The following is a 72,089-nucleotide window of genomic DNA, read 5'->3' as shown; positions in this document are numbered from 1 at the left end:
GGCTTTTTCATGGTTAGAAGCGCTTTAAGAGGCCAATATCCCTATTCAAATGCCATAGTCCAGTGGAGCTTCAGCCTGTTGCGGTTGTCTTCAGCTGTTTGGGGTCCATAATGTGAGAGCTCCGGGCTCCTATCAGCCTCCTTTTGTCTCATCCCACAGAGAGGCTCCTGTTGATGACTTATTTTGGAAACCAGAAGCACGGGCCTCTCAGCACTCAGGACAAGATGGCGAGTGACAGGGCCTGGCTGGCTGGGGCTTAAGTGTGTGAAAACCGGGAGCTTGATAACAGTTTTTGGGAACACATCCAAAAGCATAACTGTTATTGTGAAGAGGTTTTTTTTTTTTGTTTTGTTTTGCTTTCCTTGGTGGAACGTTACCGTGCTCAGCGGGGGATTTCCAATGACGAAATAGGGGAACAAGGTTTGCTTCTTAGCGCAGCCAATCATGGTGCGCCCTTTTATAAAGTTGTTACTGTTGGTGATGTGCTATTGTGTTCTGTATTAGTCTCACTTGGCTGGCTTCAGCTTGAGGTATTGCTTGCTGTCGTCACTGAAAGGACTCTTGTGTGTAACATGATGGGAAATGCTAATGTGGTACCAGCTGTGCATGAAACTAACTAATGCAATGCTACAGTATGCAAATACAGTATGCAAATTCAATGTGGTTTGTGTGTGTGAGACTAAAGACATATGTCAACAGCACCATTTTTTTTAAGCACCACAACTATTTTGTAGTATGAATCACAAGCACACAACTTGGTTGAACTTGAACAGTTCGTATAATGGCATTTTAGTAGCTTAATAGAATAGAGATGTTCCCTTTTCATTCATCATTTAGGTCAGCTATATAATCTAATATTTGTGTTAGGGTTGAAGGTGATTCTTCACCGTAACATTAGAATAAAAAAATACCACATACTTTACTAATTGTGTATTTCAGCCAGTGATGTGAAACTACATTGAGATTCTATACCTTTAAATCCTTTCAAATCCCTGCAAGGACTTTCATGAAGCAAAATCCTTTCATGATGTAAGACCGGCTCTCCTGGCACTGGCTTTGTTTTAATCAGAAAATTCTGACTCCCTCTAATTAAGCTGGAGAGGGAACAGAGGTTTGTGTGTAACTAAACTTACATGAAACTCTGCCAGTTGCAGTACTGTGATCCCCTCAATACTCTTCCAATAGTTCATTAATCTATTGGAGGGGAGTATTACATGAGATCTTATCATTTTGGCAAGAGAAATATCTAATTAGGCCTATTTGTGAAACTTTAATCAAACTGAGGTATAACTCCCAAATTTGGCTTGTTTACCCCAAAAGGGTCAAATACAGATATTTATGTCCTTTCTTTTTTGCAGTGATTGAAAGCAGGCTCGTTGGTATTGGGGTAAAGATTTATGCTAGCTTATTTTAATCCAAGTGAAAGTAGGTAAAAGAATATAAATTTTTTTCTGTTAGGCAGACTCCATACGCATTCACACTCACCGTTTACCATTTTTCAATTTGTTCAAAGGGGATCTATAATGCTTTTCCTTATTATCTGTCTAAATTTTCTTACTAAAATATACATTTACATCTAGAAGGCTTTGGACAATGACACGTTTTGGTTTTTAGTTTTACCTCACTAAAATGGATGTTAGATGTAGTTTTTATACCATTTTTATACATATCCCCCCACTTTCGGATGTTCAAAAGTAACAAGCTAGAATAAATTTAAATATATGGATAGCTTTAGTAAAACAATTTTGCAGTCAGTGCCTGCCTGAAGTCGACATCAGCAAGTGCTTTGTTTCCTACCTTATTTCCTCTGTTAGGCTTTTCCTGCAGCTGCTGCTCTGTTGTGGGTCTCTCTGCCTTCAGTTTTGTCTTCAGTAACTGAAAAGAATGCTCTGTTCTGTCTTTGGTTTAAGAAACTCTTGTGTAGCCTTGGCAGTGTGCTTTGGGTCACTGATTCCATTTGTTTTCTGGTCTAATTTTGCTTCGCATTCTTGAGCTGTTATAAACTCTCTTTATTTGCAATCATGAAGAGGTGTCCTGACTGTAGACCTTCACTACCTCCTTAAGAATGTTCTTGAATTGGCTCAGTGTTGTAAAAAAAAAAATCTTGACCATAGAAATAACTCTTTCATCTTGTTGTCTTGTGTGAAGCAAGTGCAAAACAAATGTACATTCAACACCCAATTTGACATGGAGTAACAAAGCAACATGCCTCAGCTGTCAGCGACACCACTCAGTCAATTTTCCAGTGTTTTTTCGGTCTCTGGAAATAGGGGACTGGCTGTAAATATAAATAAATATACTGTATACCGGGGTGGGCAACTCCAAGCCTCAAGGTTTTAGACGTGTCCTTGATCCAACACAGCTGATTCAAATGGCTAAATGACCTCCTCAACATGTCCTGAAGTTCTCCAGAGGCTTGGTAACAAACTAATCGTGTGATTCAGGTGTGTTGACCAGGGTTATATCTAAAACCTGCAGAACACCGGCCCTCGAGGCCTGGAGTTGCCCGCCCCTGCTGTATACAATACTTTTGTTAAAGCCCCTAATTTAAGCTAAAGGTGTATACTTCAATCACATCTTAATTTACGGTGGTGTGTAGAGATAAAAATTTCAACACCCTTTGCTTTGTACAAATACTTAGACCTAACTATACTGACTCACCGTAAAGTGAGTATTATAATACCCATTCTGCATATAAAGGCTTCCTCCAGTGCACACTGGCAAAGAACGGACCCCTAAGGCTTTTTACTGTAAACATGATGTATACTTCCCATAATATGAATACATATTTTTGGACCTTAATGAACTTTCAATTCCAACGTTCCACATTTGTTTGAATAACTGTGTGGGTGTCTTTTAGTATAACATCTAATTTATTTTTTGACCTTGACCTGGTTTCTGAACTGTGCCCTAGTTTTTTGTGGTTGTTTTTTTTTCTTAGTAGCACAGTCTCCTTTGCTGTGCAAAACCTTAAGAAAGCCCTGCACCCATCCTTACTTAGTTATTTCATGACCAGAATGCCAGCTGGCATGTAGGGCAGCAGTGAAGACTCCCTGCCTCTGTGGAAGTGGAAATCTTTGGGAAATGCATTATTCCAAGAGGAAGCTGGCTTTGACATGAGACAAGCAATAAATTCTAATAGAAGGTTGAGCGGTGGTGTTAAATGCATTTCTGAACAGTAAGATGGAGTCTGGGATTAGGTCGGAACTGGTATGGGGAGGAGGAATGATTTATCAAACTATTAGAATGTATTTCTGCAGGATTGTGTAAAAACTCTGGAAAACTTTGGTCATGGAAGTCTAGTTCTCATCACATTTTTTTGAAACCTGTTCTGTTCAGCAGTTGTAGCAAGTAGAATTATGGTCTGAATGCTTTGTTGTGCCAAAGATATTTGCTTTCCCACTTTCCCAAGAAGAGCATCGTAGACTCTCTGTAGGCTCCTTTTGTTAATGTTTTTGTTTTATTCATTTACTTTATTTTGTTATTCATATTATTGTTTGTGGATGCCACGGCCGCCCCGCCTACCTACCTCTGGGTAGTGTGCCTGCCTCCCAAGGTCCTACGTGTGTGGTGATGTATTGTGAGATGTAAAAAAAAAAAAAAAAAACAAGAGGAAGAAGGCTACCCCCAGAAGGAGAGAGGTTCAGTAAGCACCCTGATTTCACACACACACACTGCCCAGGGAGAGGTAAAGCAGACCCAGGACCCGAAGTGACAGCTACCCAGGACAAACCCACACCGAAGGCCAGTACCCATCTTCCCAAATTTAAAGACTAGTCCAGCTGGACCTTCCGAAGCCCCAGCCCCAGCACTTCACTCAACTAACAATGAAGACACAAAAGAACAAGACAGACTAGCATCAGTCTGAGACAGCTTGACTCAAGAGCCCACGTAGTGGAGGGGCCAAAGGGGCACAGACCACTTCCATGCAAAGAAAAGTTCGGGGCACCAGGGTCCCAGGCCCCACACCCAGACCCATGCCCTGGAGTACAGCCACCCGACCAGGGGCCATCACCAGCTGCCACGTCCCAAGATTGCAAGGTAGCACCCCAGCCTCCCATCTACAACACCAACCGAGGCAAACACACAGATGCCCCATTCAGTTTTCACACTTTGTTTTGGGACAATTTGACACATGCCATGGATTCCCTCATAAGTTCCTATACAAAAATAGATATAAATAACATTAATAAATAGATCATTAATCTTTAATTGATGGTTCAAAGTGCAGGTTTTTCAACACTTGTTTTTCTCCAAAAACATCTATTATCACAAAATTTAATGTCTTGTTTTACCTGAGACATGAAACCTAACCCATGATGGTATTTTATTGAAAGTGAAAGTGACATAAACAATCTGGAATTGTCCCTGCCAGAATTCCTTTGTCAAACTGGGGCAACTTTAACCCAGAAAGTATCTTAAGGGTTAATCAACCAGCATTCTACTTCTCATTCCAATACAGTCACCTGCCAGAGAAAAGTCAAACCAGTTACTATGTGACTCTTTGGAGACTTGTCCATTTTATGCTTTCACGGGAGGGAACCAGGTTGTTGTCAGGATATTTCAGCTTCTGCAAAAGTCATTCACAGGACTCACACAGTGGGTATCCCCTGAAAAAAAAAAAACGTGGTGGGAAATGCATATTGTAATGCCAGATTGATGGTCTGTTATGATTAGCTGAACAATTATCAATGCAAACAGCCAGCAACTCCTTCATGTGGGTTCATGCCACCAGGGTCTCCAGCTTGATGGAGCCTGCTTCCTTTGCCTCTATAGCAACCAGTAAGCAAAGCTGTCTCCTGTTTCAGGGCTCCATTGTTTTGTTTCCCATTTTAAATTGAGAGACCTTATGTACCCTGAACAGTATATTTTAAAACAACACTTTAAATGCCAGGTGAATTGTGAAGTAGTTATTTTATTACCTTTTCTATATTTTTCATTTGAACTAAACAGACAGGTTAACTGCATGCCAAAAAAGTAATATTCCGAATTATCATATACTTGCGCATTAGATAATTTAATCACATGACTTGATCTTGGATACTTTTGTATTTTTAGCTGTTTTACTGAAAAGAAAAGCTTGTGTTCCCTTGCTCCCACAAGCTGGGATGGAAACCACCTGTGTTTGTCTGAAATTCCTCTTGCTCAACGGTTCTCTGTGACCTGATTGCCTTGCACTGTAAAGGATTATCTTGTCTGTTTATAAAATCATGAAATTGTTAAACAGTTTCACACTGCTCATTTTCCAGTGATGTAAGCATATTTCCCCTTTAATGCACATCACATTTTCTTCAGCTTCCTGCCCAGCTAGGGCAAGAACAAATCTGTTGCACACATGCATGACATGTAAGTCAAGTATATTTGACAGTAAGGAAGAAGATTATTTTTACTAAATGACTAAGGTGGCATCAGCGTAATGCTGATAGATACTGATAGAACACATCATTTGGACAACAAAGTATTGCAAAAACAGAGCATACATAAAACAGTAATGCCTTCATGGAGTCTTTTGTGATTGATAGGAATAAATACAAATAAAGAATTCACTAAGAGGACTAGATGTTACAGTCCCTGATAACGCATTGCTTTAAATGGAGAGAATCTTGAGGGATGGCTGTTATGGGGAAAGGCAGCCCAGAAACTTTACCAGCAGCACATTGTTGTGTCTAATCTAATATTGGGTGTTGCTGGCTAAGCTCTAGACTGGCTGGATTTGACTGAGTTCCAATTTGGAGACTATGTGAGGGTCTGTACGACAATGAACTTTGAACAGGGTGCTGATACCCTGAGGACTGTGGGGATTCTCCTGCCTCTGGGCTTCAATCGACTGATTTGACTTCTTAAAAAGTATGTGTCGATGCAAGGCCCCTTTCTCAGCTAGCTGAGGCACTTCTTCCTGCCTTGGTGGTTTTTAAGGCCCATGTCAGTTGTTAGTTTTGACCAGCCAGAAATGCAGTTATGCATTGCGCATAATCTATTCATCGTTGAATGAAAAAATTATAACAGAGGGTAAAAGAGTTGAGGTTTAATAAATAAAATATATAGCAACCAATGTAATGTCTTAAGTCTGAACTTGATTTTGTATGTGAGTAAAACAGTCACCTTGATTTCAAACAAGTGCAGTGCAACCAAGAGGCCGTTCTCTGAGCTGTGGGGCTTAGTGGACTTATCAGAGATCAGCTATTCGCAGATGAAAGGTAGAGCCAAGTTGTGTAAAGCCTATTAGGTAAAGTGAAGGATTTTAAACTCTGCTAAATTTTGATTGGAGCTCAGTGCAGTGAAGCCATCACTAGGGTAGCCTGTAGGCTGCCGGGAGGAGTCTTACTTTTGGTCTTTTAAAGTAAACTACAACATCTTCACTAAAAACAGTTGCAGAAACAGAAAGATGAGGAAAGGAAAGGAAATGACGGCAGTGTATAGTTATGTAATTGACTAATAGCTGAGGTAGCTAATGGATGGATAGCCCAACACAGTCAAACTAGTTACAGACAGTTGCTGAAGTTCGCAATACCTGCAGAATGCACACTCTTTTTATTACAGTTTTTAACTTCAGTTAGATGTGTGTATGCATAATCCACACTTATGCACTAGAAAAGATGATGCAGACTTCCTGGCAACAAGAAGACAACTTCCTTTCTTTGGCTGGATGCATGGAAAAGCATGTGATACCAATACAGAAGAATAATACAAAGAGGGAAGGAAATAGTGTACGTGTGCTGTGCATGAATACAGTATCCAGTTTCCTATACTGGCACATCTGTAAAGTCTATGCAGTCAAAATTCGAGGCTGCACATGGACATCTGGTGGCAGGTTCATATAGGTCCTTATTGACTTTTTACACACACCAAGGCGAAAGCCATCAGTTTACTTTTAGTGCATTTATTTCCCGTAAGAAAACCAAATTCCTATGTGGTTATAAAATGTACTGGCTTGGATTGAGATATTTGAATCTGTTTCTCTCAGTGTTGCCAACTTAGCGACTTTGTCGCCATATTTAGCGAGTTTTCAGACCCCCTTAGCGACTTTTTTTCTAAAAAGCGACTAGCGACAAATCTGGCGACTTTTTCTGGTATTATTGGAGACTTATTTATGACGACTTTTTGACGTGAAAACACGTATCGCTCTTACTCTCAACAAGCAGCAGTGCTGCCTTGGGCACCTCACCCGTGCCAAAGCGCACACAGGCGGAGGATAGTCCTCCCCAGCTGCTATCAGGGCAGGAGACGTTCACACCTGTGCGTCCAAACGGCAAATGAATCGCGCATGAGCGAAGCCGCTGCTCCCGCACTGACTGTAACGCAGTCAGTTCTTCCTTTACTGTTATGCTGTTTTGTGGATCACAAGGTTTAAAACTACTTATAAACACACTCTCACACATAAAGTAACTCCACCAGACTGCCTATTTCGGGTCACTTTTGCCGGTCCAGGCCTGGATAAAGGAGCAGGGTTGGAATTGTGACATTAAAAAACAATAATTGCTAAAATAAATTGAATTTGTAGTTCTAAATAAATTCTAACTGCATTTAGGACGTTTTTTACTCACTTTATGTCTCTTCCACGATGTTATTTCTCTCTCCCACAGCGTAGGTTACAATTACATTGGTATGACCAATTATGCAAATTAGGCGATGACGTCATTTGGCGACTTCTAGCGACTTTTAGGACAGCCAATAGCGATTTTCCTTACTGAGGAGTTGGCAACACTGGTTTCTCTAAGGCTTCAGTCACACAGTGACTAGTTGACGAACCATCTGGCAAACATCCGCTTGCAATAGATACGTTGAAAAGCATCTTTGCATTCACTGAACACTTGCTGGTAGTCACTCAAACTGATTGCTTAAACTGCAAAAAGAATGGTCATGATGACCGTTGGTTTCTTGGTTGACAAGACAGCTCAGTGAGCAACACAAGTGGAATAACAGTTAGATGGGATTTATGTTGTTAGGATGTTGTCAACAGTTGTCAGGACAGGGATACTTAAATATTAAAAGTGTTTACTTGTTTTATCTACACCCAAGATAAGGCTATAGTCTACAATATGGTAAACAGACGAACACAATGCAACGGACTAAGGTTAGATCCACGTGTTTGTAGGTTTATGCTTTGAAGCATGGAATTTAGCATTTTGGGGTTTATTTTTGGGTTACGTCTTTACCTGGACATGACCCTAATTGGAAGACTGAGGTGTGAGTTAATATCAGTAGCACTAGCTAGCTTGGTAGATAGCAAGGTGCACCCATTATTTAGTCTGGTATGAAAAGAAATATTGACTTCCATGCTTAAAACGTCATGTACTCATCGGTTGTGTTATTCACCACAGGGCAAAGTGGGGTCTTTTCTGACCTGTCATACATTTTATTCACAATTTTAGCTTTATTTTACAATTTTATATTACCATTTATTGAAGTTGTTATTAAATTTACTTATAAGGATATTGTAAAACAGCAAACTGCCACTTGATACTCTCCAAACTGTTCTCCAAATAATGTAAATTTTAAGCTCCAATGCAGTTTAAACAGGTTAGTGAAAAAACAAAAGGACCTATAATTGTCTTGATTTTTCCAGAACTTGCCAACCAGTATATGACAGTGAGTGAATTTTGAATCGATAGGGTTAATTTTAAGCCACGCTCACTTAAATTTAAAAAAAAATATATATATATATATATATAATTTCTTAAGAAATCATAGAGCAGATTTCTAACAGCTCACCTAAACTTGTATAACATGTACTGCACTGTACCTAGTGGTGATCTGTTAAGGCACATGTACTATAAAGCCCATGTTTGCAGGTGGAAGAAATTGCTGAAAGTACCTTTAAATGCTGAACAGATTTCAAGGGTTAGGAGACAGTGGTCAGTTACCTTTTTGTTTAAATTGCCAGTTCCATATACAAACAAAGAGAAGCTCTTCCCCACTACAGATGGCTGAAAATGGAGTGTGTTGATTAGTTTTCAAGGTAATAGGCCAGATGCATAATTATGCCGTTATGTTGTTTACAACGTGACTTAAAGGAATCACTGTATACATGATGTATTCCTGTAATGAGGATACAGTTACCTGTCAGTAATGATGGTAAATTTTGAATGCAAAGGGAAGGAAAAAGGAATTTCACAGCTGTAGCACTAAAGCCTCTAAAATAAGCCTCTTTGTTCTTTGACCGTGAGCAACATACCATTACAAAGGCTAATCTGACTGCTACCCTTGTTTAATGAAGTGATGGACAGACATCCATTTAAGCCACACTCAACCTTTCAGCCTGCTAAATAAAATGGGTCATATAATCAGAACCTAACTCAAGTGATTCGGGGTCAAACTCCTGAGGCTTTCCTAAAATAAACCAAAGTAATGGGATGGGCTTGGTTCTGAATCGAGCACGTGAATTACATCTGAAATGAGAAACAGCAGGTGCCATTTCCCGCAAGCAAACACAGAAGCAAGGCCTTTGTTTCACTCTGATGGCCATCAGCACGACAAGGCAGCTGGAAACATTTCAAAGAGACTGTATCAGAACCCTGCTGGTTTCATGTTCTCCCATCATCCTTTGTGAATGCTCAGACCACACCAGCTGGAGAGACTTTTGAGGCTACTCTCTAACTGCTCGACTGTTTCAGATCTATGTAAGTTGGTCACCTTGCTCAGGTGTATGTCATTTACCTCCTTTGTTTGCTCCATTGTTACTCTGCCCACTGCAAGCAGCAGGCAGCTGGGGGGGGTCTCCTACAGTCTGTTGTTGCTTAATGTCTGAATAAATGGTCTGGCTCATTATAGCAATATAACACAGGACTTCTGCTTGTGCTTTCTAAAGTTTTTGCCAAAAAGTTGATGCACATAACCCGCACATGTAGCATAAGCTTGGGGTGCTTGTTTTCTCTCCTACACGCCCCAATCTTGGAAGATAATTGATAAAAAATACTGTTGATATCTATAGTAACATAAATATTTTTGTTTCCATCTGTATCAAATATGATTCAAATAGCATAAATAGAGTGATTGGATTAGTAATAGTATCTTGGTAAAATGATCAGGTACAGTAGAAAATACATGTATCTTCATTTAAATTGCTGTAACAATAGCTATTTCCATTCATTTCTGCTTTGTAAACCCTCCTGTATCACTTGCCTTTCTGGTCTTACTGTTAAGATAAAACATCCTGTTAACAAGCTAAGCTTGGATGATAACACAGTAAGGAAATATGCTACAGCTATATTACCTCCTTGCAGAAAGATGAATGGAGTGCACACAGTTGTAATCACTGATGTCAGTATAAGTCGATGTGATGATTTGCATTAGAAATTATCCTAACTTCTTCTGAATAACGCTGCTTTAATTTCTATTCTCACAACGCACTGAAATGTGCCCACACTGGTGGAAAAGAGGTATACACCAAGAATATAACTTTATAATCACTTGTCTAATATTTTTTTGGTCCCCCTTTCACTGCAAAAATAAGTCTGACCTGTCAAGACATGGACTCGGCAAGACCTTCTGGCACCAGTATGTTAGCACCAGATCCTCTAAGTCCTATATGTTGTGATGTGGAGCATCCATGGATCAGACTTGTTTGTCCTGCACATCCCACAGATGCTAAATTGGATTAAGATCAGGGGAATTTGGATGCAAAGACAACCCCTGACACTTGTTGTTGTGATCCTCAAACTGTGCATTATCCTGCTGAAGGAGGCCACAGCCATCGGGGAATACCATTGTTATCAAAGTAAAAATTCCCATGAATGGTGGGACCAAAGGTTTCCCAGCAGAACGTTACCCAATATCAAACGGCTATGCAGCCCCATACACAACAAACTGCAATGCGTGTGTATTCTGACACCTTTCTATCAGAACCAACATTAACTTTTTTGGCAATTTGAACTATTTCTGCTCGCTTGCTGGATCAGACCACACAGGCCAGCCTTCGCTCTGAGAGAGAGAGCGAGAGAGAGAGAGCTCTCTTTCTCACCTGGATCACCTGTTGAAGGAAAAAAAAGAAAACAAGCAAAAAAAGAGAGCAATGTAATAAAACAACACGGTCGCGATAATCTATGTGTATATAACAGTAAATACTAAATATTGAATATTATTGTGCAGCGCATAAGATCGACAGCGCACAGTGTGCTTTGAGGTAGCAGCCAAGAAAGGTGTAGTTTGTGTCTGTTAACACCTGTGTGCCCACCTGTGAGCATGGGCACGCTTGTATTCAAAAGGTTTCTTCATGTAATGATCTGCTATGCCCCCAGGGCATGAAGCAGGTATGGAGGAGATCCAGGCTCCAGACATCCAGAGACCCCCAGAGCGCGAAAGACCAAGGAAGACCAACGGAGGGGCAACCGTGCCACCCTCCCGGAAAGAGCTGTGGAGAGCCCCAGACGAGGGGTCACCCAGCAGCCATGGAGCAGAAGCCAGAGGGGGCTAACTTTCAAGACAAACTGTTCACTTGCTCCCAAATATACCCCATCCACTAGCTGATGCCACAGTAAAGAGATAATGTCACGGCTGGGGCAGCAGTCGTGTGGTGGAATGAATGAGGACCCAAGATGCAGATGGCAGTGGAGATGCAGGTGGAAATTTATTTACAGTGAAAAACCCAAGGTGAGGGCAGAACTGAGCATAAACCTAAACTGGGAAAACTAACACAAACAGAGGACACGAGGCGAGGAACAGAGAGACACGGAGATACACCAAAATGATGCAGAGAAATGCAGACGACGCGACGAGGAGCACAGGCAGACACATACTATAAATACACACACCAGGTAATCAGGAAATGGCACACAGGAGGGGACACAGCTGGAACTAATGGGCATAACGAGACACAGACCTACAAAGTAAAACAGGAAACACGCAGACTGTTTTACAACACAAAACTCGAGGACCTGAACAGAGCACCGAGGGAAGACACAGGTAGGGATAATAACACGACAACCAAAACCAAAGTGCTAATACAAAATCAGAATAAACTAGAAAATAATACTAATAAACTCAAAGCACTGGGTCACCGACCCAGGACCATGACAGATAATCAGTGTTGTTCACTTCACCCATAATGGTATTCCTAATTGATGTTACTTTTGGGTCTCAGGACTGTTTCATAACTTTTGAGATTTAACTATGAATTGTACACGATGGAAAGTAGGTCTTTTAAACATTCTTGATGCTACAGATCTTTGGTAAGAGCCTCTGCTTATTTGATTTATTCCAGTCTTTATTATATTGGTTGATGTCACCAGTGACAGTGGATTTAATGAAGCTGCTAATGTTGTTAGGGCTACTGTAAACAATAAGTCTGGTAGAAGAAGAATGCAAATGGTTCTTCTGATAAATCATTCATCTGGTCAAAAACCAAAGTGCACATTTATAAATTTTACAACTTTTTTCCATTAAGGCACATACAAGTGAGGCAGAAAATAACAAATTAGATTTGGAGATTCTTAGATGATGCTCCCAGACATCCGACTTGTTTTCCCTTTTCTGTCTGAACTTGAGTTCACCTAATATTGGTGAGATGACAGTTTAAGCAGATACCACATTCGTTTATGGATGGCTGCACTTTGTGATTACCATGGGGGGAAGCATTGGGAGGGATAGGTAGGACAGTTATTTTCAGACCCATAAAGTCTGGAGTGCAGGTCTGTGGAATAATCTACCACCCCAAAGGCCTCGCTACCTCCAGTGCAATAACAGCCTGTCTCCAACCTTAAAAATAGCTGGATGCTGGAACTCTCATTATAACCATCCATCTCTGCAGTGGAAAACATCTGACAGAGCGAGGGAAAATAAAGTTTGTTTATAAATGAGGCACATGTGCTCTGCCAATATTTTTAGTGAATGATTTGAGTATTTGACATGTCCAAGTAGTGATAAGTGCAGGCTTTTGAATAAAATAATGGAAAGATTGAACATAAAATGAATATTTGATGAGATTTCGCTCTTTGGTGGCAACAAATGAATTACACATTATCCCTGATAGGAAAAACTGTTGTACATTTAATACTGCAATAGTTTACGAGAGTAAACTGTATTCAGATTGCCTGAGGCAGCCATAGAGTACCTTCAGCTAAATTCACACCAGCTGTAGTGATGTCAGCAGGCAGTGTGTCGAATATTCCGGCTCAGAAGCTGCAGCCAGGCTTGTGTGTAAATCTGTGTATTCAGGTGCTTTGTGTGAAGTCATTTCATACAACGCGGCCAAACTCGGGGTCCGTAGGGAAGCTCCGGTGCTTTATCCAAAATCTTTCTTGTTCTATCATTCACCCATCATTTCTCTCACTGTCTCTCCAATACTTTCGTCCTCTGTTTGAGTTGTTGTTCCCCTTACAAATGAAACTCTTCCTTTTTTGACTCTTTGTCGCTCTCCCTAACTCATCCTCGTGTGTGTCAGCAGGAGGGATTTTTTTCCAAATCTCATTTTACGTCTTGCATTATAAAAAAATAGATAAGCCCACAATATCTCTTGCCACCAACCACATGCAGTGTTTTATAACTTTACTTTGCATTTCACCCTGTGTTGGAATACAAACAATAATACAAGAACTCATATACATATAGAAACAGGCAACCATGGAATTAGAATCACTAGTTAAACTAACGTGCATATCTTCGGACTGTTGGCAGAAGCCGAAGTACACAGAGAGAACCCACACAGCACAAGGGAAACAGGCAGACTCTGCACAGAAAGGCTGGGCAGGAGATCCCAGCTAGGAGTCTTCCTACTGGGAGGCAACAAGGCTAACCAGAGCGTGGGAAGGGACTTGAAACTGGGGGTGCTGAAGGCGTGCTGAACTGAACTGGTCTGCACAGCTGAGAAAAATATACTGGCTTACACATAACGTTTTAACACAGATGCAATGGTAATTACGCTTCACAGGACACAAATGTCAGGCACACACACAGGTGAACAAATTCATTACGAAACCGTAAAAAGTACGCCAGTTTTCCAACTATCAGGTCTCTTAAGAGACAGCACCCCAGTACTTCCCACAACCTTAGGGCTAACCTCCCCTGACTTATGCAATGATTTCAGTGCAATCCTCTTATTAAATACCAGATTTTTCTTGAACCTAATTGCAACATACATAGATGAACACATCATCTTCTCCTCAAAGTATCACTGTCGGAAACAATCCTCCCATAACAAAGAAAATGTGTACTTGACAAGTGGCATAATAACAATGATTATAGAGTCACAAAGTAAACTTTGTAGGCAGTTTGTCACCTTTTCAGAATCAGATCCCAGTCCTTGCATAATCATCCCTTTGTGGGGCAAACGTGATGGTTTATTTTATTTTATTTTTTTCAATAAATATCAACTACAAGTAGAAGTAACCATGGTTAACTGATTTCAGCACAGTAGATTAATGATCTTGTTTTGACAAAATAAACTGGCCCTTGCACCATGTGCATTTAAGGAGAACAATGTTTTAGAATGCATTTTTATGGATGCAATTAATCAATTTACTACCTCATCAAGAAAAGCTGTTCATGTAGTAGGAGTCCCGATTAAAACATGATTCAGTTGTTACATTTTCAGATGTCTTGAATTAAAGAAACAAAACAAGCCACAGTGTCTTTGGCTCGCAGACGTATCAAGAGCTTTCTTTAACGAAACAAACTGCATGAAGCTGACAAGGGTGTGCTGCGTGGCTGTCCTTTTGCTGCCCACAGTGGAGAAACTGCTGAAATCACAAAGGGAAGTCTCCAGTTAATTTAGTCATAGGACAGGAGCAGGACATTATTGTGTGGATGGAGTGCTTACATTAGTAAAAGTTTGTTACTCTAACCCAATTAATTGAGGTGCAAAAGTCTCACATGAGCGGCGGAGGTGTGTGTGGGTGGAGGGGTAAGACGCACGCAATGACTATGCTCCACTGTAACAGAAGAAAAGAAAATACCTCTGAGATTTGGATCACAGTAAATCTAATTAAAGGACTGCTGTTGTGATAAGGACGAGAATGCTTGTTTAGCTGTTTGTTCTCTGGTTTGACTTCAATTACATACTGGGTTGGTCTTGATGTAATGCATGTAATTATCTTGTAATTACACCTTTTGGGGATGTTTAGTAATGCAATATGCCATTTTGAAAGCGCAAGGTAAGCCTGCAGTGTTGGATGGAGCTAGAAAACAAAATGGCAACTTTAAGATGTAATCTGGAGGTCTGTTTCCAGTGGTTCTTAATTGCAATATTATACAGAATTGAGACAAGTGGGCTAAAGTTTGGGCTGACATTAACATTGCCTTTTGCTCACTTTACACTAGGTGTTTCTTTTACCTCTTTGTTGTATTTGGTTTTATGTAATTATAGGTCCAATTTGCAAACTCCCATCTATTTCCAAAATCCTTGAGAAAGTTGTTGCTCATCAGCTCCTTCAGATTGTTGAAGGAAACAATATCTTCGATAAACTCCAATCCGGTTACGGACAGAACCATGGCACTCAAACAGCGTTACTGAAAATCACTTGCGTTCGGATAAAGGCAAACATCCCATTTTAGTCCTGCTTGTCTTTTCTGCAGCCGTTGATACTATTGATCATGCCACTCGTATTAGCAGACTATGAAACTGGGTTGGCATCACTGGTACTGCTCTTAAATGGTTTTCTTCATACTTATCAAGCAGATATTTCAGAATTCATATTAATCAATGTATGTCGTCATCTGCACTACCCATATTTGGTGTGCCCCAGAGCTCAATCCTTCAATCAATTCTGTTTTCTTTATATATGTTGTCCCTGGGGAAACTAATTAATGTTTTTAATAGAATCTCCTACGACCGCTATGCAGATGACACAGTTATATTTTTCTGTCAAGCCCAACAATCAGCGCAGCCTCCTTTGTTTAGTAAATGTTTCTCTAATTGGATTTATTCTAATTTCCTTCATCTCAATTTCAGTAAAACTGGGGTTCTAGTGCTCGACCCAAACAGTTTCTCTAAGGAATTAAGTCTGTACATCGCCTCACTAATAACATCAGATCACCTGCTACAAACCTTGGTATCATTTTGATCAGCACCTGAATTTAGCCTCTTTAGCTTAAATTAAAATAAATAAATAAATTGTGAATACTCATAAAAAGATGCATCATATTTATTTAAAATTTAAACTGCAGTTCTTTAGTTTTTCATTATTTTAGGATTTTATTATTATTGTCTGGATTTACAGTCTTCCATCCATCCATTTTCTTCCCCTTATCCAGTTCAGGGTTGCAGTGGCTGGAGCTTGTCTGACAGACAACTATTCACACCCATGGGCAATTTAGAATCACCACTTAACAGTCCAAAGACAATCATACAGTAGGGACAGGTTGAGTACCCATGTAGACACAGGGAGAACATGCAAACTCCAAACTGAAAGGCCCCGTAGTAGGACTCGGGTGGAGTTTCTCTTCCTGTGAGGTAACAGTGCCAACCACTGGGCCACCGTGCTACTCGATTTATGATGTTGAGAAAAGAAAAGGAAAGAAAAGAAAGAAACCAAAGGGTCATAAGTTTAGTATGTTCTCTGGCTTTTTAAAACAATGTAGTTAGTCTTTGTGGTAGAAGATCTCACCATGTGACTTATTTCGATAAGGCTGTTAGGTCACCCAGGGATGTCCTGTGTTAACAGAGACGTGTTTGGACGCACTTGCTCAGTCCATCCTGTGACGTAGGTTGGGAAAGGGCAGGATGACAGAAAAACCATCCTGTTCCTCATGACTCAAGTCCAGCTGAGATCTGAATCAGATCTGCTGACTCAGTGAAAATAAAATAGATACCATCTGACCTTTACCCAGCAGTGGCGGTTGAATGATGGTCATGGCAGTGTGTTCATATTAGGATCTAGACTATACTTAACATACATTTATTCATTTTCGCTTGTGACGAGCCTTGAATTGTGAGGGGGGACAGGAGGAGATTTCAGGGTTTCCTGAGTGTTTTCTATAAATCTTTTGCTCAAAGAATACTAAAAGAATCAAGGATTTATACAAGGATTTGAGTACATTAACTGCTCAAATATTTCCAAATACAACAACTCCATACTCAAATACTGACGACCAGCCGTTAAAATCTTAATGTAACGGTTTACTCATCACGAGTGTGACATAGCTGTAGTCTTCTGTTGAACTCTTAACTGCAGATGTGACCCTGAACACATCTTAGGTATGCTGCTACAGACACGGGCTCCTGGGAAACCTCCCAAACCTCTTTTCCCTGTCCTTGCACTGATACAATCATTGCATATCATTCACTTGGTCTTGCAGTGTACGGAGCCTTTCCCCCTCCATCTTATCTCTCCATGTGCCTTTCTGCAGGTATCTCTAGCTGCACGTTTCTGATTTGTGGTTATTTGTGGTCATTTTCACTGCTCTTTGATTGACTCTGTCCTCATTTTAAGCGGCCAGGGCAGTTGGCTGCCCTTCCTTAGCCTTTTTCCAAACGTTTCTTCCTGTTATGAATAAGTCTTAATTCAACTGAATTCAATTGGGGAAAAAAGTTATACTAAAAAAATATGCACACATAGGACACACACAATAATAAGAATAAAAAACAGATACATTATGAATAGCTGTCCAAAAAACCCCACATGCCCGTCATTGTGAGAATCCTAACTCTCGCAGGAAAACACTGATATTATTTCCAGGAAATAATAACTTCCTTCACCCCTGATGATGACATTTAGCTGTGTGTGTGCTATCAAAGTACCTCCGGAGTGATTTCCTCATATTGAAAATAAGAAAAGGGCATGGAAATAGTTCCGCAGTGTGTATTTCTGTTCATGACAAATGATATGAAACCCTCAGATACCTATTATGACCCCTGTACAGCAGTGTTGTTACCGTAATCTGTCTTAATGGACGTGACAGTCTTTGATTTCACATGCCCATTTAATATATGGTCAACAAAGGGATAAGAGGCCACTCTCACCCCCAACAGACATATCTGTATACATGCCTGGAGAGGTTTGTGGTGTGGAAACCTCACCGCCACCAAGGCTCCTTGGCACAACCTCTGCATTCTTCTCTTGACCATCACTCTTGGATTCCTCAGGGGCACTGCCCTTAGAGAGCATACCACTGTCCATCTTGCCAGTTTACTGACTGAAATTCCTGCATGGTTTCCATCTTCCACCCTATGGTCAAAAGCAGCATCCTTTTGCCAGCCCTAGAGATGAATGGCTTTTCCCAGCAGTTATGAGGCAGTTTATCCGCTCTGGCACCACTTCCAGCAATGCCAGCATCCATATTACTGCTGGTATTATATTACCATTGTCTCCAGACAGCGCCTTTAAACATTAGCAGAGCCCTTTTTTTATTGGGTGTGTTGAGTTACGACTGATGTAGCAGTGAGACGGAGCAACTGTGCTGGTATAAGGATTAGCTCTCACAAAGGATGAAACTTTGTACTGCTTTACACGCTGTTATCAAAGCAGCCTATCTTTTTATGGGGAGGATTGAAAAGAAATCTGTGTGCTTTTTTTTGGTTGAGGTTACAAAAACAAAAATAGTTGGTGTACTGCCAAAGAAAATTCGTACATGTCACTAATTGTCAAGAAAATCTGGCTGCTGGACATATCTATTTAATATGGACAGTATCCAAAACAAACACTGCCACTGCTGACAAGGAGATATGTGCTGTCTGCGCTTAAGTGCCAACTTGACGAATACCCAAACCCTTCCCCACTCTGAAATACCAAGCTCATTTCTCCACTCTTATACTGCCCAGCTCACTTCATGGCACAAAGCATCTTTATTATTGCTCTCTTTGATATAATATATCAAATGCTCACAGATCGTTGTTAGCTTGTCTCTTACTCTGTATTACTTTTTAATTGATATGACTGTGACCTGGATACAGTGCATTTGATAGTGAAGAGAATGACAAAAATCAAGAGTCCCCAGCTGGTATGAGCTGTGAATGTGCTCATACGAGGCAATCATTGTACTTATTCAGCTGTTGGAGTCTCATTTACATTGTATAACTGTGTGCTGACACAATCAGTAGTCTGATTCATCTAGATCTGCCTTCAGTCACATCCAGATCCGCCTGCTCTCATTCCCAGTGCAAGAAAAATGCCCTTTTGACAAAGTCCCTGATGTGTCACAGATATGAGCAAGGTGCCCTTACATACAAGGGTTAAGATAATACATCTAAGACTACAGATTTGTCATTAACTACTCATGATGTATTACTGTGTGTTTAAAAAAAAAAAAAAAAAAAAAACCCAAAACAAAACACTTTTTTTTTTTTTCTGAATAAAATATTTTTTTTATTTTTTTTTTTATATATCTTTTATTAGACCTAACCAAGTAGCTCTGGTGCATGGCCAGTGGGTGAAAGCAAAACAAATCAGCAAGTGAAAACTGTGGGAAACAAACTTTTAAAAAGTGGACCGTTTATAGGGGTCTATTGGTCTGCACTGTGATGCAGTGGTTAGCACGGTCACCTCAAAGCCTCACTGGGTCAGGCTTTTATGTGTGGAATTTTCTTGTCTCTGTGTCTCATCTAGGTATTCTTGCTTTCTCCCACAGTCATACATAATAGTTTAACCAGTAATTTAAATTTGTATGTATGGTCTGAAGTCTAAATCATCTTGTGAGTGATCAGTGAGGCTAGAAAAAGGATATAAAAACGCTGGTCCATTTTCAGTATCACCAGTATGTCAAGTCACCAGTGCCAAAGAACAACTCGTCCAGCATCTCTTGAGAATCTCGACAGCTGGGACAATCACAGCCATGATTGGCGCGCCTAAAGCTCTTTGATAGCTGTACCTGTGGTGGTTTACTTTAGAAATCCAGAAACTGAACAGTTACGCAAGACATATGAAGTAAGTGTAACTTGGATCACTTCCTGCATCTTTGTTCTTCCAGGCTGTAAGTGAGGTGGTCTATTGGTCTAGCCACTGCTCTAGATTCAGACACTGAATAAAAAATGATTTTATCTCTGTCTCAGAATCAGAGGCTAAATAAAAAATGACCCTATGTCTGTCTCGATAACAGCAAGATTTTGGATGGCAAAGATGTATTTGTGTTATTGCGTCATTTTAAGTTTGAAGCATTTGAATCAGAACCCAGACAATTCCCGGTGGAGAGTCGGCAGACAGCAGTCCACATCTCTGTTGACCTGCACACACTGGCAGACCACCCGCCAGCACATCCAAAATGACGTGACAGGCGAGTCTCAGCTCTCCGCCAAGCACCACATCAGGGATTTAAGGGGAGGCGTTAACACCCATGCAGTCATCCACAGCTCCCAAAACTCTCAGCACAAAGCGCAAACACACTGACCTACACCACCAAACCATCGCACACACCAACCTGTAAATGCTCTTTTGCACAATATTATTACTAGATATATTATATATTATTATTATTATTATTATTCTTCTTATTATTATTATTATTATTATTATTATTATTATTATTATTATTATTATTATTATATTTTTTTTTTTTTTTTTTTTTTTTTTTTTTGCACTAACTTGTCTTGTAGCACCTTGGTTCCTGGAGGAACGTTGTTTCGCCTCACTGTGTATTTTTAAACTGTATATGGTTGAAGTGACAATAAAGTTGAACTTGAACTTGAACTTGAAACTGAAACACTTCTAATATCTCATTAATGCGTTAAGTGTCAGTGATATGAAAATGGTGATCGCCTAAAGTGAAATAAAGTTGCGCTGCTAACATGTATTTGCTCTTACACGAGACAGGCAGAGGCATGCATTTTTAATCTTTGTAGCTTCCAAGGATGAGATGCCAGTTCCAAAAAAAAAGAAAAGAAAAGGAGAACAAGTAGGGGCCACAAGAGAAAGCCTCAAGCTTAATAGAAGACTGTGTCAGGGTGCACGCAGCCCAGAAACGGCTTCACTGTTTTCAGCCATCAGAGTCTTCATCTCAAGGCGAGTCTAGCTTGAAGCGATTCTCGTGTCTCATTACTGTTAAGCTTTTTTACTCATTCAACCCTCTTCATTCTTTCTGCAGCATGAGCCCTCAGCTGTTGAGGTGTGTTTCATTTGCCCGGAGTGGAAACCAAAACAAATCAGCAACGCACGTAGAGGCACAAAAATGTTATCCCCATGGTTACACGTGTAAAAATAGTATAAATCAGTAGTGGGTGGTGGTAACATTACTCCACCAATCTTTTTCTTTAAATAACAAATGGGTAAATATTTACTGTTTCCCTGTCAGTCTGTTGCCATTCTTATCAAGATACGCTGCTAAAAAAAGAGCACGGTTGAACAGTTAATAAATTACTGCACCTGCACACTATGTAGCGTTACAAGCTACAGCTTGCTGGAAATGTGTCGACAAAGCAAAGAAAAATCATATCCGCTCTTAATTTTAAACAATCGCGGCGATCTATGCTGTCATCCCTAAGACTGTCCAAATGTAAAGACGTGTCTGTGAAGGTTCTCAGTCATCCAGGTCATCGTAGTCAAAGGAGCTTGCAAAGAAAAGTGTCTGGACTTCTTTGAGTTGCTTGAAGACGTTTCACCTCTCATCCGAGAAGCTTCTTCAGTTCAGTTGAAGTTGTCTTAAGATGCTTTTCTTTGCAAGCTCCTTTGAAATGTAAAGATGACAAACCCTTTCTCCTAATTCCTTCTGCTGCGGGAAGAAAGTCACAGCAAATAAACCACAGTAAAGACTTGACGAAATGTTATAGGGAGCCACAGAGGGAGAGTGAGAGAGAACACCTATTACTCAGAGGCAATGACTTTGCACTTCATTCAAGAGCTACATGTGTTACCAAGTGTTTATGGGTCCCAGTGACTGGCCTTGTGGGACGTGGGGGTGGAGGACAAGGGCACAACAAAAGGGAGCAGTTTGCTTTATTAGGTGTGTGCCGGGATAGACGGACAAGTTACAGTGTTACAAGACTAAGACTGGCCGCTTTGTGGTGTTGAAAAGTGTACTGGCAGCATTAGGTCCACACCACTGTTTACTGTTGAAAAAAAAGACATTCAACATTCAAAGATGCTTCTCAATATTTTCCTCCTTCCATAGGCAAACTCTTAGCTAAATGCAATATTAAACCTAACTTCTTTCCAAGAGTCATCACTGAATTGCATACAAAACTCCAGCCCCTCAAGAAAATTAATAACAATGACGCGGGTACTTCAGATTGTCTCTGTTGATGATTCATCATTTGTGTGTCATTACAGACAAATGTTACGTTCACACAGCTGTTCACTGAGTAGTCAGTATCACTGCCGCTGCTTCATTTTTGTCTTGACTCCTCTGTTTACTACTTGAGCATGTTTCTTCCCCCCCCCCCAAAAAAAATGTAAACATCTAAGGACCTTGAACATGCAGACACATGGGGTTTGATGCAAAGTGGAGAATCTGTGAATGGCTTGTGTGGGCTCTTTGTTGCATTCCAGGCCACTTGAATCTTCTTGAATCCTGTGAATCTTATGCAGGGTTAAAGATAAAATATAACAGGTGAGTTTTGTACATATTGTATGTTAATGGGGGTTAGAACTTCACTTCACAGCAAGTGTGATGTTTGGAAATGTTTAGTTTATGACCAGATCAGTAATGCCAGTCTGGTCCCTTGAACCCAGAGTTGAGTTTTTGTGGATTTGTCATTTCTTTTGGTTTTGAAAAGGGATTTATGTTCAAGCTCTGTATTGTTTATGGTCTCCTGTTGATGGTCTTATTTATTTGTACTTATTCATTTTTGTTATCTGTGCCTTTAGTTCACATTAGATGATGAAAGATTTGTTAGTTCCCATTTTTTAATCCCATTCTGTTCCTTCAGTCTTGTCACTGTGTTTGTCTTGATTGATTTCTGTGTCAGGTTGGTAAGTTTGAGCTATTGTCTCCGTGTTACTCTCCCCCTTGTCCATGCTTAGTCATCCTTCATCTTGTGTGTCCCATTGTTATGTTTTTCCAAAGATTCTTTGTGTTTGGATTCTTTGCTCCTAGTCTGCTATTACTTTGGAATTTTGTATTTTGCCATTTATGAAAGAATTCAGCATTACAATGCTGCATTTTGAGTTTATGTTTAGTCTCCCAAGTCCTGCATTTGGGTATAAATCCTGCCCACCATGAGCTGTACCTTCTGAGGACTGTTCTGTACTACTATGTTACAGTATTCTATAAAATCTGTCATGTATTTTAACAACTGGGAGACCAGTGTGTGTACTGTATATATTCACTATGATGGCCCAAAAAAACAATGCCAGATACATATACTATACAATAGACCTACAGAAGCTGCTTGGATGTGGAAACCTATGCATTGAAGCTCACAGCACACTATTTTTGTGCTGATGTTAATGCCGAGGTAGGTTTAGAACTTTGCTGTCACCAAGTCTGCAGATCGTTGGTGACTCAACACTCAGTGACCCTGCTCTGTGACTTTATGTGGTCTGTCATTTCATGGATGAGTTAATGTGGCTTCTGAACTCTTCCACTTGGCAATGATATTACTTTGGCTTTTGATTGTAGACTATCCAGGAGGGAATTTCATGAATTGACAGTATCACACTCAAATTCAGTGAGATCTTATGATGACCACCTCTTTCCAAAATGTTTGTAAAGCCTTTCTATATAATGTACATGCTAATCCCATGTTGACTGTTACTGTAAAAACCAAATGTTTGCTTTGTGCCATCACATGATGAACTAACTGCCAAAAACAATACCACTTGACATTTTCAAGCTTATCATTAAGGATCACACTGATACAGTTTGTAACAAGAAAGCTATAGTTAGCTATAATCTAGCTGCACTCCAAAAATCAGGTTGATTACGAGTTCATAGCCGACCATTCTTTACAAGCTGATGATAAGTTGCCAAATCAGTCCTGGGAATTTGGATAAATTATCTCAGGAGTTACTCAAGACAGTATTTTGTTACATGGGAAAATTACAGAAAACCTTTTAGACTTCTACAGTATGTGGACATAGTTCAGTTCAAGTTCATGACTGGGTTGAGTTTGGAATATGATGCAATTTTGACCATCTATAGCTATTCTGCATAATAGCTTCATAGATGCCTGTGACAACATAACTGTTGTCATAGGCAACAATGTCACAAAGGCAAAGAGAACCAGTAGCACACTTCCTACACAAAGAATGAGTTAAACATCATTTCATCTTGTTCCAAAGCAAATGAGAATAACTAAACCAATATAGAAAATGCTAGAGTAATACTTTCATCTGTAACATGGGCTAAGCATTTCCTCTCACATGGTCCTATCACAGTGATGCTGTGAGAAAATAAAACAATCATTAGAAACAAATTAACTTGTAGAACGTGGTGTTCTTTATCCTTTAAATGAAATCCCGCATAATCATGCACTGTATTTCTTTAATTAAAGTCGTTTTACAGTATTTAGGATTCTTCTTGCATGACACAACTGAAACGAGTATCTAATGAAAGAGTTATTACATATCCATTATCATTACCATCATTAAAATGACAAACTAATGATCAGGTCTCGTGAGTGAACCTCTGGCTCCTTCACACAAAGACACACCTATACAGTCGCAGACCCAAAGGCAATGTGTGGAAACATGCCCCTGACTATCTTGATCTCATGTGTGAACAGAGGTTTGGCTTCCCTCTGTTTGGGCTTGTATCACACGAAGTCCCAAAGAAAAATGGTTCGAACATGACCTCATCATGCAGAACAAAAGGCAGAGTGAAGCAGGGGAGGAAAGAGGGAGAGGTGGCTGCGAGAAGCAGAGTTGCCTCGAGGGAGCCAGGGCTAAAGCCTCTGTCGATGTTTTAGAGATTAGGATTTGGGAAGTAAATATGTCTAATTGGAAGGGGAAGAGAAGAAGGAAGGAAGAAAGGAGTGGGTGGGTGGAAAGGAAATTTGCAGTGGAAGGAAGGTAGTAATATAACAATATAAAGAGATGGTAAAAGTAAAGCAGGTCAAGCTCAGCTTCAACTTTGGATTAGTTAGAGCTCATTAAGTTCCTCATCCTTCATAACCCCTACCCCCCAACTTTCCTCCCTCTCAACCAAAATTTATTCCGTTGGATGGCAACAACTCAAATGATACCAATCTTCATACACAGGAATGCAGAGAAGATTATGGCTTCCACAGAGCCCCGATCTCAATATCACTGAGTCAGTTTGGGATAAGCCAGTTCAAGATGCTCAAAGTGGGCCAGAAAGGCATTCCAGGACGCTCAGTTAATGAGTAATCTGACAGGTTTATGCATTTATAAGTATTGAATGAGTTCATTTTTCATGTGCTGCAGCCAGGTGTTGCTTCCAGAGATGGCATGGAGATACTTCGTCAGTAAAAAGAAAATAATAGCATCCCATAGCCTCCTTACAGCCTCAACACATACTTTTTCTTCTCATACCTGCAGTGTGTTCATGGTGCAGAGGTATAGTTGTGGTGAAAGTTGTGGTAAAGTTTTGAAACGTGAAGCGTCTAACTAGAGAATAGGAGCGAGCATAAATGAAGTAACATGTTTTTGTTTTGTTTTGGGGTTTTTTTGTAAGTGCAGGGTGATTTCAAATGCAACTTTTCAAACAGCTCAACAAAGAGGAGAGGAAGATGATTACTTAGCAAGTGACATTTAATAATGATAAAATGTAATGAAATCTTACATGTAATGCCCTCTCTCATTTTAGTGTTTTTAAATCAGATATCAGTTCTATACATGATGAATTATGTGAAACCTCTTGTTTTGTGTTATTCATAGGTTATATGAAAATATTGTACTAGGCAGTTTAGTGCAGTCTACGTTGGTTACTTTCCAGTATTTTATAAAGTTAACAGTGATTCACATCTGAATTTTATCTTTTGTACTTGCTTTGTAGAGTTTAGGAACATGACACCCACTTATATCTTGTCGAATTCAATTGGTAAATCCACAAAGAGCAGTGAATATCAGAGTAGCAGGAGGTCAGCTGATTAGAGCCCATACTCAAAGAAAAGTCTACTAAAACTGATTAAAAAGGTTATTATGTTACTTCTAAATAAATACTTTTCCCCACACTGCAATGCTCCCCCGGTCTTGGGGTTCTCCCACTTGCCAAATTCTACTTAACCCCTGATAACAACTGAATTTGAAAAAACGCCAAAAGCCTGAACCAAGAAATGAAAAGGAGATTACAAATTAGCTCTTAAAGAGTTGTGATCAATGCTGAGAATCTTAATTTTATTCCTTAATTCTTTATTTTATCTTAAGTTGGCAAGAGGAACCATTTTCTTTGACTTATCCATAGACATGTCACTGTGGATTTTGCCCATCAACATTTTCCAGTTCCTCCTTGGTGATCCCATCAAGGAGGTAAGCGCTGGTGTTCTCAAGGCAGGCATATAATCTCTCCAGCAAGTCCTGGTTCTACCACACTTCCTTGGACTGTGTGCCAGGCACCTACAAGACACCCTGATCAGATATCCAAACCACATAAATTGGCACGCCTGAAAGCAAATGCGAAGGGAAATCTACTCTGAGCTCCCTGTGGAGGTTTAAACTTGTCACCCCATCTCTAAGCCCAAGCATAGCCAATGGTAAATGGACAGGTTCTCAAAAATCCCTTTTCTACTCTACTTGAGCACTCAAAGTATGTTATGCATGTCTCAATAACCCAGTCACACGCTCTTTCAGACGAGCATTTTGTTTTTGTTTTTATATCTAAGTGCTTTCTGTCTAACATTCATACACATTCACACTCCAATTAATTCACCAGTATTCATTATCTTCTCAGAGGAGAGTTTGATAACAAAGACAGTCTGCATGCCAAACTACCAGCCTTCCAAGGTAGTGGATGACCTGCTCTACCTCCAGAGCCCAATCTATAGAAAGAAAGTCATTTTGGTCACTTATATCTATGACCTAGTTCTAGGTCATTAGCCAGACCTGGCGATATGACAGACTCGAATTATTGAGACATAGATCAGTTCCAGACCCATTAGCGTTTATGACCTTAATCAAGTGTTTATTATTCTTAAACTTTGTCCCTAAAACAACTAAAAAATATACAGAAGGCATTCCTGTGACGTTATGTGAAGAGGATAGATAAAATGATTTCCTCTGTGAATCAGAGTCTTTTTTTTTTTTTTCCTGGAGTTTCAATCTTAAGGCACAATTCAATCAAGCCACATTTTTCCACACGCCAGCAGTGAACAATGCGCCAGTCAGGGTAAGACCCTAATCTGTATACATTATCACTGAAGATGGTGGCAACCATACCTCATCCAAAAAGTGTGTAACACACCATCAAAAACCTAAATCAGGTTCCAAAGGTATTGTTTCATTGGTGAAGGAATGTTAACAGAAGTAGAGTTGCCCTATTTTGACTACAAATTGGTGCCAGGTGATATTTGTAGTAATGCTGGTAATACTGTGTTTATTTAAGTTGCCTTACATCACATGAGGGGGACAGAAAGCACAATAAAGTACAATAATCACTGCGGTTTGGTCTGCTTACTCCTGAGAACTATGTCTGTCTCCGTACATGCTTGACTATCTTCACCACTCATGTGTTTATTTTGTCTGATATTATCAGCTTTATTGAGATTGTGTGCAAGCAGCGGGTACCCATGGTTTTGTATGGGTGGAGAATGACATCATTGTGATGGATGCGGTTGAAAGCAATGCTGCAGACTGGGAGTTGATTTCACAGTGCATGCATTTCTGTCACATTACATGAAAGTGTTTAATTCAAAATGTCAAGATTTGCTAGATGCATCAAGATATCATTAACAGTAGTCTTGCAGAGTTCACCTTGTTTCAGAATCAGAACACTTTATTTATCCCCAAGTGTGGCTCCAGAATTGTTTTCTCTATGAGATGGGCATCCATGTGCGCCAATATCGGTATTTAAAAGCTTTTGGCTGTGCCAGTGATTGATTTTTCAGATAAACAATCATTAACACACAAATCACACAATCAACAGGAGTCAAAAATAAAATGTGCATTGATCTTACATCTATCGTTATACTTTTTTTTCCCTTTTAGCAGTTTTACAAATGCATTCTTGGTTGGATTGGCTGGAGTCAAATGTGTGCCGAGGCGACCTCAGCTGCTCTCCAAGGTCCACTGAGAGTTGTCTTAAGCTCATCCAACTATTTCATCAGATGTTTAAACCTGGTGTCTCGGCTATGGTCAGACAAAGACTTGAGAGGTGTTTTTATAGTCCCTACACTGGATGGTTTGGTTTCTTCTGATTGTTTCAGTTTTGGCATGCATTTCCATGGTTTTCTCCAGTTTGTTGCTTAAACCAGTACTTACTTAGTCTTTGTGTGCACTCAGGTAGCAGCTTGCACTCTGTGGTCCCCATTTGTAAATATCATATAATCCAGGCTCGATGCTGTGTCGGGCCAAGAGCTCACTTAAAATAGAAGCAACCTGTGCTTGAACAGTAATGCTGGGATCACTGAGAAAGTCCTAGGTCTATTTTTGGGTCTTTGGGATGTCTGAATATAATCATTTAAACACCATAAAACATGATAAAACTTGGTATTTATTTGAGGCAAACGGTGTATAATGGAAAATAAATCTTGGCAGTCAGCATGTAAGCATTCACACTCACGCTTTCCAGATGTTGAGGTTTCTGTCATAGCACCTAATTGGATTTTAGTGTTGTTGTTGTTATTAACAAACAAAACAAAAGGTTTGCCGTTTTCCCCAGTTAATTCTAAATAAAGAGGTAAAATTATAAAGATTGGATGGTTTCAAGATAAATATCAATTTTCCACTCGCTCTTTTAAAGCTAGACTTAATAACCTTAGAAATCTCCATCTTAGTCTTATGTTTGGGTTTCAAAACATCATCTATTTAGAAACTTACCACACGCCCTTCTGAGTAACAAAGCTGCAGACTGAAATTGCTGGATACCCTGAAGAAGTGTATGTATTATAAAAACAGAAATGTTGTAATATTACAGCCAAAGCTCATCAGAAGTCCCTTGTTTTCTTGCCTTTTATCTTATCTTTAATATCTAAATAACATGGGCTTATTTTCATGTTAATCAGTATCACACATATATAGTACTTCATGCTGTAAAACTACAGCAAAGAAGTGAAATATGGAAATCCCCACGTATCCACTTTGCCTTGTTTACACTTATGTTGTCCTAAAAAGGACCTACTTTTAATAGACTGAAAGACCAGTTGCTGGGCCTTAATTATGTTGTTTCAGGACAAAGAACAATGTCTCTGTTCACTATCATGTTGAGTAACGCTGACCAATGCGGTCAACAGTTTTCTCAGACAATAGTGGGCCTAAGTGACTTCCAGGATTTAAACTGTGTCTGGCAGTGGATGAATTACACGTGGTGGAAGGAGGAATGGTGTCTTGAACTACCCCGTGTTATCCTTTAAACATAGTTTAAGCAGAATGTACAAACACACTGAAAACCATACAACCACATACCCTCTGAGACCTCACACTGTGACTTTTACCCCCATCTGGTCTGTGATGTGTTTTCTGGCCTGCAGGGCAGCTGCTTGTGTCTTGACTATAAAAGGGTTACGAATTGCTTGGTTATACTGGAGCAAATGTAATAGTAATTTATGCTTAAGCGATCTAAACGAAGATATGAGGGTGATATGCTAAGAGCAGGATAAATATGAATTTTGGAGGTAAAAAAAAACTCAGTTATCCCTCAGTTGGCTGACTTATGGGAAAAAAACATGAGTCCAGAGATTTTATTTTCATAATTTGACTGAACTCATATAGGGCTGTTAAGCTAATATGCCTTTCCCTCTTTGGTTCTCTCTGTTTATGTGAGCATACCTACCGGTTATCACTTAACAACAGTATTGAAGGAGTTTTCTCATCCACTCCCACTCACTTGTTAGTATTACCCAGGCAACCTAGTGTCACTCGTTATCTCTTGTAGTGTTTTCCAAATTACCTATTGTGAATCTTCTCAGCAGTCATCACCTCAGCGTCTTGCTCTCCTGTTTAGGTTTTTGTCTCTTCCTTCATCTCCTCTCTTTTTAGAGTGGCTGTAGCTCAGGAGATGGAGCAGGTCATCCAATAATTGGAATGTTGGTCATTTGATCCCTGGCTGCTCCACTCTACATCTCAAGGTATCCTTGGGTGCAAGATACTGAAGCCAAAGTTGCTCTCTTATGCATTCGTTGAATTGTGATTGTATGTGAACTTTAGAATACTAAAAAGGGCTTGTGTAAATGGGTGATTGAGGCATGTTGTTTATATTGTTTAAAGTGCTTTGAGTGCTCAGGCAAACTAAAAATTTACCATATCTGTACATTCAGAAGTGAGTCTTCCAGTCTTCGTAAAAAAAAAACCCATAACACCTTCTAAGACACTGAACTGTTTCTGAGAAGGAGCGTTTCGTAAATTTTTTGTATTTTCTTTGGAGATCCAAGTATGCGTGTGCCAATGTTTTTAGAAGTTACAAAACTGAAATCATCTAAAATTGCACATGGAATAAAAAAAGTATTTGTGTTGACATTTTTTCCAACTTTTCCCAAGCTACATCTAGGCAATTTTTCCTAAGCTGCCCTAGTTGCAGCTGAGTTTAAATGATATAATTTGTGTGAACGTTTAACCCTCTTTACCCTGAAAATTTTGATTGCACTGACAACATGTTCTGCATTGTTGTCCTGCTGGTATGTTTACTGTAGTCCAGTTATATTTGATGCATTTGACTGAATCTCAAGAAGCATGCACACTGGAAGTGATCTGGCAGCCAGAAACCATAGAAGGTGAATGACATGTGACTTCAAGCGATACAAGCAAAACAGTTGCTGGCGAGACCCAAGAAACTTTTCTCAACTTCCTGGCAAGCGATTAAAGTGACTGCCAATGAGAGTGAAGACTGAAGTGACTGACATTTCACCAGGCAATAAATACATTATAGGGTTACCAAGGCAACCGGTGCATGGAGCCGAAAAGTAACTCATGACAAGTAAATCACTTCCAATGTGAACGCAGCTTTAGCCACAGAATGTTCCTGTATGCAGGTGCAGCACGGTGGCACGGTGGTTGGCACTGTTGCCGCACAACAAGAAGGTCCTGAGTTCAATTTCACCATCAGGCTGGGGTCTTTCTGTGTGGAGTTTGCATGTTCTCCCCGTGTTTGCTTGGGTTCTCTCCGGGTACTCAGGCTTCCTCCCACCGTCCAAAGACATGCAGTTAATGGGGATAGGTTAATTGGTTAATCCAAATTGCCCTTAGGTGTGAATGCTCAGTGAATGTGAGCGCGAATGTGTGTTAGCCCTGCGACAGACTGGTGACCTGTCCAGAGTGTACCCCGCCTCTCGCCCTATGACAGCTGGAATAGGCTCAAGCCCCCACGCCACCCTGAAAAGGGTAAGCGGAAGCGAATGGATGCATGGCTCGATGTTCCTGTATGGTTCTGTTGCTTCCTTCATGAATGCAACTGTCAATAAATCCCAGCTCCATTGGTAGCTATACATGCCTAGGAAGAACAGCAGCACCTGTGTTTGACAGATAAGGGGGGTCCAACTCCAGGCCCTCAAGGGCTGGTGTCCTGCAGGTTTTAGATATCACCCTGGGTCAACACACCTGAATCAAATGAGTAGTTCATCACCAGGCCTCTAGAGAACTTCAAGACATGTTGAGGAGGTAGTTTAGCCATTTAAATCAACTGCGTTGGTTCAAGGGCACATCTAAAACCTGTAGGACACCGGCCCTTGAGTCCTGGAGATGGACACCCCTGCTCTAAATTATACGATTTTCTTCTTTCCATCCTTTTGATAGAAGTTGATTTTCATCAGTTCTGTCTTTTTTAGGACTCAGCATACATTGCATCTGGTTTGCATCTTGTGGTGAATTTTCTAAGGTTCGGGACATTCAGGTATCTGTTTTGATCGTTCAGTCATCCATCTAGCAACTGTTGTTTCCTTTTTGTTCCTGCTTTAATACATTGAACCCAGAAGTTTATTTTGAAAATAAAACTGCAGTTGAACTCCTTGATTTTTACTTTTTAGAGAATTACTATTACCACAACCAAATATAGTGAAGCACAAACCTGGATAACAGTTTCCAGTCCCCAGAATTTACCAAGATCAAAAATTATAAATTTAAATCTCAATTTTATGAACTAGTATTATTTATCCATTAGCATATCCTGCCTTTGCCTATGCATATCAGGTCAGTTTGTGTTTCTAATACAGGGCATAGGTGTGGATGTGAAAGCATGTAGTTTTCTCTCTTTGCTAGTTCAGTGATACACTTGTGATCTGTCCAGGATGTGACCATCTCGTACTCTATAATAGTTGTTTATTCCATTTGGGATAACTGGTTTAGGCCTATCTAAACCAGTTATCCCAAATGGAATAAACAGGTACGAATATAGATGGACAGACTCAGTCTGTTTTTACACGAATGTTTAAAAAATGGCAAGATAAGCATATTTGCATATGGGAGCTCATGGTTTTTTTGCCCTATAAAAAGTTGTCACGTTTGGTATTTAGGTTGTTTTTTTTTTTTTAATCCTTTTGTTTATCCTTGTAACTCAAAGTACTGGCACATGTCTGAAACAGTCATTAAAAAACAGCACCTACAATAACAAAATGGGTCAGTGAAGAGTTTAAAGCTGTAGGCCAAGTGGACTCAGGCCAAAGGCATCATAGTGTTTGCTCTGTAGTACTGATCCCAATTCTATTTCAGTGTGCTTGAGCCTCACTAAACTTCTGCACTCAAAGACATTGGAAAGAATGAGAAAATGACACTTAGGAAAACATTCCACGTGGGGACCCTATTCATGCTCAAGCTGGCATCTATAACATCCCCTGCATGGAGTCGTACGAGCATATTAGCATTCTTGTGACACAGGAAGGTAACGGGACACGAGGGAATGCCCGCAGAGCTGCAACCAAAGCTGGGAAACATTTATTTTCAGGCATGCTGCTAGAGGATGGCAAACAGATTTCCTAAGAGCCACAGATGACTATAAAATTGACAGGATGATACATTTTCTGTATCCGTTTTGACAGGATACAGTGTGTGTCTCTTAGATCTGAAATGATGTTGAAGAAATGTTTGATATTTTGGAAAATGGGCTTACAGTATTTGTTTTAAATGGACAGGTGCTCATATAAAGCTTTTCTACTATAACTGAGCACTCAAAGCACTTTTTACTACAAACCTCAATCACCCAATTGCTCGCACCTTCATACAAACATTTTGTTCTTTACCTAAGCACCTTGTGTAACATTCACGGCACTTGGGGAAGCTGTGGCACAGGAAGTAGAGTGAGTTGGCCATTAGTTGGAAGGTTAATACACTGCTTTCTGGCTCCACGAGTCTGCCTAAGTATCCTTGGGCAAGATACTGAACACGGAGTTGCCCCAGTGCACCGTGGCTGATAAAAATATCAAGGGATTAAAGGGGTGGGGTGGGGGGGTTGATGGGTGAGGAATAATGATGCACAGACTAATAATATTCATTCTCTTGTTCAGTAATACCTTAACCAGCCTCTAGTTAGCTTAGCTTACCTCGATACAAACAGTGAAATCTGGTAAACGGCTAGAAGTGGTCTGCCTAATACACAACCCTATATTTTCTTGGAGTCCCACTTGAAATTAGTTAAGGAAAGAACTTCCACAAAAATGGCAACGTTATCTGTTATCATGTCTTTTAGGGACTTTTTTCAAACATTTTTTAATTCTGTTAGTAATTGGTGCTGTACCAATGTACCTGCACATGTGATGTGACAATAAAAGTGATTTGATTTGATTTGATTTAAGTTACACTACCGTGGGTGGCCACCGTAGCACAATCACAATTAGAAATGGTTGCTTTAAAGATAGGGACCAGCTCTGTGACAACTAATCGATCAGTTGCTGTTTTGGTTTTATATAGGAAAATAACCAGAATACAATTCTCTATTGCACTCATCTGACTGACTCAGATGGATTGCAACATGTTGGCAATGTGTTTGTACTGTTTGGATACCGGTTACTTCCCACCAGAAGCATTTCAAAAAATGTCAAACCATTCCTAAGAGAGGACCCAGAAAATACTGTGCTCTGGCAAGACCAATAAAAAAAAGTCATCCAAATCTGCACCATAATTTAATGGGTTCTTTCTTTGCCCATGCTCCACCTTGTACCGAGAATCATACTGTTTGGCCGAGTGTAATCTTGTTGACAGAAAGACAAACAACACTGAAAAGATTCCCAGAAATAAACAGCACAAAAACACATAACTCTGCCTTCACTCTTGCCTGTGAAGGGGAATTAATTATCTTTAAAAACCTGCAAAGAGGATTCTGTCACTTTCAATCACAGCTGGGCTAAATCTTTTGTTTATTATGTTTAAATTGTTTGTGATGTTCTCAGTTAACTGTTCACTAGCTGGAGTTGTACTGTGAGCATACAGAGATGACTGTACAAGAAAGTGAATAGCTGTATTTCACCAAAATGTGGATGTTAACTGACAAATAAAATCAAAAACTTCAGATTCTAAATAACAGGAGACACTTTTAGAATCACGTAAGATTCGTGTAAAGAAATGTGCACTGCGCAAGATTTCATCTCGGTCTTCCCAGTTTGCAAATCTGCCCGACAGTATGTGCATAGCCTTATGTGGCGTATAAATAGTTCACATTTTCCTTTGGTCCACAGTGGAATAACTTTTAACAACATAAGAAGGGATGCGCTCCAAAATTCCTGTGTGGGGAAGTTTGAGTGACAGCTTGCTATGAATGTCAGACAGCTTCTGAGCTTGATACAGAGGGGCCATGATCCTGAGGCCCCACATGTGACAGCTTTCTCATCAATCATTCCTGCATATTCTTTAAGTAAACTTTTGACTCTGTAATCTTCCCGGCCTGCTGCCGCTACTTTTTCATGCTGAAATTAATTTTTCTCTTTTTAGGCACTTTGTCATGCCTGGTTGTGAAATTTTTGACTCACCAGTAATGGCAAGGACTCATGGCTTTGCTCAGCCATATGATTGCACTATTGTTCTTCAAACGCCTGTCTTTTAGTTCTGTGTATTTTAAACTGTTGAAATTAATGCAAACAAACATGTCTGAAGGTTGTACAGCAAACTAAATTTGGTTTCTACAGATAAAGAGGTAAATTTTCTGTCCCTGCAACGTAAGGTCTTTCTGATTTCAGATTCCCACCCAATAACATATCTGGAAGAATTCAAATCAATGGGACAGTTTTCCCTGTACTGATGACCTCATCCCTCAGAGATGCCTGATGTCATTATGGGAGCTCTGTCTTTTAGACAGAGAAATCCCCACAGTTTTCTGATCAGTACTTGCCAGGTTTCGATAAAGGAGGTTCCATCCCCACCCCAAGTCTCCATAGAGATTGAGCTGACTAATAAAAATAGCTTGGCCTCTCTGTTTACCCAGAGTGGGATGTTCCTCTCTACTTTATTTTCCTTTCTTTCAGTCTCTCACTCACTGTCTGTGTTTTTAGCTAATGGGTATCTTGAATAATTCTATCTTTGTGTTACTTGCCAAACATTTTATCAGTTCTGTTTGAACAAGAGTGTTTGCTATGTGGACATTTTCCTGCAAAGATCACCAGTGACACTCACAAATGACTTGCCTAAATCCACCCAGTACTATACTTGTAAAGTACTTTACAGTATAGGTCAGGGGTGGGCAATCTCAGTCCACGAGGGCCGGTGTCCCTGCAGGTTTTAGATGTGTCCTCGAACCAACACAGCTGATTTAAATGGCTAAATTAGCTCCTCAACATGTCCTGAAGTTCTCCAGAGGCCTGTTAATGAACTAATCATGTGATTCAGATGTGTTAACCCAAGGTGAGATCTAAAACCTGCAGGGACACCAGCCCTCGTGGACTGAGATTGCCCACCCCTGGTATAGGTGTATGTGCACTTCTCACGATGGACTGGAATCTCATTGTTGGACAAGAAACTCGAAGAAGTAGAGAAATCAAAGCCACATGAGTGCTTTCAATGTCTGTCTATACTTTCAAAGTGAATGGGAATGTGCAATAAACTTCAGGATGGACCCATAAATGTCAGGTTGAGGAGACAAATAATAGGTGGCAGGCGAAGTTCATGGAGGTATGATGAGCCTTTTTCTTTCTGTAAGATGTTTTTAAAGAGGCCAGATGTATAGGGGTACCTTCAAATTTCTGCCCTTTTTCTTCTCTTATCAGACTGTAAAATATTTCAAGGTGACATAAACCGGCCCCACATAAAGAACTGGGTGCATATTTTTTCATTTTAGTAATACAGTTTAGTAAAACAGTTTATCCTTGTTTTAGGTTCGTAGCATTTGCTTAACCAGTATTGCAAATTATATCCATTTCACTTTATCACTTCAAACTATATCCTAACTTTTTTTATTATTTTTTTATTTTTGAAGAATTAAGAAGTGAGAAGCACAACACAGAAGTATGAGGTGTGTTTCAGTAGTGTGTGTGTGTGTGTGTGTGTGTGAGAGCGTTTCAGTAATAATGTCCCTTACGGCACCTCATACAGAAGAGCCAAGTTCGGTCCTTTAGACTGCACCGATTACAGTAGACTATTTCAAATTCCCAATAAGTTCATTATGTTGATCTGGAGGTAACGTTTTCAGTCGGAGAAATGTGACTTAACCAAGTCACCTCTTCAGTCTCAGCTGACTGCAGGTTTCCCCAACCTTATAGGCAGTACATCTGCATAATGATCGAAACTAGCACCACTGACTAACATGGGGAACCCATGGCACACCCATGTTTCTGCCTGTAGTACTGACCCTTGCATGTGAAATATGTGGAATGAAGATACAGTTCTATGAGCAGACACTTGGTTGCTGCTGAGTGTGTTGGGCACCATGGGTTCCCCAGTTTCAGCCATTGTAGCCAACTTGTACATGGAAGAATTTAAAAAGAGAGCTCTGTTATCCTACCCTGGAACATCACTAAGTCTTTGGTTCAGGTATGTGGATGACACCTGGGTGAAAATCAAGTCACATAGACTTGGTGGACAAACACATAAAGATATGAAAAATGCCATGTTACCCTTCTTAGACTTTGAAATTTCCATCAGTGATGGGGGATATTTAAACGTTTCTGTGTACTGTAAACCAACACATATTAATTAGTATTTAAGGTTTGACTCATCACCCACTGAAGCACAAACTGGGTGTCATCAGGATAGTCCAACATAGAGTGAACACTATCCCCACAGACAGAGTGGCCAGGGAAGCAGAAGAATATCATATCAAGAAGGCCCTGAGTAAACGTGGTTATCCCAGCTGGACATTTGTCAAAGCTGGGAAGGCACCTAAAGAAAGCTCCAGGTGATCCACAACAGAAGGAGGACAATTGCTGCCTCAGCAAAAATCTTTAGTGGTCCCTTATGTGTCTTAGTATCAGAACAGCTGAGATGCATTTTCTCTAAACACCACCTCTTTGTGGCTTTCAAACCCCAAAACACCCCAAGGATCAAGTCCATCGGCACAAACAGTAATATAGTGTACACTGTTAAGTGCCAGGAGAATTGCTGTAACTTATCGGGGAAACCAAACTACCTTCGGCTGAGCAGATGGCACAACCACTGACAGGTAACGTGAATAACACTGATTATCTCTTCATGATGGCAGCGTTTAGTGAGTGTGATATATTTGAGAGCAAGTGAACATTTTGAACTAAAATTGGATTCAGAAGCAGGAAAAATGTATAAGAGTAAGAATTTCAGCGAGTTTGACCAAATTATGATGGCTAGAGGACTGGGTCAGAGCATCTCAAAAAGTGCAGCTCTTGTGGGGTGTTTCTGGTCTGCAGGGGGCAGTATCTATCAAAAGTGGTCCACGAAAGGAGGAGCAGTGAAAGGTCATGGGCGGCCAAAGCTCACTGATGCACGTGGAGAATAAAGGCTAAAACAGATGAGGTATTGTAGCTTAAATTGCCAAAAAAGTTAATGCTGGTGAAAATTTCAGATTACACAGTGCATCACAGTTTCTTGTGTATACTGCAAACCAGTCAGAGTGCCCATGTCACCTCCCTTCAGTGCTGCAGCTGCCAACAATGGGCACATGAGCATCAGAACTGGACCACGGAAGGAGTTGGCCAGATGTGATGAATCATGTTTTCTTTTACAACACCTGGATGGCCGGGTGCGTGTGTGTCATTTACTTGGGATGCACTTTGGCATCCATGCCATCCATGTTACTTGGTCTGCAACAACGTTAGGTAGCTGGTACAAGACAAAGTACATCATTTCATGGAAACGGTATTCCCTCATGGCTGTGGCCTCTTTCAGCAGGTTAATATGCACTGCCACAAAGCAGAAATGTTTCAGGAGTAGCTTTGAGAAGCATAATAACAACCTTGAAGATCTGTGGGAGATTTGGAGGCCAAATCAATAACTCAGAGGTTTTAAAAAAGGTGACTGGACTTCTTTAAGTTTGACATTTCACCTCACACCAAGAGGTGTTTCTTTGGTTCTAAAACCAAAAGTTGTCCCGGGTATTCAAAACTTAGTGAGGATTAACCCTTAGGAGGTGCTCGTTGACCCACCATTAAAAATTTGTGTCATCACATGAGCCAAGGTGTGATAGGAGTTAGAGAGAGATTGAGAGAAAAACCTCAATCCAACAAAAACAGCAGATTATGTAATGCCAATCATCTTTTTGATTAATGGTTCACTTGGCAGGTGGAGATGTTTTCCTTACAATAAATACTGATGATCATCACTAACAGCCCGAAGCTTGAGTTCCACACAGCATGCTAAACCTGGCATTGTCAAGACCATGCCTCAAAGGGTAACGTACTCTTGACATTGATTTCTGTTTATGTGATTGTTAGTCATCCTTTTCCCAAAACAAAAAAGATATCATAGCAACATCGAGCAAAATATCTGTGTATACAAAAGAACACTAAGATGACCGTTTGAATTTTAGAGGTGAACTTGAATGATGTGTTTGACACGAACGAGAAAGCAACAGGAATTTAAAAGAATGTAGGACCTGTATTTATCAAGCAGGATCACCAAGGATGTTTAGCTGTTTTCACAAATGAACCGTAGCCCTGAACTTCTAGATACACAACTTCACAGAAGAGCGTTTGAGAAATGACCCCCCCCCCCACACACACACACACACACACACACACACACACATGAGATTCCTGATTTAAAAAAAAAAATTATTATTATTTAATTGAGAGAAAAGCAAAGTATCCAAATACAATTTCAATTCACAACAATAACTTCTCGTGTTTTTGTTCTTGTATAAACATAGAAAAAACTGAACACAAAGAGCAACTGACAATGTCTGTTCATATAACAAAAATACATACAAATAAAAAGTATGGACAAAGTTAATTAAATGAACAGACATTGCATATGAGTGTTGATCTACAGTGAGAGTAATCAACAAATTCAAGTTTTGAAAAAAACAGAGCAGCCTCTAACGGTTTAACTTTTCTACATTGAGAAATGACATAACCTTCTTCAGCCATGAAAAAATTACGGGGGATTGAGTGACTTCAAGAGGAGAACGGTGCAACGTCTTGTCAACAGGGATGTAGAAGTGAGTATTTTTTTTTTTTTTTTTTTTTGCCTCAAAGACGATATCTCAAGGGAAACAAATGGAATCTCAAACATGGTGATAAAAGTGTCCATTTGTATCTGGTTTCCCATAGACAGAATCATGAAAAAAAGAAGAAAAACATATGGCTCACATTGCACAATGCAGTGCAACATCTGTTACATTGTTCCAATATACTGGAAGTTGGGTTTTTTTTAGACATGACTTTTGGAAGTGGGCTCTATTTATTAAAACCTAAACTGCATAATTTGCAACCTAAGTGTGTCGTATTTACAAGAAGGGATTTATCATCAATTATATCTAATATGTGTGACACAGACAGGTTGTCCCATGGTTGATCAGTATAAAAGAAAAACTGGAACGATACAAAAGGTATGTCTAATTAGGCCACAAATAAATGAAGATATGCAGGAACTTCCTGACTTTTCACCCAAAATGCTGCTCATGCTTTCAGTTACAACTGTGTGAAATTGTTTTTTCTGATCATCTGCTTGCATATGTTTACTTTTGAATATGCCAATACACACACGCACCACCTGTCAGCTGTGTGCAATATCCCTTGCTTCCTCTTCCACTACTCCCCTGATACGCACTCTGCAGTTTAGTCAACAGCAAAATGTAAAATATGGTTTGACACTTATTAGTCATTATCATTTAGTGTTAACACGGAGAACACGAGAAGCTGCACAACAGCAATTTAAACATATCGAGCAAGCGATCTATGGGGATAGATGTGTAGACGTAGTAACGGAGGCTGCAAGCTTGACTGCTCGTTACTGCGTGTGTTACCTGTTGAAGTTCAGCGTCTTACTGTATCTGCTCAGCTTTAATGTCACTCTGGGCTCTTTGTTAGCTTTGCGTTAGCATGCTGGCTGTGTAGATGTTTACAATGAGTTTTGCACTTCACCAATGCAATCTTGTCCCTCTGTGCATAAAAATTAAAACAATGTCCACCAGTCAAAGTGAAATCAGCTAACTGTAGCACGAATGCACAGATAGAAAAAGTCATGGTATGGTTGTGTACAGATATCTATGCAGTTTGTAGAAATGTAATCCAAGCAATTACATAATTATCCATAACGGAAACACTACTATGATTACAGATAACAGTACTTTGTAACCTGTTGTAATCATGGCACTGTAATGTAGATGTAAACAAGCCTTAATTCAGCTTACACCTGAAAACAGTGCTCTATATACTGTCATTAACATGGTCAACTACAGGTTCAGTTGGCTGTTAATTTTAAAGTTAAACACTGTGGATGTGAAGCAGCTTAAAAAACAATTTTATCAAAACATTTGCTTTTTTTATGTTTAGTCTTTTTTTTTTTCTTTTTTTTTTTAAATGAAAGAATTATCATGTGCTACAGTGTGGCAGACAGAGGTAGGACCCAAACACAAAGAGATACACTAAGATAGGCAGCTTTATTTGCTTAAACTCAAAACACGGCACATGAGGAAATACACAGCAAACAGGGACGACAGATGGGAACATGGAAGGAACAAATCAGTCAGTCGGTATTTGTTCCAGTATTTTTCCAGTTTTGCTTCCACAAATCAGCCGAAGCAAAACTGAACACAGTGCATGCGAGACACGGAATACCAAAATAAAACAGGAAATCCAGCAAAGACAGAGAGCGAGGGAGATGTGATGGATTGTTGAGAACACAGACGGAACCAAGACAACCAGGACACCAAAGGGAACAGACTAAATAAGTATCTAAGTACTAGAAATACAAACGATTAAACTAGGAAGCACAAGGAAACTAAACAATGCCAAATAAAGACTAAGAAACATGCATCACTACAATGATAAGTAAACAAGGTCCTACAGTCCAAAACGCAATCAAAGACCCAGGATCATGACAAGAATAGGGTTTTGCAAAAAAATTAACTGTTATTGTGGCTCTTATGAGAGAAAAGAGCCACAATAACAATAACAGAGAAAAAACTAGGTCAAAAAAGATGTCATGTGTTCAGCTCTTGTGTGTGCGGCACCTGCTCCCCTGGTGATATTGTTTTTTTTAATAGCTTTTACTCTGTTCATTAATTCTGTTGATGTTCCATGCAGTCAACATCAACTAATGTCATTATGCACTCTTATATAATGAATGTGAGTTATTGTTAACTATTATGACTGGTAGCTTTGACAAAACAGTGAGATGCACTGCCAGATTTCCAAAACTTAACAAAATATTGATTTAATTTCAAATGAATCAAGATGTTTAAAGCAGTTTAAAAGTCAGTAAAACATAAAACAAAACCAAATGATAAAACAACAAAAAACAGCTGAGACGTGATGTGGACAAGGGGTAAGCAAAGGCATTCTGCATTTCCACCACTGTCACATACTGTAGGAACCCCTGCAACACGAACAGAGACAGCAGCACCGTGGGAGCGCCTGGGGCCAGAACAGCATTACAGTGTTTATAATTACTCATCAATTACAGCGCACAGCGTGGATCGGCAGTTGTCCGTGCTGATCTTGCACACAAGAGAGTGAGTGCTAATGCTGTGCTGGGTCTGTGAGAACAGAGCATTTACAGTTTAAAAACACTTAATTCCCCATGAAACATTGCTTAGAGACAGCACAATGCAGTATTTGGATGATCTGCAGCAGGTAATTAAAAGAACAATACCCACTCAAACTATACAGTCATCTGACAATGCCTGAGAACTATCTGCTGCAGTACCACCAGACTTTGGAGTAGCGTCAAACTGTAAGAATATGCAATAAATTCTCTACCTCTAAATTAATTTTTAGCACTAATTAAATAAATCATATTTTCATTATACAATCTTGGCTGCAATGGTAAATAAATCTTTTCCATTGTGGATCCTTAATTAATCCACTGTTTGAAACAATCTGGTGACCCTTGGGAAACAGACGTTTTGACAGGTGGGTGTGGCTTCTGTGCTCACAGCCTGCCACATTGGCTACATTTGCTCTCAATGACTGAAACTTTGATCATGTTTAATGTAAGCATCCACCATCATAACAAAACCAGAATCACCATCATGAAACCAGAGCTGAAGTTGGTATTTTTGCAATGTATTACACAGCAGGAAGTGTTGTGTATGTCAGGTGGCAGAGCAGGTCAGCCACTAATCAGAAGGTCGGTGGTTCGATCCCAGGCTGCATCCTGGCTGCATGCCAAATGTCCTTGGGCAAGATACTAACCCCATGTTTGCCTACTGGTGGTGGCCAGAGGGCCCGGTGGCGCCAGTGTCCGGCAGCCTCGCCTCTGTCAGTGCGCCCCAGGGCAGCTGTGGCTACAATGTAGCTTGTCATCGCCAGTGTGTGAATGTGTGTGTGAATGGGTGAATGACTGAATGTAGTGTGAAGCGCTTTGGGGTCCTTAGGGACTAGAAAAGCGCTATACAAATGCAGGCCATTTACCATGTCACTGCTAAAACTTAACTTCATCACAGACAGTTTACTGCGTTTTTTAAGGACTTTGAGCCTGAAGATAGGGACCTGAAAGCAGAAATTCGAAAGTTTTGTGACATTGACATTGAGAATGTTCTCAGATGAAGAATAGAAGCCAGACCTTGCATTTGCTATTGATGTGACTAACCTCATTTCCACCGCAGTCATAGAAACCAAATTTAATGCATTTCTTCAAAGCATTTTTCTCTCAATGAAAAAACTAAAAATTTGGAGATAACATTAGTAATAGTAATCAAACTATTATTATAACAATAGCTCTTTGTATTAACATATAACATGTGTTAACAAGTCTTTGAAATGTTGAAAAACATCTGTATTTTGTTTACAATTGAGGAATTTTTTATTTTATATTTTTATTGTCTAATTGTAACCTCCAGTCTTACTAAACACAGCTTATAAAAGGAAAAATTCATACTGGTTTGAGTAGATTTGAGTTTAGCTCATTACTAGGCCTTCCACAACAGAATAAATCATAAATGAGATTCACATTACTAGATCCGTCATATTACTAGATAGATTTTATGGCCGTCTTCCCTTTGATTACAAGACACGATGAAGTGTGAAAAGTTTAAGTGACAAAGCCTTTATACCTTCAGGGTATAGAGTTCCTGGGAGTCCAAAGCCCTTGGGCAGTTGCGAGTTTTGCCAGTTAGTACTCCATCTTTGTTTGCATCATAGTCGCAACCTAGTTGAAAGAATATCTCTAAACAATGGCAGCGGCTGACAAGCCTTTTCTCTCTGTGTTTGCTCAACCCAGAGAAGCATCAGGTTTGACTTTGCCAAACAAATATTGCAGTTTCGTGCGTAAAGTCAAATGACTCATCTCATATTTACCGTACATCTGATCCACGCTATCATAACGTAATTGAATATCCCGACAAATTGACAGCACCTGATATTGTTCTGTTTTTCTGAAAGGCATGCCAGAAAAAGATCCCTGACTAGAATCCAATCAGTCATTCAAAGGGAGCGAGCCAAGAACCTGTCCACACTGGAACAAGAGTCTTTCTTTGGGAGTGCAGGACCTTGTCATACTGTTTACATGCTGTCTCTCTTGCTTGCTAAATCAGGTTTTCAGCACACCTCATACGTGCTAGCTTGTAGACCAAACACTTTGTTTTTCCAGTGGTGAAATGTAGGCTTTGTTTGCTTCGGTTCCATTCTGAGTGAAATCCTGAACATTTTCTTTTCTTTGATAAGAACATTTTTCCTTGGGGGATGGGGGGTCTTTTACCGTTATCTCACAAAAAAATGCTGACTAAACAGTGCCTTACAGTTCCTTGTGACTGGAATATCCCAGTGGATTTAGCTTAGAGAAAAAAAAATTATACTGCTTGTTCGAGAGGAAAAATTTAAATGTGCTCAGTGGAAACCATAACTGAGATGCAGATTCCTCATGCTCATCCTTCTATATTAGGCAGCTGCACAGCAAGGTACATTAACAATACAGGAGAATGACTCAACCAGTTTTCCAGATCAGCGTGTTAGCTTGCAACACATTTAGCAGAATGCCATGAACAGATAGACCACAGAAATCCTGTTATTCACTGTTCTCTATTCACTGGTGCTTCTGTGCTTGCCAATGATGACACCACTGAAGTAGACTTTGAGTCTCTCTTTAAATACCCTGAAACTACCATTCAGATACTCTTTCACACATTTACCACAAAGGACAGTTGTGGCCAAGCTGAGTATTTCTCAAAATAAACCTTTTTTCTCCAGTTTCCCCTGCAGAATCTAATCCAAGGCGTACTGTAAGCCGCAAGTGTCATCGCTTTTGAAGCAGAACCTATCTATTATTTTAGTGTCCTCACTTGTGACCTAGTAGAGTTGTTTATAGAAAAAGTGTAGAAGTACAAGTTAGAAGCTAAGGCATCCACAACTGAGTTGAATGGCCAGAAGAGCTCAAACGCAAAGGTGTATTAAAAGCAGTAGTACAGACAATGCCCAACTGTGAAACAATTTTAAGGTTTTAACTTGTTACATAAAATAAGATTTTATGAATATGCTACCCCCCTCTTATATTTACTACTTCAGCATGTATTGACACACTGACACCACAATGTGGTTACTGAATCCTGGTAATCGGTTTGAAAATGTTCTCTCTTTTTTTTTTTTTTTTTTTTTTTTTTTTTTTTTTTAGCTTTACTTGTTTGTACATTTGATCTCTTGGCTGCTGTTTTGAGTTTTATAAACTAAACATACATAGATACACGGCTGATTTCAAGAATATTTCTAGTTCATTTTCGAATGTTTGAATGAAACTTTTACTTTTAAACTTCACAAATATTCTGTAAAATTAGGATTTTATTATTCTCTTTTCTAACCTAAAATTATTGGCAGGGGTGTACAGAGGTGCAGGCAGTGTAGTACAAAGACAGAACAATGGGTTAGCAATCTCTTTTTACCTGATTAAACTTATATTTATTGAACATAGTCAGGTTGGGTGCAGGTTCTTTAAATCAGTTAGACACACCACATTTTCCCTAATTCTTTTATTTCAATTCCATAATTTTGTTGTACAATGACTATAAAGGGCTATTCTATTTGATGCTTCCATTCTCTATTACAGCATATTTTAAGTGCAAAATAGATTCTCTATAGGGATTAATACATTTTATACCTGCAAGTTGTTACTAGCATCACAGCAGCACATGTAACATTGTCACAGGTGTCTGCATGTATTCATTTAGTGATGCAGAAAATGTTATTATGTTTGATTCTAAGTCTCTCTTAAACTGATGGAAGTGCAGCTACTAGAACCCAGTACACCAAGAATAACTGTTCAATCAGCAAAAGTAATTTCACTTCATTCTGCCAAACTGAAGTGATTTCCACATCTCCTTTATTCGACTTGGGAAAATAACCTTCAATGTTTAAATGGCTCGAGTTTAAATTTTCCAAGCTTTAATCTGCAGCTGTCATGTTAAAAATAACCAGTAGCACTGGGAGCACACTTAGTGAAAAAACTCAACATTTGCCATTTTCTGCAGCATTAATCTCTTGTCTTATTTGCAAGAGTGTTGTATTTTACTGTTAAATTTTTATGCTCTTTATAAATTTTTATCACCATTTTATTGTCATCATCTCATAACATCTCTGATATGAGTAGGTGGCATGAATAGAGCTTAATTTGTCAGAAGACTCATATGACTGATGGTTTTATGCCCTTTTTAAAAAATAAAACAGCTAATGCAAAGAAAGCCTGGCTGTGTTGAAGTCTGGTTTCCCATGTCATACACCCTTCTGGCTTGCATTTCATAATTATTTTCAAACTAATATACATATTTTTTTTTAAATATCTATAGCCGTTTTTCTGTGACATCTCTTAAAACATTGCAACAATAGAGCATAGAAAAACATTTAAATTTAGATGAAACTTTACTAGCTAGATGAAATGTCTAGCTGGATTTAAGGTTCTTCACATCTGCTGTTTCTGCATTTTTGTTTTCTTTTTGTGGCACAAAAAGTGAAACGTGAAATTGCACGGCTACAAGCGCAAATGAATAAATGCATCAGTATGGTATTCTTCTCCAAAAGGGCTCAAAGTCTGTGTTCTTGGGAGGTCGGTGATATGCTATAACTCTCAGTGATTTTACAGTATGAGAGCTCTGGTTTACATCACTGTCTAAGGAGAAGTTGGGTTCATTTTGTGGGCTATCGATGCTGTCCAGATCTCCACTTTCACTCCTTTTCACTTGTGGTCCTCATCAGCTTTTCTTTAAATGCCAAAACTAAGAAGTGGTTCCATTTTTGTTTCACGCAAAACTTATTAAACTATCTATCTGTCCATCATCCATCCATCCATCACATAAATGGGGTTGATATATCAGTTTAACAAGTGAGGATCAGCTTAGCCATCAGTAAGCATATTGACATTGATTATATCAGGCTCTGTTTGCGGTAAAGTCCAACAAATAGATTATTTGGTCTCTCACATATATGTTGATCTTATAGGACACAAATAAAAATGTTCTTTTATAGTTCAATGGAACTGGAAAAATTACTGTTAGAGTCCAGTAAAGCAGCCCAAACTTCTTTGTTTACAATACTGTCAGCACTGCCTGTAACACATATGAGATTATACATCAGCAAGCAGTGCTGGTTGGTGTCAAAAGTTCATTTTTTTTAGTTTCGGTAGGTATCAGCAAAGCCACTTGGCGAGGCTTAAAGACTGTCTTATCGACTAAAATATCCCCAAACGAATAAATGTTGAAAAATTAACCCTGCATGTTGAGAAATTACATGCAAGGGTACGTGCATGTAATACAAACTAGTCCTGACCGAGCATCATGTGTGACATAATCAGAGCAATTCCATTGGTTTTTAATTAGCACTGCTGAAAAGTAATGACTCTGTTATGGCCCCTGTGCATGTACTGTATAAATGAACCAGGATTTTACACATCCTAACAATCAGTATTGGCATCAGTCCCTGCCCGGTCTGTATTTGGGAGCTGAGAGTGTGAATTACTCACCTCTCTCCATCACCTACTCACCACTCCATTAGTCTTTCAATGGGTGACAATTTAAGTAGGAGTAATTTATTAAATGAACCTAATCTAGTTGTGTTCAGTTAGCTAGTGTTTTCAAATATTTCTGTGGATATAAAATCTAGCCTCTGGTTCAGTCTTCACATACATTCAGAAGTTAAGTACAATTGCAAAATAAGCTGTGTCATTAACAACACACAAGAAGTACTACGACATCAGAACAATCAGTAAACCAAGCCACATAAACTGAGTCCACAAAACTGAGAGGCAAGCAAGCAGGCTGCTAATGCTAACCCATGAACCCTACCTGGATCATACCGCTGTGTGACTCAAATAATGACCCTGATTTGGTTTGTTCAGTATTACCTGAAGCTAAAGAATGAAGTATGAAGGCTTTTAAACACCTACCGGTAAGCTACAGCCATGCTTTATATGCATTGGAAACAGAACAAAGAGTCTAATATATGTATGATGGATATAATCATCTGAACGCTGTATTTTGAAGCATCAGCATTAGCGTTTTGGCCACTAGCATGTTAGTGTTAGCTTCGTTAGCAAGTTTCATTCAAAACTGAGACAAAGAGGCTTGCTAATTAGTGCTATGTAAGACAAAGTAAAAAACTACTAATCAAACAGGCCAAGCCCCAAACTTTAATCATCAACTGTCCTGAAGTCAGTATTTTGTTCTGAAGGAAAATAAGGTGGGGAAAAAAGGCTGAAAACACACCCCTGTAAAGATGGCTCATTTTGTAAAAGCACTTTGGAGAGTCAATAAGATATGCGAATGCTTTGTAAATACCAGTCAGCTTGTGAGCTAAAAGTCTTGTGTGTGACCCATTAATGTGATTCCAGATTACACTCATATTTTAACCACTTATCTCTGAACAGCTTAGACCACATTAGAGGCCCCATCTGGAATGGGATTTTCTTCCTTTCTTTTTTTTTCTTTTTACCATATACAGCCAGTCTGGAAATTCTGAGTCATGGGAACTCTATCCTGACTCATCTCCATAATTATCTTATATAAAACACAGATAGACAAATGCTGACCATGCTAAATGTACTGTACCATCAGTCATGTGTCTGTTAAAGCTATTCAATTACAGCAGAATTTTTCTTTTTGAAATTCATGGCCTCATTTGCGGCTGTAATTCTGTCAAACTGAGACAACACTGATCCATCAGTGTATTGTGCTCCTCTATGCAGGAGACTAAGTGAAAACTGGAAGAAAAACAGAGAAATAATGATGATCAATGGCACACTGGGGTCCAAGCTGCGCCTGCCAGCCAGTACATCACTGAAGCTGTTTGTGGTTTAGTGGGGTCTCCATTTTTAAATCAAGATGGCACATCAACCGTTACAGAACGGGGTCTCTGCCAACTGTAATTTGGTATCCTACTTAAGCCTTGGCATCGTCATGCATATTACACATATATGTACATACATGGACTTACTGCAATTAATACAGACTGCTGCTTAGGATGGTCTCAATTTGGATACTTCTCTTAGTACACTTTGAGGGTTTCTGCCACCATGCCCGGCAGGTACTGCTTCTGTTTTGGGTTTTTTGGTTTGCTTGCTTTTTAAGAAAAAAAAATGTTTCCAATTACCCGTTTGTTCCCTTTAACTGTAAAGCTTGAAAAGTCTAAAGTTACAAAAAATATCAAGTGCAACAACATATTCAGAGACATCTGGATAAAACTTTCTTGAGAGGGGAAAATGTCCCCTCCGAAGTGCCATGCTGTGTCATTGTGGCCAGTAGCTGCAGCTGTGTCTAAGTTGCTCCTGATGTCGATTGATTCTGTTGTGTCATTGTTATCAGATGACTACAATGCTACAGTTTTATGCTTTTGGCCTCACGATAAAGAGCTTCCCTCCCAGAATCCAATTTCTGGCCCAAGTGCAACCATTCTGATACAGGCCCCCTGGGCGTGTGAATCCTCTGGCAATTGCCCATTTATAGGCAGTAGGGGGTGAGGACGTGGCCAGCCAGTGGGAACACCTGCAGCTTTGGGATGAGCCGGTTGTGCCGTGCCAGGGGCCATTTGAGGGCACATCGAGAGTGTCTGGCACTGGGCCAAAGAAAGTTTATAAGGGGAACTGACGCTGTATCAAAATGAAAGCAACAAATCTAAGAGTACAAGGGAGCAACCACTGTGTAAGAGAATTGGTCTTGTTTTTAGGCTGGTGAGCAATTACATCAGCTTAGGGTTGTTTCAGGTCAGTCAGTGATAAAATGAGCGTGCCTCAGTGCTTGAGTGTAACTGAAAAACTGCCCCTCCTCCGGGGGGGCAGGCACTCGGACTGGTTTTAACGCAGCAGACCATGAAATTCTACCAGACTAGAAAATATATATTGGTGGGTTATACTGTAACCTAGGTTCTCTGAGTGAAGTGACTATCTCTTCACCTTACATGTTTTATTTTACAGGTATTGCTCCAGACAGAACAGCTGACCCTGATACTCACCAAGACATCACCATAGGTATATAATAGGGGTGCAACGATACTCGTATCGATATTGAACCGTTCGATACAGTGCTTTCGTTTCGGTACGCATATGTATCGAACAATACAAAATTTTTGATTTATTTTATCGACTTTCTTTCTGACGATGCTGTCTGTATTGAGCGCTCAGTGGATCTGCGCTCGACAGTGCAGCCTAGGCGGAGTAGTCGAACGCAGATTCACTGAGCGCAGGGCAAGCTAGCGAGACAGAAGTTAAGCTCTCCTTGCAACATGGCAAATTGAACCTCCCCCACCCTCATTCAGATCTGGCGTTTGGAACTATTTTGGTTTTCATGTGACGTATGACCCTGAAGGTAAGCGCGTCATGGACAAAAGTAAAACAGTATGTCGGATGTGCCACGCAATGCTCAATTACATTGGTGGGAACTAGTGCGTTAGCGCAGTTAGCTCGTTAACGTGTTGGCCGTCTAGCCCCGCGCACGGGACGATCCGCGGTAGCTCATTAACGGAGATTTGCCGTGTTGTGGCGTTAATGTCATTTCAGATTAACGCTGACAGCACTAGTGGGAACGCAACGAATATGACTGCACATTTACGCCGACATCATGCAAAGACAAGTGGAGGCAGACAAAAACAACAAGCACGCATGTTACAAACTTTACCCGAGTCATGTAGACAGCCGTTAGCACATGATTCTCCTTATGGGGACCTGATATGTTTAATATGCTGCTGAGAATATAGCCCAGAAGAAGCGTATAGTATAGCTTTTATTTTGGAAAGAGCCATTTCTCTGTAATAAACTCTCTTTTTCCAAAGATGAGTGATTTCTCGATCAGATTTATTATTTTATCCCTTTGTTGTTTCAGCAACATTAAATTTAAAAACTGTCCTTTTGAGTTAAAATATATATTTCAAATTTTAATAAATGACAAATGAAAAAAGCATGAACATTTTTTTGTATCGAAAAAATATCAAACCGTGACACCAAAGTATCGAACCGAACCGTGAATTTTGTGTATCGTTGCACCCCTAGTATATAACCAGTATGCATATATGGCCTTTTCCCCAGATTCCATGGAGCAGATGTATTGTTTGTCACCGAGTTGGGGATATGTGTAGCATGTGTGTGACATAAGCAGTATCCATTTACCTTGTAAAAAGAAAACTGGATCCCTCTCAGGATTTTAGTACAGACTGGTTAAACCATAGACGCAAATAGGCTTTTGCTGACTGGCTGGAATACCTATTTTTGCATATAGAATTCGACCACGACAGAGGATGCTTCAAGTTGCATTAACTTACTGTACTCCAATTTCCCAATGGATATAGGATAGAACAAAGTAAAATAAAATAAAATAACTAAAAACAAAATTAGAAAAATGTAATAATGATAGATAATAATAATAATAATTTAATTATTATATAATTGTAATTATTTAAATATTATAAATTTAAATAGATTAAACATATACAACACAAGGTTAGCCACATTCCTTCCTTTCCACATCAGCGGCAGGTGGCAACACTTGTGTCCCTACCAGCCTGACATAGAGCCAGATTCCAAAGGTTAACAAGATTCTGCACTCTGCAACCAGCTGCAGACAATAGTGTCTTCTGTTTGCACATACCTCCACTTATTTGTTTCTCCTTTCAAAAATCCCATAGGCCCACACAAAACCAGACTTGTATGAAAAGAACCAGGGAATGTGCTGAAGAAGAATGCATTAGTACATGCATACATTTTTCAACAACTGAGTTTTTCCTATTTATTTAGGTTTATATAATAAGCAAGATAAAGATGTTTGTTCCAGAACTGCAAATGGAGATTCGTGATTAACAAAACACTTGACCCTCCAATCATTTGGATTGTGTAGCCGCTCCACCACTTTAACTGTGTATCTTTTACAGTCAGAATATGAAAGCCGATGTTCCATGGAAGATGTGGTCATGGTCAAAGGGCTTTGAGTTGGACTTTTTAGATTTTTGTTTAATTATTAATGATTATGCTTTTGTGTTAATGTCATAACCAGTCTTCTGTGTTTTTGCTTGCTGTCATTTTGACTTTATTTTAAAACAGAAGAGAGGGAGGAACAGATGGGCTTAAGTAAGAGGCTCAGACTCAGATTTAGTATTTATTTTCATGTTTCACGTCTCTTTGTTTCAGTAACAACAGTTTATCCTTGCATTTGTGATTACTTTCATCTGTCCTATTCCCTTCCTTTTTGTCCTTCCTCAATCATACCCTCTGTGTATAAATAGTCCTCCCGCCCCCATTTTATTGTACATTTTTGAACAAGTCACAAATAGTCACAACAATTTAGTGCAATATGTAAAAAACAAACAAACCATTTTTTACAGGATGATCAAATAAACAAATATTTCTCAAATGTTCAATATATAAATTAGTGGTATGTAACTAAAAAATTATATAACATGAGTGGGTTTTAAAATGCAAAAAACACTGGTGGTCGTCAGTGCTACCAATCCAAGCTGTTTTGTTTCTTGAGTCATTGTATTTACAAGATTTTCCAAAAACTGGACCTCTGACCTCAAGGTCACTGAGATTCAAACTTATCTGAAAATTATTATAGATGCACCAATGATATCAATTTGAAAATGCTTCTTGGCCTCTTTTTGTGAGTTATCGTGTTCACGAAGTTGTGTGTCCACACTGACTGCCCGGCTGCCCTCCCACATGGCAGGGTGACATCAATACCCAAATCAAACTTTCAGGGCTGAGGGATAAAAAATAATACCTACCAAGGTCTGTCTGCTTTGGTTAACATCTGCACAAAGAGACAGTACTGTAATTGTTGGGTCTGTGTTTCCACAAACCCCGCTAATTCTAGAGACTTATTCATCATGAAGAAAACAAGACAGTCGATCGATCCATTACTTGCACAAGGGAGGCCTCGTCTGTGTCCAGCACGACAAAGAACCCCAAAATGGTGGCCTCCTCTCGCTGCCTTTTATTGACAAACTTCAAACAATAGTTTACAAAGCACCTCCCCTTGCAAACCCCCCTTTGGTTACAAAGACAAGGCACTGTATGTAAATGTATACACTGAGTGTGTGTGTGTGTGTGTGTGTGTGTGTGTGTGTGTGTGTGTGTGTGTGTGTGTGTGTGTGTGTGTGTGTGAGAGACCTCCTGCTGACCAAAGGGTCATAAACCCAGGAAGCTTACATCAAAAGAAACAGATCTTTCAGATAGGATGTATCTACAATAAAACCTCCCCCAGCACAGAGTGGCTGGAGAGGTGGTCATAATCAAAGGAATGGCTTTGATCCTACTGCTTAAACTAAGACTGTACAAATTTAAGAAACACAATGGCAACATTCAACAATTAGACTTAACATTTCCCTCCTTTTTGTCATTGTTCTTAAATTTCAACTTATGCACCCTTTGTTCAGACAGTGTCAGTGTAGATTTCATTCATGCACAGTAAACTACATCCTGTACATAAGCAAATCAATGTCAACAGTTCAAAAACAGGAATTAATATTTTCAAAAGAAGATGCCACCAAGGACCAGACGGTAACCAAGCTATCCAGCCTTGTGGCGGATCTACTCCTGTCGTGCAATTCATTATGTATTTCTTCAAGTAAACAACTGAATGTCAAAGGTCAAACAAGAAGAATCATCATTCTCAAAAATCATGTGTCACTACAATCCAACTGTATATAGACATAGGTATTTAAATGCATCAGTTGACTTTATTGTTTGTCCATGTGGCTCTCAGCTAACTTCAAAGCTGCAGCAAGTCAACACCCTTCTTTATGACTCCTATCAACCCCCCAAATCTTTTCACTGTAGGCATCCTGTGGGGGTTAGAGTCAACTTGTGAATTATCTGCATTTACAACTCTTCTCCTGTCCTGTTGTCACCGCAGAAAAAGCTTTGTAAAGGAAATTGGATCAAGGTGTTTTGATCTTCTTGGCTCAAAACCTCAAGTGTTCATGATGTAAATGTAGACAAAAGGCTTCTCTGTTTACATCCTTCTTGCAGAAGACAAAAGAATAGGTGATGTTGCCATGTTCCATGGTTAATCTCCAACTTGGGCTAATCCATTGTCCTTCATACACATAGGCATTTGGCCTGTTTCCAGTTCGTTTAGCTGTTCAATGTCCTGCAGCAAGTCATATTCTTTGAGTCAGACGAGCAGGTCTGTCCTACCAGAGCAGTTCACCTTCCCAGCTACTGGTGAATCAACCTTCCATTCAGGTTCAGAGCAGTTGAAAAGTTGGCAGTGTTCCTGGATGTGTTGCTAAAGCAACCAAACAAACTGTCTCGCTCTCAGTGATGCTATAGGGCCACAGTCCAGAAGAATGTGTAGCCAGTGGCATCACAAGCATAACCATTGGTCTCGTTGTTTATGTGAGCGGTTGTGTTCTTAAACTGCCACCAGTAGTTGTTGAAAACCCATGCGGGTACCTGGTGTGGTTCGCTCTGTCCCAGTGCGCTCCTGTCATCCCACTCAGGGTCCACAGGCACAAGAAGATGCACAGCACATTCCCAGCCATTCTGATGAGTACCTGTGGCTCAGTTGGTTTCTTCACCGGATTGAGACGAGGGGCCCTGGAGGCTTTCCCCCCCCTTTGTTCCCGGTCTTCCTGCCACTTACTCCGAGCTGGCCTGGATGTGTGTCACCTTCTTGCAGTGCGCTTGATATATCCAAGTGTTCCTTCCAGCAATCTTCACTGCTGTGGTCGTCGTCAGCAGCATCCGATATGGACCTTCCCACCATGGACTGGACCAGCACTTCCTCTCCATGGCCTTATCATCATCCAATCTCCAGACTTCAGGCTCTGCTCCTGCGAAGAAACAGAATCATCTGGCAGATCATTTGTTCTCATGACTACTTTACTTTTAAACATTTTCAAGCATCTAATCTGCTAATATGCTCTCTCTTCTGCTTTTCTATCATCACTACAGAAGACTGGAACTCTAACTCTAACTCTAAATCCTCTAACATGTGTAATCTCAAAGAGTCAGACCATTCTCTGTTGGAGTAATCCTCGTGTACTTATTCTATACAGTCTAACCATGTCCTGCCTGTCTTCCTAAATCTTAACTTTACTGTTCCATTAGTTCTCTCTGCAAAAAAGTTTTTTTTTTTAAAAGTATTTAATAATCCTAGAGTGAGTATAACGACTGCTCATCTCCCTCCTGTTTGAGACATGGTATAGCCAATGGCTCAAAATAGCAGCAGTCTTATACAAATTATTAGGCAGTACTGGTTTATCACACAGATAAAAAATCATCCTGCAAGCTTGCTCCCTCTGTAAGTCACAACTATTGTCCTGCAGTAGGTGAGTGGGCCTGCATGTCTGCTAATGCTGTACTGATAAAAGGTTAACACCATGTTTAACTAAAGCTGCCTCTTTTGCGATCTTATCTGCAAAAACTTTCCCTAATGCAACCGGATCTTTCCCTCACATGTGTGCTGCACATTTACAAACGGCAATTCCACTGGTTAATAACGCTGCCTCCAGCAGATTTTGCAAGAGTTTGGTGTGTTCTGCAGGTTTCCCTGTAGAGGTTGTCACACCTCGTCTCACTCACTGCACTACAAAGAAATGTACAGTAGCAAATGTATACTGCCTATCAGTGTATATTGTCTCTCTACAGCTTTACACGCTTCCGTTAAAGCTAGCATCTGCTGCTCAAGCAAACATGAAACATGCTAGTTGTCCTACATAGATAACTCTCTCTCACTGTCTGCTACAGTAAAACCTGTTCTAGTCTGTCCCTCTACTATTGTAAAACTCAAATCATCAACAAACCAAACCTTTCCCTCAACGAGTGGCACATCTATTAAGTCATCCCTCAGCTTACACGTCTTCTCCTCGCGCTCTCTACACTCATGAGAAGTGCCCTCCTCCGTTGGCAAAAAGGGTTTGGCAGATTCAGAATTCTGCACCACTTTATGGTAATATGTGTGGTTGTGAGAGTAACAGTAACATTAAAGACAAGTGTCTTGTAGGTGACAGAAATGTAAGTTTAGTCTGCAGTAGTAGACATCTACCTCGTGTGGAACTAACAATGTCAAAAGGTGAAATAAACTATTGAAACATTGTACAGCTTAAACTGCTGCACATACTGATCTCACGCATGGAGGTAAAGCACGAGCAACTAGAGCTAATCTTTTAGGATAGTAAGTTACTGGCTTCACTTGTGGAAAAAGTGCTGTTAGTTATTTTACAGTCACCTTGCATTTGTGCTGTTCACAGAACCACAAGTCCATCGCTGGACCTCTTCTGCGCTGTCACTTTTTGGAGCTTGGCACGCTCCCTCAGGTTCCATTTTGTGGGCGATCCTCTCAGTCACTCCTTCTCATCATGGCACCTCATGACATCTACAAATTGAAAAAAATGACACTCCTCTCGCCACACGGCTTTCGCCATGTGTCAACTCCCCAATGAGACATGTACAAGAGTGTTGCACAGTCTCCCTAAAACAATCTCCAGGGTTTGTCCCTTGGAGCAGCTTCACTCCAAGCTGTAACCCTGTGTAAGAACATTAATAAGCACTTAAATGTTCAGCTTGTTTAACTCCCAGCTCCTGTATCACAGAAGACAAAGTCTTAAATTTAAACAACTTCACATTTGCAACCAACTGTAGATCATAAGAGTAATAAAGTATTCAGCATCACAGAGACAAGTATCATTGCGGGTTTATTCTAAACTCATTAAACTTCTACTTTTTCCCATAATTTGTTCCAAATTATTTAACATCTCAACGTCATTCCACATTATAATCAGTGAACTTCACTTATAGGCCATCAAAGCCTCATCTGAACATGGATGCACCACTTGCATAGGTTTAATACTTGTAAATAAACAGCTAATCACACAAATCACTGCAACAATAATAGTAAACATTGTTTAATATTAATTCTGGACCCCACCTCTTGACGCATGGACACTTCTCATGCGTCAACTCACCAAACCTGGATCCCTGTCTTAAAAACTGGCTCCACCAGGAGCCTGCATACACAAAATCTGGAATAAAATCAAACTTCACACGTATAAACAATTATATCAAAAAAGTAATACGCATTCAGCACGGGCGAGACAAGTGTCATGTGCAGGTTTTCTCAAATCATTAAATCACTATCATTACCATAATTCGCCTCAAACATGGATCATCCCATGTGCTCAGTTAACATTAATGTAATCGGTGACTTCTCTTAAGCAAAGTCACTCCACTCATATATTTATTATGGGTCCAAAAGTGGCCAGCAAATGAGCCCATAATAAACTATTCCATAAATATCGTAATCTCTTATTTGTTTTACTCATGTCACTTGTCCGCTTCTGCCGAATCCTCCACAGCATTCTCAGAGAAACAAACATTAGCAATACCCATTGACTGTGGTCAGACGGAGGTCAGACACAGGTCAACAGGTTCCAGAGGTGCCATAAAAACACCATAAAGTTAGCTAACCCTAGCCGTGGAAAGAATGTCATTCACATATAAACCCAGAAATCCTGTAGTGGGAAAGAACATCAACCAGTTGTCCTGGTATAAATCGCATCATCAATTCACATGAAGAACTGGCATGCTGTAAGAAAAGAAAATGCAAATATTAGCGCTGCGCAGGTGTGTGCATACTTTGTCACAGTTATCTCTGTGAGCAACACAAGCCTATGAATAACACACACATGGTAAATTCACAGACACAGAAAAATATAAACTAAAAGGTTAAATTTTCAGAGTTCACATAGTCATGTGACCCAAGTTTCCTCCTGTGGTCTCCTGCTCCTGCAACAGAGACACACACAGAGATACATCCACACCTTTGTCAGGTGGGGGTTAACTTCACACAATGGTGTTAAGTCAGTCAGTCTTGTCAGCTTTTGTCAGTCAGTCAGTTCCCCATTTATTTTAAAATTCTTACTCATTCACTCAGTGATTCCTTCTTTTGCTAATTGTGGAAATTATCGTCGCATTCGTTTCCACGCTCAGCAAAACAACGTCATTTCAAAAAGAAAAATAATTTAGACTGGATTTCCTCGTTGAATCCTTTTGGACAGGAATTTGTTTCCTGATTGTCCCAAATAAGAGCCCATTTTAATTTTGGAGAAGCTCACTTTGCAACAGTTTTCTTGACGATGCTTCGATTCTAATCGTGCAGATCTGCTCAGAGATCATCTAACAAAACTTTCAGTGCACCATGAAAGTAACAAAATAAAAGAAAGAAAATAAAAGAAATCAAAGAAAATAAAGGAAAGATAGGCCTTGTTTAAATCATGACACGTGTTCTTCATGCCAGGGGGATAAATCGTAACAAAAGACAAATCAAACAGCCAGTTTAATCTCAAACATTCATCCAATCAGCCATACACACAACATACAGCATAACCCTGTTGTCTTAGCACATAATCAGTTTTAGTTCTCATGTAACTAAATGTGTGTCATGGTAAAACTTCTTCACACACCAGAAACTCACAATCAGCTCACTCAACTCACTCATTTAAGACCTCTCATCAGCATTCTGTTTCCTCCTCTATGATGCAACCATCTGTCCTCCTATAATATTCAGTCCACTAGTCTATGTATCACTTTCATCTTACTAGTGACTTGGACAAGATGACAAACAGAATCTCATGCTTAAGATGCTGTCTGGTCTCATGAGTATCATTGTATGTGTATATGCATGTGGGGTTAGTATAGTTAATGCATTTTCAGTATGTTTTTGTGTTCATCTCTCACCACACTTCCATTATTCTCATCACTGCTTAAAACAACACACATCTCTCTCTGTTTTTTTTTCTTTAACTGTACTTTTCTCCAAAACAGAAAATAGCATTACAGCTGTTTCAGACTGAGAAACACCAAACACTCTTCGTGCCATCATTCATCCACACAACTATTTTATTTCTTTTTGTCCACTGGGCAGGTGACCTGCAGAATCACGTCTGCCCCAGCTGGATACCTTTCACACACACCATGACGTCAGACACTCTCACACTCGCGGAATTGATCAGGAGAAAAACTTTCTTCATCTTCACACTCTGTTACAGAAACACCATATGTTTTTTTTTTTTTTTTGTTTTTTTTGTGTTGTGTCAGGGATGGATATGTAGTTGTAACGTTTGTGTTCACTTTCTTTCCTTTCTGTCTCCTCTCTTGCCTAGTCTGTCTTGGACTTAATGCTGCTCCTAATATGCCTTTAATCTCTCCTCCACTTCTACCTCTCCTCTCTCACGCTCTTCTCTGACTCTACTTTCTGCTAACATTCTTGCTTCTCTCCTCTTCTGAACCTGCTCCAGCCACAACTTAGCAACTGCTAACTGCAATTCCTTCCTCTGGTTCGCTTTACCTGTTTTACCTGCTACACTTACAGCAATTCTTTCTACCAGCATTTTACACTTAACTTCCACTAATGTCCCTTCAAATCCACATTTCTTATACCAACAACCTACATACTGCGTGCTGCCTGGTAAAACTTTCTGCATAAATTTTACATCTCCTTCTAAGGCAGACTTACACATTTTATTCTCCATTACAAGACAACAATCAGCCACACTCACGCAGACCACGTCTGGCCCGCACACACACAACATAGGCCTATCGCTTGCGTTTGCACGCACAGCTAGCGCTCTCTGTTGAAAACTCTCAAACGCCCCATATGGCGGAGAATTCAACCTTCGGACACTCTCCAACGCCCCAAATGGCGGAGATTCCGGACTCTGAACCTAGGTTCTCTCCACGCCCCAAATGGCGGAGAACTCTCTACGCCCCAAATGGCGGAGAAGCCTGCGTCTCTCTCACGCGGCTAGCGCGCTCCCGGACTCACGTTTAACGCACAGCCCGTAGCCGCTCTCTATTGTTTTGGGTCACGTGCGCTCTCGTGACCAGCGCTCCCCGGGACTCAAACGTTTCACGCAGAATCACGGTGACGCGTTTCTAGGATCCCACATTCATTCACGCGGTTATAGAGACGCTCTCTAAGGCCTTCTGTACTCACTGTTTGTTTACGTTCATGGGAAGAGTCTCTGGATCCCGTCAATCGTCATCCATCCCGAGGGGAGGTCAGGCGCAAACTTCCCGGCCTGGTGGCAAGCCAAAAACACCAGGGCTTTACGTCAATCATCCCAGACGTTGCGGTGGCGTCCTCTCCCTCTCCTCGGTGGATGCAATGTGTTAGGCTCCGGCTCCGAAGGACCAAAAAATGTTGGGTCTGTGTTTCCACAAACCCCGCTAATTCTAGAGACTTATTCATCATGAAGAAAACAAGACAGTCGATCGATCCATTACTTGCACAAGGGAGGCCTCGTCTGTGTCCAGCACGACAAAGAACCCCAAAATGGTGGCCTCCTCTCGCTGCCTTTTATTGACAAACTTCAAACAATAGTTTACAAAGCACCTCCCCTTGCAACCCCCCTTTGGTTACAAAGACAAGGCACTGTATGTAAATGTATACACTGAGTGTGTGTGTGTGTGTGTGTGTGTGCGTGTGTGTGTGTGAGAGACCTCCTGCTGACCAAAGGGTCATAAACCCAGGAAGCTTACATCAAAAGAAACAGATCTTTCAGATAGGATGTATCTACAATAAAACCTCCCCCAGCACAGAGTGGCTGGAGAGGTGGTCATAATCAAAGGAATGGCTTTGATCCTACTGCTTAAACTAAGACTGTACAAATTTAAGAAACACAATGGCAACATTCAACAATTAGACTTAACAGTAATAAACCTCTGAGGATATTAAAATAGGCATTAATAGATTTTTATAATTGAATTGAACATCACTTTGTGTAATTTTTAGCTCTGTTTTGGTCTCCACCAGCTGCTTCACTCAGACATATTAGTGGCTACATGCCATACTATGATCACCAACTTACTGTTGTGCTCAACGGCAACCACTACTGTGTACAAAAGTCTTGCAGCTAAAGGTCTGGGTCATAACTGTGCACTGTGTTCATTAGTACACCTTTAACATTGTTACTATAAAATTGAAGTTATTCGTGTTGTTCACTTGTAGCTTACTTTAGAAAATTAGTGAAACATGGAGTAATTAATCTAATTAACATATCGTTGATACATTTAAAAATGTAGGTATCCTTGTCATTATGATAAATAATGAAACTGACTTAAAGATACAAAAAATCTATATGTAAATGAGGTTGACACATTATTATTATTTAGCACTCTTATTTAGATCAACAGTGGAAATGCTTCTGTTTCATTTACATTTTATCAGCAGGCACCTTAAATTGAGGGCTGTTTTTTTTCAGTATTTTTTTGGTTGTCTTTGTATTATAATTATGTCAAATATTGTAATTTTACTGTGACTTGGCTTCTTGGAGAAGACCTGTCAGTAAAAGGGGTAGAATTCCATATAGAAACATAATGCAGAAAAATGGAATCATATTTAACATTTATTCAAACTAAGCACTAATACTTTTCTGAACTGGTGTGTCTGTCTCCATCTTGCCTACTTTATTCATTATTCATTCAGCAATGATGTCATAGTCTACAAGAGATGAAATATCTGACAGGGTGTGTTAGACTGCACTCAGAGGGACAGTGAAATATTATTTGTCTACTGGTAGACTGGGGTAAGGTTTCTAACGTTAATGTCTAAAGCCATTCAGGTACCACTTTAAATAAAATAATGATCTACCTTTTCAGCCATTGTCTACGTGACTGTAAATCATTTAAAGGAGAATTAGTATAGTATACGCATACAAGTAATACTAAATGCATGGGACGTGTATCCACCCGCCTTTCTCTTCACTGAAAGCACGAGCCACTGTGTTCCATTACAGCCATAAACACCCACCTTGACTGACATGAACTATGGCACTTTGGATTCAAGCTGTCTGAACATGTAGACATGCGCACAAATAAAGCAGATGTACACACAAACACAGTACGGGCTGCTTTACAGTAAAGATTGTGTTTCACTGCACTTTTGTGTGAGACTTGGTAGAGATTTGTAGTCAAGACCATGACCCAGCATCTTCTATCAAATCTGACGTAAGGAAAAGCAGTTTGTGCCTGAAAAGGGAGGCTTGTTCAGAATTTTAGAACACTAAACTGATTTTCCAGTAACAAAGCAGTGTACATTAATTCAGTTATTTAATTATGAGGACAGAGTGCATGTCCAAGATGTTGTTTTTTCACTTAATATTTTCAAAAATAAACAGTATAGAAGTATACATTATACTCAATTACAGGTCTAATTACGAGTCTATACGCATTGCTGTTCAAGTTATATATCGTTAGCTTCATAGCATAATTGCCTAAGTCATTTGACTAAGTCAATGACTTAGGCACTTATGCTATGAAGCTAACGATATGAAAATGCCTAATCTGGTTCATCAGATTTGGTTAAGGAAACTATGGTTAAAAAACTAAAAACTGCAAAATGCAATGTTAATATCAAGACAGTAACACCTTTAGCAGCAATAACCTCAAGTGATTGTTTTCTATGTGACTTCATGAGTCACTCACATTGTTGTGGAGGAATTTTGGCACTCTTCTTTACAACATTGCTTTAGTTCAGTGAGGTTTTTGTGTGATCGTTTATACACAGTTCTCTTAAGAACCTGCCATGACATTTCAATTAAGTTGAGGTCTGTACTTGGGCAAGTACAACACCATGTTTCTTCTTTTCAGCCATTCTGTTGTAGATTTGGTGGATCAGTTTCAAATAATAGAGAGCATAGAGAGCATCCTAACGTATGGCATAACATCATGGTATGCAGGGTGCTCAGCTGCGGACAGGAAAGTACTGCAGAGGGTCATCAACACAGCCCAGAAGATCACTGGCTGCTCTTTGCCCAGCCTGGAGGTCACTGCAAACTCTCGGTACCTCAGCAGAGCTGGCAATATCATCAAGGACCACTCTCACCCCAGCAATCAACTGTTTGAACTATTACCGTCAGGCCGACGGTACAGGTCACATAAAACCAGGACAAACAGATTCAGGGATAGCTTCTTTCCCAGAGCTATCACCGTAGTAAATAAGCACAAAGACAATTTGAACCTATTCCATACCGTCACTGTCATTATATTATGCTGCTATTCATACTGTCCTTATATTAATGCTGCTATCCTGTATATATTGTACATACTATTGTCTGAGTACTTACGATTGTTTTTTTGTACTTTTTATATTTTACATTATATTTATTATTGAAACTTGCACCAAGGGAGTGGCACTCCAATTTCGTTGTACTCTGTACAATGACAATAAAGGCTATTCTATTCTAATATATATAAAAATATGTTGGACAGAGTCATGCATAGCTTCATGTTTGACTCTAAAATACAGAGAAGATCCTGATTGACTCACTGACTGGAAAGAAGCCAAACTACCACCCCTCCGCCATTGTGCTTGGTAGTTGGTATGAGATCCTGCTTGGTTTTCAACAAATGAGGGGCTGTGTATTATGGCCAGGCATTTCCACTTTTCTCTCCTATGCCCAAACGACATTAGATGCAAATTTATAAACCTAATCTTAAAATAACATAATCTGATCCACTTTTCTTTTATGGGAGAAGAGTCTTTCTCTAAGCAACACTTCCAAACAATCCATACTTGTTCAGTCTTTTTCAAATTTTACTGTCATGAACTTTAATATTTAAAACACTTACTGAGGCCTGTAAAGCTTGAAGATGTGGGTTTCTGCAATATGTCTGAGCACAAGATGGTCTGACCTTTGGGTGAATTTGCTGGAAGATCATCTCCTGGGAAGATTGAACACCGTTTTGAAAGTTTCCCACTCATCAATAATCTTTCCCACTGTTGAATGATCATCACCATCATCTTCTTTTTAGAAATGGCTTTTTAACCCCTCACAAATTCACTGACTGATTGATGAGCAGACACAATTGCTTCTTTAGGATTACTGCTGATGTTTTTCCTTGTAGGCATTGTGCAATACACACCTGAATACACTAGACCAGAAAACTCTAAAAATCTCTTTTATAGAGGTGGTCACAATCTTTGACCATCCATTAATCAAATTTATACGATTAGCAGCACTGAGAAGCTACTTACCCTCTTAATTCTCATGGAAGCAATAGTAATTTGTTTTCACAGGACTATATGCAGTGTTGAAGTGAAAGCTTTCTTTTTCACATGCCTCTATCTACTTGTTCATGTAGGACTTCTTCAAATTGACAGCTTGTAAAGTTAAAGAAAAAGCCACATTGTGCAGTATATGAATTGAGAATTACTCTATACAGATACAGTAAGTTTTGACATTAGTTGTGATTAGTTATGACAGTTATGATGTAATGGAGCTGTTAGGCTTTACCTTTTATAAAGACAATCATACAGTGGTGTGAAAAAGTGTGTGCCACCTTCCTGATTTCCTATTTTTGTTTATGTTTACACTCTTAACTGTTTAAGATCATCAAAAAAACCTATATATTAGACAAAGATAACACAAGTAAACACAAAATGCAGTTTCTAAATGAAGATGTTAATGTTTATTAAGGGGGGGAAATCCAAAACTACAAGACCCTGTGTGGAAAAAATGATTACAAAATTCCTCCACAGCTGTAAAAGACTCTTTGCCAGTTATCACACACTTGATTGCAGTTATTGTTGCTAAGGGAGGCCCAACCAGTTATTTGGTTTAGGGGGCAATCACTTTTCACACAGGTTCATATAGGTTTGGTTTTTTTCCCCCTGTTAATAATAAACACTTTTATTTCACAAGTAAACATTTTATGTTATCGTTGTCTAATATTTAAATTTGTTTGAGGATCTGAAGCATTTAAGTGTGACAAACATACAAAAAATATAGAAAATCAGGAAGGGAGGCAAAAACTTTTTCACACGACTGTAACTGACAACTACAACACAACAAGGCTGTTCATCAATAGCAGAACATTTTAACCAAGAAGTAGGGTAAGGATTGGGCAGCTTGTTTGATGGAAACTGTTGGCTTGGGTTTCAAGTGGCATTTGTGGGTGGCTATTGTAAAGCCCATTGCAAGCTGAAAAGCTTAGCTCTTAGGAAATGTCATTCACTCAGACATGGTCTAACCAATGAACTTGCAGCAATTCATCATCTAAAGCGTTTCTGTTACACCACTCATGTATTTACTTCATGGTCTGCAGAGAAGGAGAATGGACGCTTGTTCTGCACTGCCAAGGTGTGTGTTAGTAAGACTGCAGCTCAGGTAGGTACCCACAGCTTCTCAGACGTGGAGCATTTCAAAAGGATTAGGAGAATGTCAAACAATGTAAAACTATCCTCATATACAGCCATCAGTTTGAGGGGGCAGTGGAAAAAAGGGGGAAATGTCACTTTAGATTGTAAGATATCATATCCACATATTCTGTACTGCTGGCATGATGTCCTATGCATATAATGGTGTCAGTGTACGTCAGGGGTCTCAAACCTCTTGCCCACACCACCCCTACTTCCGGCCCACAAATTCATGCAAAAAATAATGCAATTTGGCCCTTGACGTTACTTTTTTTGGTTATTTGTTTTTTTCCACGATTTCTTTTGCAATTTATAATTAAATTACAGAAACAAAGATGGCCATTGCAGTATTTTTTGTTGAGTTTGTGGAATGTGATCTGCCTTAGATATAAAGAGAAACCTCTAAAAGAATATAATGGATAACATCAAAAAACTAGTCGAGTAGCTACAAAGTGGAGTACTATCCCAGCAAGAATTTTTGCACAAACCCTTTAAGAACACTGATTTAAAATATGAATACCTCAAATAAATAGTTTGATTTTTAATACAGCTAGAATTAGGGCTGGGCCATATTATACCGTTCACGGTAATACCGGTATAATGTTAGGCAACGATAGGAAAATGAAATATCGCGATAGAATGGGAGTAAAACGCGCATGCGCAGTGCCTTTGTTTTCATACGCACATGGCCGATTGTTGAGTGAAACAAATGAACCAGAATTGGTTTGTAAAAATGGTGCAACTTCAGTGATGTGGAACTGGTTTGGTGTTTGTCCGTCAGATACACGACAAAGCACATTTTTTTGCAGAACATGCAAGCGGCCGTTGTTATTGTCATATTTGTCGGACTAAGATGCTCTTAAATCTGGGAGTAATCTGGGTCCTAAACTCCGTACCTTCAGGTCAAACGAACACTGCAGCATCACTGAGAGTTTAAAAACTGTCTAAATTCTTTCATCTTTAATAAAACGATCAGCATTGCTGCTTTACCAGGTGTAACTATGAAGTTTAACTTCCAGGCATCCATGAAAACAAAATTTATTACATTTAACAGAGTTAGAAGTTAGCAGGAAGCTAGCGGAAGTTAGCTCGCTAGTTTCGCTAGTTACCCAAGCATGATATAGCATGTTCTGACTGAGAGATTTCTGAATAAATTCAAACGTACAGCTCTGCTATCACTTCCAACATAAATGAAGACGGGAAACTAAACAGCAATGACGTTTGTAGGGTTACTGAAGTTGGGCTAGCTGCTATATAATGATGTGCTACGTGATCGCTAGCGACACAGCTATGTTAGCATGACATAAACAGTGAAGCTGGAGGACGAACACTAACACTTTTCCACTTATAAAAGTTAACGTGCCTGATAGTTAGAGACAAATGCAATCGCATGGCAGGATGCTGTAAACGGACCAAACTTCAGTCAGGAGAACAACTGAGATAATCCATAACAACTGAGATCCACAATACGAGGTTAGTCATTAATATACTGCAACAACATGGGAATAGAGCAGCTGCCAGAGAATTCAACATTAATGAATCAATGGTACAGAAGTGGAGGAAGCAAGAAGAATGAGTTTAATAAAGTTTGATTTATCTGACTGCCTTGTTTCGCTTAATGTGCCTTATAATCCCGTGCACCTTATGGTCCGAAAAATACGTACTGCACACTGCAGTTTAATGTTGCAAAGCACCTCTTTTTAACTTCAGTGGATATTATACATGGTTATGCTCAGGATATGTCAGCCCATTTCTACTGGAAATGCCTTTTGGTTAAACTTTCAGCAAGGAATTTGTATTCGCACTGTTAAATTTTTATATAGCTTTAATGTACATAAAAAACAGCTTCTTGTTTAAGTGAAAATAAAAGGAAGGTTGTCTTTTTGCACTAGTAATGTTGTGGAGTTGTATTTTGTCTTGCATCAATTATATCGTCAGTTATATCGTTATCGCAAATTTTCAAATATATATCGTGATAAATATTTTTGGCCATATCGCCCTGCTCTAGCTAGAATATTCACTTCTTGTTCATAACTGTAGATCAAGGGTATCGAACTTCAGGCCTCGAGGGCCGGTGTCCTGTAGGTATTAGATGTGTCCTTGATCCAACACAGCTTATTTAAATGGCTAAATGACCTCCTCTACGTGTCTTGAGGTTCTCCAGAGGCTTGGTAATGAACTAATCATTTGCTTCAGGTGTGTTGACCCAGGATGAGATCTAAATCCAGGCCTCAGGACACCGGCTCTTGAGGCCTGGAGTTCCCCACCCCTGCTGTACATCAATGGGAAGAAATCAAAATGTGTCTGCACCCTATATTACAGGATATCTTTGCAAAAAAATGAAAGAAATCAATGTGGAAGCCATAGAATTTGGACTTTAAATTGTATTTTCATAATTCACACTACATCATAGTAGTTTAGTAACAGATGTTAAATGAGAGAAAAGTTCTGTTTTTTCACTATCTACTATAGAAATGCTGGTTTAGAAATAAGGGGGGAAAGGAGAGTTTCACTGGTCCAGCCCACTTAAGGTCAAAAATATGTTGTATGTAGCCCACGATGTAAAATGAGTTTGACATCGATGTCCTACATTATCAGGAGCTTAGCAACAAAATTGGTCCATCTTAAGCCACTGAAGGTTCTTGAATATACAAGATATATTGTATAGAAAATCATCAATTTGCCTAGCAAACACCTACCAACAGACTAAAATTGTCCTTTTTCGGTTTTTATGTACCTATAACACCTTCAAAAAACCCCAGCAATATCTAATGTACACTACCAGTCAAAAGTTTGGACACGACTTCTCAATTGTTTTTTCTTTATTTTTACTACTTTCTACATTGTACATACATACTGAAGACATCAGATATATGAAGCAAGATATATGGAATTATGTAGCAAAGAAAAAATAGATAAATAGCTCTAAATGTGTCTTATATTTTAGATTCCTAAAAGCAGCCACCCTTTCCTTTGTTGACAGCGCTGCAAAGCCTTGGCCTTCTCTAAATAACTTTCATGATGTAGTCACCTGAAATGGTTTTCACTTCACAGGTGTGCCTTGTCAGGGTTCTTTGTGGAATTACACATCTGACAGTCTTATTTGACAACTGTTTGGTTCTTGCCATAACAATGAATTCTGTCAGCTAAGTAAAGACAGACGAGAGTCCATCATTACTTTAAGAACTGAAGGTCAGTCAAGGTGGCTCACGTGAGGACTGCTCTAGGAAAGGACGGCCAAGAGTCACCTCTGCTGCTGAGGATAAATTCATCTGAGTCATCAGCCTCAGAAATCGCAACAGCACCTCTGATTAGACAGCGTTTCACAGAGGAGAATTCACGAATCAGGCCTTTATGGTCAAATAGCTGCTAAGACCACTACTAAGGAAAAGCAACCAGCAGAAGAGATTTGTTTGGGCCAAGAAACAGAAGGAATGGACATTAGACCAGTGGGAATCTGTGCTTTGGTCTGAAGAGTCGAAATTTGAGATCTTTTGTTCCACCCGTCATCTCTTTGTGCGAGGTAGAAAAGGTCAATGAATGTTCCCTACATCCATAGTTCCCACCGTGAAGCATGGAGGAGGAGGTGATGGTGTGGGGGTGCTTTGCTGGTGACGCTGTTGGAGATGTATTCAAAACTGAAGGTGCACTGAACCAGCATGGCTACCACAGCATCCTGCAGCAACGTGCCATCCCATCTGGTTTGCATTTAGTTGCACCATCATTTATTTTTCAACAGGACAATGACGCCGAACACACCTCCAGGGTGTGTAACGGCTATGTGAACAAGAAGGAGCGTGGTGGAAGGGTTTGGGTTGAGATGGGCTGCAGTGTAAAGGCAAAAGGGCCAAAAAGTGCTCAGCATCTCTGGGAACTTCTTCAACACCATTGGAAAACCATTTTAGGTGACGACCTCATGAAGCACATGCTAAGAGTGTGCAAAGCAGTAATCAAAGATAAGGGTGGCTATTTTGAAGAATGTAAAATATAAAATGTGTTTTGATTTATTTCGCACTTTTTTGTTTACTACATAATTTCATATGTGTCCATTCATAGTTGATGCCTTCAGTGAGAATCTACAATGTGAATAGTCATGAAAACAAACAAAAACTTAAAATAAGAAGGTTGGACTGGTAGTGTATATCCTTTGAACTTTCATTATACATGACATATTATTACATTGACACAGTTGTTAGCAGTGGCCCCTCACATCAGGAAGGTGAGTGTGTAGAGTGTGATTCATTTATTTATTAATGCAAAATATCTACTCCCAAACTAAACCACGACTCAAGCAGGTTTTCCAATTTTTAATGTTTCAATATAACCACAAATCATCTACAATTAGCCACAGATGTAATTGTCATTACTGGCTTCATTGTTGTCTCATAAATATTGTAGTTATAATCTGATGATGATCAGTCATACCTTAATTTTCCCACTGAGGTTGAAATCACATATGGAAACAGGTGGTAGAATAAGTCATATCGCCTTCAGTGCTCGTTACTGGACCTATTTTGCCATTTTCATGCTGGCAGTTAAAACATGTAAACCAATCAGGCTATGTTTCTCCTGTGTTTAGCTATAGTGTATCTCATTAGTTTTTACATATATTTTAGCATTTTATTTTGGGGCATTTTTTGTTAATACACATATAAAACACTTGGCTAATAGGGTTTCTGTCTGTTTTCCATGACAGCATGATGTGTACTCATTTATTTAAAGTATGAGAACACTCTACCTCCAGGATTTGTGGGGAAGTCCCTTTTTTGGCTGTGCTGAGGTGTGTGTCTGCTTACAGACATACCAAGGCATCAAGACATTTAATCCTGTCTGCTGCTTCAAATCAGTTATTTTATGCCAATCCCCTTTTTCGGGGGGGTTCACTGGTTTAAGTGGCACTTTTAAAGCAGTGATTTTAGGTTCTGCTATTAAGTTAGCAGCTTCTGTTCACTGATGATTATTATACACATATTTGGAAACATCAAAATTTCCATACATATACCATTCCAAACACAGCAAGATGCTTTAACATGCATGCACGTTACTGAGCTATTCTTGTAATGCCCTAAAGCGTCACAACTGAACTGAATTTGGAAAAGGTGAAATCATTATCTTGATAGGAATAATGAAGATTAATTACATTATATTCTGAAACCTGATAGTGTTTTTTCTTTTCCTTTGTTGCCTCGAGCTCTCTTCTACCAGGGTGGCTTCGACAGTTTCTGGCACTGCTATTAAATGGTGCTGTTAAAAATAAAACTGAAATCTCTGTTATCTCAAAGAGGCTGTCAGAAGCTGTGTGATGCAGACTTTCTCATTTATAACATGAAAATCATCCAAAAGGAATTCCCTCTGGCTTTACTTGATTGTTCATTAGGAGTGACCCTGAAACTAAGTAACAAGCTTAAAGTCTTTTAAGCAGGCTGAAAACAGTTTCAGCACCTTTTCTACTTCACAGTTTCAACCTTAACACACCCAGTAGTGATGTCACAGTGCACACCCACACCCTGGAGTTTCACCTTTAGCATCACTCCAGCAAGGCAAGTACATTTAAGTGTCAAGGTCAACAACAATAAGGCAGCCGCTGTTTATTGGATCTTAATTTTCAAGAAACAAATAAAAGAAATCATGCTTTTCACTTATTGGAAAATCCAAAGGCTCTGTATAAACTGTACTCTGCATAAGAGGGCAATAAATTTAGAAATGCACGCTTTGCTTTTCAGTTTAGTCACTGATAACTTTGTTAGGTGATGGATGACATCTATCAGTAAACACGTTAAACCTCTGTGTTCATGTAACTGTTCCAACAACATACTGTGGGGCCAAACAGTTTAGAGAGGACACTCAGCAACAAGCATCTGCTTTCTGTTCTCAGTGACCAGTGTTCCCCATATCACTTTTTGTATTGTTTCACTGTGACCACATTATTACATTCTGGTCACATTTGACCAAACTCAAATTAAATTTCAAATTAAAGAATTTATTTTACCCTAACCAGATTTCCCACAATAGGCAAGCCAGCAGCGGTGGGGAGCATGTTTCTTAGGTCCCCATTATATGAGTGTGTGTGTTTGTGTATTTCTTTTTTTTTCGAGCTTATATTGGGGGGGAGGAATCTCAAGCTTATTTGGGTACGTAATCAATTTTTAATATTAGCATAGCACATTGTGCTAACACACTAGCGCTCTAGATGACAAATAATCCAAAACGTCTCTCTGGAAACTCTTAAGACAAGCTGGAAAGCTTATCAGAGGGCAGTAAAGATTGTCAAAAACTCCTATTTTTCTCAACTTATTGCTGTTAATTCACATAACCCTCGTGTTTTGTATAATGCAGAGGATAATGTTCTTTTGCAGTCTTCTGAGGTTATGTGTAATACGTTTATTAATTTCTTTCGGGATAAGAAACTTTATCTTCTCCTCCACTTTATCTTCTGTTGACCCAGCTGTGCATGTTCCCTGTTCAAGTTTGCTTATTGCTTTCCAACCAATTGCTCTACCTGAACTAGAGAAGTTTGTGTTAAATGCTAAACCGTGTGGTTCTCCGAATGATGTCGTTCATTCCCATTTTCTCAAAAAGGTGTTTCCTACTGTTGGACCACATATTCTGAACATAATCAATACCAGCCTCTTATCAGGTCAAGTACCAAGCGAGTTTAAGAATGCAGTTATTCATCCCTTACTTAAGAAGCCAGGCTCAGATATTTCAGTTATGTCAGACTTTAGACCCATCTCTAAACTTCCTTTTCTGAGTAAGATCCTGGAAAAGATTGTTGATGGACTATCTAAATATCTCTCAAATGTTTGAAATTTTTCAATCCAGCTTTAAGCCATTTCACAGCACACAGACAGCTCTCATAAAGGTTATGCACGACATTCTGGTAGCGATGGACTGTGGTAAACATGTAGTGTTTATATTACTGGATATGACTGCTGCATTTGACACAGTGGATTACGACCTACTGATCTCTCGATTACAGCATTGTGTGGGCATTTCTGGCTTGGTACTTTTGTGGATAAAATCATATCTCTCAAAAAGGAGCTTCTGTGTTAAGTTGGGTTTGTCATCGTCCTCTGTGTAGTGATGGGATTTCC

The 72,089-nt window shown here is 39.6% G+C and overlaps 1 long non-coding RNA gene across 1 annotated transcript; it reads right to left on the bottom strand.

Annotated features, from left to right (window-relative positions):
* Positions 1-52,702: 52,702 nt before the first annotated feature.
* Positions 52,703-60,504, bottom strand: LOC146691259 (uncharacterized). The gene is made up of 2 exons (XR_014915560.1): positions 59,794-60,504; positions 52,703-56,175 (listed from the first exon to the last, which is right to left on the bottom strand). It is a non-coding gene; the product is annotated as an uncharacterized LOC146691259 (long non-coding RNA).
* Between the last annotated feature and the right edge of the window lie 11,585 nt (positions 60,505-72,089).

This window comes from Copadichromis virginalis, linkage group LG16 (genome assembly GCF_057382275.1).
Source record: "Copadichromis virginalis isolate Kocher_CV1m ecotype Utaka linkage group LG16, C_Virginalis_male_GT1.1, whole genome shotgun sequence".
Lineage (NCBI taxonomy): Eukaryota > Metazoa > Chordata > Actinopteri > Cichliformes > Cichlidae > Copadichromis > Copadichromis virginalis.
The sequence above is the reverse complement of the archived record's forward strand: the minus strand, read 5'-3'. Positions and strand labels throughout refer to the sequence as shown.